The 72,089-nt window shown below is 39.0% G+C and overlaps 1 protein-coding gene and 1 long non-coding RNA gene across 3 annotated transcripts; one reads left to right on the top strand and one right to left on the bottom strand.

Moving 5' to 3' along the window:
* Positions 1–19,208: 19,208 nt before the first annotated feature.
* On the bottom strand, positions 19,209–70,948 carry GXYLT1 (glucoside xylosyltransferase 1). Of its 2 annotated transcripts, NM_001193167.1 has the most exons (8): positions 70,671–70,891; positions 62,153–62,245; positions 52,826–52,997; positions 47,287–47,412; positions 43,186–43,437; positions 34,274–34,397; positions 33,893–34,065; positions 24,870–25,031 (listed from the first exon to the last, which is right to left on the bottom strand). In NM_001193167.1, exons 1-8 carry the CDS (start codon positions 70,889–70,891, stop codon positions 24,870–24,872), a joined length of 1,323 nt encoding a protein of 440 aa, NP_001180096.1. The 2 variants fall into 2 exon arrangements, with proteins under 2 accessions (XP_005206487.1, NP_001180096.1); XM_005206430.5 differs by lacking the exon at positions 62,153–62,245 and having other exon boundaries at positions 19,209–25,031; positions 70,671–70,948.
* Positions 56,889–64,340, top strand: LOC132345275 (uncharacterized). The gene is made up of 3 exons (XR_009494502.1): positions 56,889–56,944; positions 62,786–62,899; positions 63,818–64,340. It is a non-coding gene; the product is annotated as an uncharacterized lncRNA (long non-coding RNA).
* Positions 70,949–72,089: the final 1,141 nt, after the last annotated feature.

Here is a 72,089-nt window from a genome sequence, read left to right as displayed (position 1 = left end):
ACACTCAAACATTCAAAGGCAGGTCTGGCTCAGTCTCTGTGGGGTCTCCTGGTGCACAAGGTTTGTTTGGTCCCCCCAAACATCTCTGGTGGGTAAGGGGTTTGATTCTAAATGCAATTTTGCCCCTCCTATCATCTTGCTGGGGCTTCTCCTTTGCCCTTGGATGTGGGGGTACCTCTTTTTGGTGGGCTCCAACATTCTCCTATCGATGATTGTTCAGCAGCAAGTTGTAATTTTGGAGTTCCCACAGGAGAAGATAAGTGCACGTCCTTCTACTCTGCCATCTTGGCACAAATAACAAAAATTGATCAGAAAGGTGTAGGAATTGCTCAAGGTGTTGTTAGGAGGCTGAAAGTCATACTTGGCATAGAATTATTAAAAGTGGCTTGTATTCTGATGTTTCACATGTCTCAATATTGCAATGAAAACTCTGCAAAAAGCAGAAAACAATACAGTACTCAGTTTCCAGTTCCTCCATTAAATAGTACACCTGCATTCGTTTTTCTTGTGGATTGAAGTTTACAATCTATTTAGAGGGATGAAGTTCTCAGACATAAAATGTTAATGCAAAGTACTTCACATAGGTACAAGAGGTTAAGTGCTGAATGTGTGGCACATACTACAAGTTGAGAGAAGGAAAATGCTGTGAGGTACCCAGTGAGGTTCACGGACAATATAGGACCTAAGCTGTGCCTGGAGAGATGAATATAATTTGCATTGATAAAGTGATGTCAGAAGGATTTTTCAAAAGGAAGAGGCATCATGAGCCAATGTGCAAGTATGGCAATCCAGGCAACCATGGTCTACCTAGCTGCCAGGGGATTCACATGAGGGAACCATGGGACATAAATGTGCAGAAAGAGTTCAAGGTCAGATTTCAGCAGCCATGACAAAACATCCAAAGGAATTTGCATCTGATCAAACAAATAATAAGAAACCATTAGGGGTTTTGCACAATGGTTTTTGAGATGGTTGTCAAAGCATGAGAGAGAAAGAAGCATTTAGAAAAGGAAAGAAAGCATCTATTTTCCAAGAGAGCAAAAGAATCGGACTTCAGAAGTGGCTGGCCAAAGTATTTAAATTTAAAAGCTGCAGAATTACCCAGGTTACCAAGTTTACATAATTCTGTCCATCAAGGAAAAACAGCAGTTTTCTCATAAGATTATCACATTCAAATGGTCATGATGTATCTTCAGACACCAACATGGCAAATAACAGGTATAAAATGATTTTCAGGAAATATTCAAGATTTTGCTCTGCATGGGCCAAACCCAGTCAAGGTGGCCTCGTTATTTTTGGTATACATCAGAGGGCTACATGTTTTCTCTGACTGTCACATATGAATTGCTTAAGCATATTAGAAAGAGGGCAAAATGTCACTCTTAGCTTCTACAGGATCAACTCAGAATTTGAAGCCAATAAACTTGACACGTGTTCAGTCAGGTTGTTGAGATGAGCAGATGTCTCTGTAGATCTGAGCTGCTTGTGTTTTCCAGCTTCACCACAAAGAAACTGAGGCAGAAGTGTCACTGACAGGCTCCATAACATATCCCACTGGGCCGCGGTATGCAGTTGACAGCATGGCTGTCTGTTCCACTTCCCCAGCCCTTCTGATTAGGCTGTTGATTCATTTCACTTCTCATTCAGTAATAACTACCAGTGAATTAATTCAAGTGTGGGTGTTTTGGAGTTGCTATCAACAAGACAAATGATACAAGCTTTACCAGCAGGGCCCATAATTCAATTATTCTTAATTAGGCAGTGCTAATCTGAGGAGGAGCCATCCTACAAGATCCCAGATGCCTCCCTGGATATATCAGCATTATTGTCAGAGCATCTGCCTCCTTTATTGCTCATTCCAAAACATATGATTTACTTCTTATTATATTGTGGGGTTTTCCCCCTTGAACCTGGAATGTGCAATTGGTGTCTTCTTATTACATTTTTCATCCAGCCACAGAAGGAGCAATGTGAGGTTACAAATATGCCTCAGTGGTGTCATACCAATTCAGCCATTAAGAGAGTCCCATTATTTCTGCCTGGCTCCATCTGCTCCTGTGCTGATGGGAGGAATCTCTTTTTAAAATCTTGACTGTATTCATTTGGTCTTTACTACACAATGGACTATTGTTCAATAACTAAGTATTAAAAATACAATAATTCTATATAGTATATTGTATAAAGCAGAGAATTTTTTCCATACCTGTTATTCAAAGTTGCAGATTCAGACCTTCTCGGGTCTTCATTTGTGTCACACAATGACTTTTTTCTAACAGAGTGTTGACTTGGATTTTTCTGTTATCTTGACATTGCTGTTAATTTAGTCGCTCTTTGTACTGATCTGACATACACAGCATTCAGTGCCAAAATAGACACACAGCTCCACAACTCTGAAGTTGCAGTTGTGTCTGTAGACATATTTATAAAACTGCATTAGGGCAGTGGGAGTTGGTAGTGGGGGTCAGAAGCGAAGAAAGAATAAATTACAGATGTTTGGGACTTGGAAGTAGAAAGGGGTTCTCAAAATGCACCAAATAAAATGACCTTTTTTGATGCTTTTCCTTATACAAAATGCTTTTACTATTTTGTGAAATTATGATAAACATGATTCAGTTTGGTTCAGTAGCTCAGTCGTGTCTGACTCTTTGTGACCCCATGGCTGTAGAGGACTGAGAATACTTCAAAGATGTTTTGCTCAACAATTGACATCTTAATAATTTCATTTTTAAAAACTAAATTATAAATTAATATGATGTAAATTGAAATACAAATAAAACTTTCCCTTTAAAAGTAATTTCTGAGTGGAAAGCTTGTCCTTCGAGTTTTTGTCTTCTCCCCACTGATGGCAGTTTTCCCCTCAGCTGGTTTGATGTCATTTTATTGAGAAGCACTGTGTTCTCTAACAGGGTGGTAACCCTGAGGCAGAAGGAACCCTCTACCCAGACTGGATTCTGCAATGAGAAGTGTGTCAACCACTAGCACCTTTATGGTGTGTGTGTGGTGTAACACATACACCATTAAATTTAACATCTCATCCATGTTTAAGTGGACAGTTCAGTAGTGCCAAATACATTCACACTGCTCTGCAACCCATGACCAGAATTCTCCTCACCTTTTAAATCTGAAACTCTCTATCCATTTAAACTGTAACTCCCATTCTGTCCTACCCCATCCTCTGGCATTTATGCCCTTTTAAGAAACTCCTGTTTCGTTTCCTTTCAGTGCTGCCTGTTTGATGGTCCCGACCAGTTTTCTGCTTCCAGGAATTAAAGGCGTTGGCTCTGCCAGCTTCCGCTCTCTGCCCAAGCAGCCCTCTTAGCTTTGTTGCACTCATCTCCATGCTTCTCCTCATCACTCCTCTCCTACTCAGTGCTCCCCGTTTCCTCCTTAGCATCCATAGTGGCTGGAACAGCTCTTTCTTCTCCCCAGATTTATTTTCTTTTAGACTGACTCTGAGTTGACATTTTAAACACAAGTTTAAAACTTTTCTGAAGGCTGTGTTTGCTGAGTAGCAGTAGTAGCAGGGGTGTAGGCGGCTATAGCAAAGCAAAACAGAGACTGAGGAGACAATGAAAAGATGGCTGCCTAGAGCACCTGGACCAGAATTCATTCCTAAAAACCACTTTCTTGGCCATTCTCCCATTAAGAGTCTTTAACCTTCCCTTTTCAACCATAGCTCTGTACTTCCACCCCCACCCCCACCCCCCCCACCCCCCCCCCCCCCCCGCCACACACACATCTTAGCCACTGATACTCCATCTTGTAGCCCACTGTTTACAAACAGCACTGCATAGACGTGTCCGGAGAGATAGGAGGTGGGGGAAAGACCTCTGTGAACACAAATTTAGACAACACTGTGTACTCTTTTCCCCTCTTGGAAATTCCCAATGTTCATTTGAATAATAAAAGCTCTGACAAGTGCTGTAATGAAGAAATCAATGTAATTTCATCTAAAATGTTGTTCAGTTGCTCAGTAGTGTCTGACTCTTTGCAGCCCCCATGGACTGCAGCACGCCAGGCTTCCCGGTCCTTCACTGTCTACCAGAGTTGGCTCAAACCCATGTTCATTGAATCGGTGACGCCATCCAACCATCTCATCTTCTGTTGCCCCCTTCTCCTCTTGTCCTCAATCTTTCCCAGCATCAGGGTGTTTTCCAGTGAGTCAGCTCTTTGCATAGGTGGCCAAAGTATTGGAGCTTCAGCTTAAACATCAGCCCTTCCAATGGGTATTCAGGATTGATTTCCTTTAGGATTGACTATTTTGATTTCCTTGCTGTCCAAGTGACTCCCAAGAGTTGTCTCCAGCGCCACAATTCAAAAGCATCAATTCTTCAGTGCTTTATGGTCCAACTCTCACATCCATTCATGACTACTGGAAAAAACGTAGCTTTAACTGTACAGAACTTGGTCAGCAAAGTGATGTCTCTGCTTTTTAATATGTTGTCTATGTTTGTCATAGCTTTTCTTCCAAGGAGCAAGCACTTTTTAATTTCATGGTTGCAGTCACTGTCCACAGTGATTTTAGAACCCAGGAAAATAAAATCTGCCACTGTTTCCATTTTTTTCCCATCTATTTGTCATAAAGTGATGGGACCAAATGTCTAAAATAGCCTTTTCCAAATTACTTGACTATGTACTTGACTATGTACTCATAACATGATGGTGAAAAACACAGGTTTTTGGAGTCATGAAGCTCTAGATTCCAGGACTAACTTTTCTATTTACAAGTTTCACCAAGTTACTTACCCTCTCTGGGCTTTGGTTTCAACATCTGTGCAACAGGTTAAATAACATCTACATTTGTAAGGAAGAAAGGGGAATCTTATAAACTCAATTTCCATGATGACATGGATTCAAACTATTTTGAGTCCATAGATTTAACCTAAATATAATAGTAATAGCAAAAAAAAAAAAAGTCAGGATCAAAAACTAAAAGAAGCGAATTAAATGTTCCAGATTAAAAGAGGCTAAAGAACCATGACAGTGTCACACAATGTATGTGCATGGATTAAATCTTGAACCAGGAAAAAAAAAAAAAGCTATAAAAGACATTATTGGGATGATTGATAAAATTTGAATACAGGCTGTATTTTAAACAAACAGAATTGTATACTTGTTAAATTTCTGTTTATTTATTTATTTTCTTTGGGCTGTGTTGAGTCTTCACTGCTGCATGGGCTTTTCTCTAGCTGTGGTGCTCGGGCTTCTCACTGTGGCGGTTTCTCTTGTTGTGGAGAACAGGTGCTAGGTCTCTCAGGTTTCGGTGGTTGCAGTGCATGGCTCTAGAGCACAGGCTCAGAAGTTGTGGTGCACAGGCTTAGCTGCTCCACGGCATGCAGGATCTTCCTGGATCAGGGATTGAACCCATGTCTCCTGCATTGGCAGGTGGATTCTTTACCACTGAACCCCCAGGAAAGCCCGAAATTTCTCGATTTAAATTATTGTACCATGGTTATAAAAGAGAATGTCCTTATGCCTAGGAAACACACACTGAAGTAGTTAGGGGAAAGGAGGCATAATATGTCCAACTTACTCTCTAATGGTTGAGGGAAGCCTCAGAATGCAACAGGGGAGGTGGAAATGATAAAACAAACGAGGCAAAAGAATTAAGAATATACAGGAGTTCCTGGTGCTATTCTTGTAATTTTCTAGTTTGAAGTGAATGAAAATGAAAACGTACCTAAAATTCATGATAACATATATAATGGTTAGCTCAGGGCTCATCTTCTCAAAAACACCTTTGTGTATCTCCCACTGGCCCCTCCAGTTTGGCCTCCACCACCCTTCTTGCCCCAGTTTGATCTCTGGGGATCTATCTTTGAGGCCTCCATCAGTGGACTCTGTGCTTTCTGGTTTTCACCTGGATTTGCCCAGCAGGAGATGTTCTCTGGGTTCTGGCAACTCTACCTCCCTGCTCTGCCCCTTTGGACTTAGAAGTGATAATAGTTCCCCAGTGTTATGAGCCCTGGATATACCAACAGTTTGTGTTGTTTTCCCTAAACCTTGACCCCACATTGGTAACTTGTTTCTCCATGTATTTCTGCTCAGTTACCCAATTTGAACATGCTTCATTATACTCCCTAGACACTAGAGATAACAAGATGGTTGAACATGAACCATGAGTTCCAAGTGCTTACAATCCAAAGTAAAAAATTGAATGCAGCTAAATAAAATGCACTGTGATACCCTCAATCATAACCTGAATTACTCAGGCACCTTTCCTCAACCCTCTCTTGCCCGGTCCTGTGGTTTGCAGATTAATCTTGCCTAAATGTTCTCCAGCTGTATTTGAGCCATCCCCAAAGTGGGCCACCTTACAGACACCAGGAGCAGGGTCTTCAATCTCTTCTGCTCTGGCCTCCTCGTGTCCACGTGCCACTGTGTTTGATGACAGTGACACATGTATGATCACCTGCCGAGACCAGTTAATGTGGTTTTCATTCATTTCTCAGAGGAATGATCTTCCCTGTAAATGGTGGCACTAGTGGTAAAGAACCCACCTTTCAATGCAAGAGATATAAGAGATGGGAGTTCCGTTCCTGGGAAGATCCCCTGGAGGAGGGCACGGCAACCTACTCCAGTGTTCTTACCTGGAGAATCCCATGGATAGAGGAGCCTCTGAGGGCTACAGTCCATTGAGTTGAAAAAGAGTCGGACACAACTGAAACAACTTAGCACACACACACAAATTAGAGAAAATGTAGTCAGTGTTAATAGAAATTACTAAAAGTCTTGGAATATTATAACTTAACACCTACCACTCTGCTCTGGAATGTCCTGGTGTTCTTCATCTAATTCACTCACTGCTTCAGTCAGTTACCAGAAGCAACCCCGCCTAAACTTCCAGTGTAAACAACTGAGAAGACTAACAGATCAAATAAATCTTTAAAATGATGGGAAACTAAACAGCCATTAAAGATTAAAGATATGCTGAAGAGCTATATAGACAATAGTGTTTACAATGGTTGAAGTAAGAAAAATAGGTTACAGAACCCCTTGTAGAGTATGAATTCATACACATACACGTATATACATATATGTGTGTGTGTGTGTATGAATTCATACTTCCTGGTGGCTCAGACAGTAAAGCGTCTGTATACAATGTGGGAGACCTGGGTTCTATCCCTGGGTCGGGAAGTTCCCTGGAGAAGGAAATGGCAACCCACTCCAGTACTCTTGCCTAGAAAATCCCATGGACGGAGGAGCCTGGTGTCCATGGGGTCGCAAAGAGTCGGGCACGACTGAGCGACTTCACTTTCACTATATGAACATGTATGTACTTACACACACACTATAGTCAAATTTGTTAACCTAGGAACCGTTTCCCAGAAGCCCCTTCCCTGTCTGGGTCTGAGCTGGAGTCAGCAGCCACATTCTGAAGGAATTTCCAATGAGATATAGTCAGACAGACCCAGACTTACCTGGCAGCTTCCAACTTGTTCTAACTCTTCTCATTCCATGTCCATCTCTTCTGCTGCTGCCACAGCAACCCCCATCCCAGCCCACCTCACAGAGGCAAAAGCTTCCCACAGACCTCACCACAAGTCCTGGCTTTTTTGTGAGATGTAGTAGGGCTTCTCAGATTTCCTGCAAGCTTCAACTTATCCACCCACAGCACTGCTTCCGGAGAAGGGCTACTAGCTCTTTCTCAATCCTCCAACTCCCTCTTCTGGACTTTCATTTCTCCAGCTCCCCCCACAATTGGCTAGAGTCTAATTACTATAATTAACCCCTCTTCTGTAACATCCATGGGGACTCTGTTTCCCTGACTGTACCCCGACAGAAACAACACTTGAACGTGTGAAGGAAAATATCTGAAAAGATACATACCAAATGGAAACCCTCATTATATCTGTATGTTAGGCTTTTTAAACTTATTATATACTATCGGTTCCCATAAACTATGTTTCCCATGCTGTACAATATATCCTTGTAGCTTATTTTATACATGGTAATAATCCCCTTCTCATGTATTACTCCTCTCACTTTCTTCTCCCTGCTGCTAACCATTATTTGTTCTTTATGAGTTTGTTTCTGTTTTGTTATATTCATCCATTTGCTTCACTTTTTAGATTCCATATATAAGTGAAAACATATAGTAAATACTATATGTTTCTCTGTTTGACTTACTTCACTAAGCATAATACTCTCCAGGTTCATTTACATATATTATACATATAAAACATCTTTATCCATTCATCTGTTGATGGACATTGTTTTGCTTCCATACTTTGGCTAATGCTGCTATGAACACAGGGGTGCATGTATCTTTTCAAATTAGTGTTTTTGTTTTTTCCAGATATATACGCAGGAGTAGAACTGCTCTATCATATGGTAGTTCTATTTTTAATTTTTTTGAGGAACCTCCATAGTGTTTTCCACAGCTGCTGCACCAAGTTACATTCCCACCAACTGTGCACAAGGGTTCCCTTTTCTCCATATCTTTGCCAGGAATTGTTATATGTGGTCTTTTTGATGATAGTCATTCTGACAGGCATGAGATGATAACTCATTGTAGTTTTGATTGACATTTCTCTGATGATTAGCAGTGTTAAGCATCTTTTTATGTGCCTGCTGGCCATCTGGATGTCTTCTTTGAAAAAATGTCTATTCAGGTCTTCTGCCCATTTTTTAACTGATTTGTTTTTTGATATTCAGTTGTATAAGTTGATTATATATTTTGGATATTAACCACTTATTGGTCGCAACACTTACAAATATTTGCTCCCATTTATTAGGTTGTCTTTTAGTTTTGTCAATGGTTTTCTTTCTTTCTTTCTTGGTTGAGTTGTGTGGCTTGTGGGATCTTAGTTCCCTGGCCAGGAATTGAATCTAGGGCCACAGCAGTGAAGGGCCAAGCTCTAATCATTGGACCACCAGCGAATTCCCTATCAATGACTTTCTTTGCTGTGAAAAATCTTTTAAGTTTAATTAGATCCCATTTGTTTTTGCCTTAGAAGACAAATCCATGAAAGTATTGCTATGGTTTATGTCAGAGTGTTCTGCTGATGTTTTCCTCTAGGAGTTTTATGGTTTCTGCTCTTACATTTAGCTCTTTAATCCGTTTTGAGCTTATTTTTGTATGTGGTATGAGAAAATGGTCTAATTTCATTCTTTTACAAGTAGCTGTCTCATTTTCCCATCATTACGTTAAGAATGTCTTTTCTCCATTGTACAGTTTTATCTCCTTTGTCATAGATTAATTGGCCATAGGTGCATGGGTTTATTTCTTAGCTCTCTACTCTGTTTCATTGATCCATGATCTATGTTTTGTGCCAGTACCATACTGTTTTGATGACTATATCTTTGTAGTATAGTCTAAAGTCACAGGGTGTGATTAGCTTCAGCTTTGTTCTTTTTCTCAAGATTGCTTTGGTAATTAGGGGTCTTTTGTGGTTCTATATAAAATTTAAGATTATTTGTCCTATTTCTATGAAAATGTCATGGCTATTTTGATAGGAATTGCATCAAATCTGCATTGCTTTGAGCAGTATGGACATATTAACAATATTCTTATAGTTCATGAATATATGTTTTTGTTTGTGTCATCTTCACTTCCTGTCATCAGTGTCTATAGTTCTCCATATAAAGGCCTTTTACCTCCTTAGTTCCATTTTTTCTAAATGTTCTAGTCTTTTTGATGTGATGATAAATGGGATTTACTCAATTTCTCTCTGACCATTTGTTGTTATTGTATAGAAATGCAACAGATTTCTGTATATTAATTTGATATTGTGCAACTTCATGAAATTTGTTGATGAGTTCTGGTAGTTTTTTGTTGAGTTCTTTAGAATTTTCATGTCCAGTATCATGTCATCTGCGTACAGTATCGTGTCATCTGCAAACAGTGACAGTTTTACTTATTCCTTTCCAATTTGGATTCCTCATTTCTTTTTATTGTCTGACTACTGTGGCTAGGACATCCAATACTGTGTTTTGTTATTGTTGTTCCCTGAGGTAAGCTTGTATTACTATAAACTTCCCTCTTAGAACTGATTTTGCTGCATCCCAGAGATTTTGGATCATTGTGCTTCCATTTCCATTTGTCTCCACATATTTTTTACTCCCTCTTTGATTTTCAGTGATTCATAGTTGTTTCGTAGCATATTGTTTGGCCTCCACATGTTTGTGTCTTTTGTAGTTTTTTCCTTGTACTTGATTTCTAGTCACATAACATTTTGGTTAGAAAAGATGCTTGAGATGGTTTGGATTTTCTTAAATTTACTGTTTTGGCACTTAGTAACAAGCCATTTTTAATCACTTGTTATACAAGAACTCTAACAGGAATGAATAGGACTCAGACTAGCTGGCATCAATATCAGAATCTTCTCTTCAATATTTAGCCAGAAGTACTCAGTTTATTCCCTGAGGCAGTTAAAGCATCTCTGATATATTATGGGTTTTTTTTAAAGGAGAGAGAATAATTATAAAATTTCAGACTTTTGATCACCTTCACATTTCTTCACTGATTCTTTTCTCACTCTGGAAAGATTCATATAGAAGCTTTAATTTTACAGAGGGAGAGACTGACAGAGAGGGCAAATTAGAGTAAATTTAAAAATTTAAAGTTTAAATATAATGTTTTTCTAAAACTATCACAAATAAGGATCAGTGATATCTGGAATATATACAAATTCTGTATCGATTTGTATGTCTTGGGTGAGAAGGTTTTCTGCTGTTGTTTGCTTTTGCAGGGTAGGTTTTCTTTTTACAGAATGAGTGGTCACATGTTTGGAATACTTTATATAAATATTATAAATTAATTTCACAGATGATATTTTGGTATTAAAAAGTTGGCAAATTTTCAACAAATTTGACAATTGTTTAAAAATGAACATTTTATCCAATGAGTCTCTATGGTACAGTATATAATTACAGAGCTGTGGATATGATGCTAAGCTATCAAAAGGATAAGTATGGGGTGAATTTGATTCTTGGAGCATGAGGGTAATGAAAAGCACTTTACTCTAATAAACTACCCTCCCTCACATGACCTAAAGTGGTATTAACATAAAAACCAACAGAAAGTCCTTTTAAAGAGAAATTTAAATGATTCATTCAGTAGCTAACTACATATTCCCCAAGGATAATATAGTAGTAGAAAAAGGAAGAACCACAATAATAACAAAGCAAAAGGATGCATATTAGTTGTTCTGAGGCTAAGAATAAGAGCACTGAGGAACTTCCAGTTCAAGATGGCATAGCAGAAGGACATGCACTTATCTCCTCCTGCGAGAGCACCAAAATCACAACTAGCTATTGAACAGGCATCAGCAGAACGCTGGAACCTACCAAAAAAAGATACCCGTGTCCAAAGATAAAGAAGAAGCCATAGCAAGACGGTAGAAGGGACACAATCACAATAAAATCAAATCTCATACCCACCGGTGGGTGACCCACAAACTGGAGAACAATAATATCAAAGAAGTTCCCCCAATGCTGTGAAGACTTGGAACACCACATCAGGCTTCCCACCTGGGGACTGACAAAGGGACTGGGAATCCGCAGAGAATCCGACCTTTAAGGCCAGTGGGATTTGATTATAAGACTTCCACAGGACTGGGGGAAACAGAGACTCCAGTCTTGGAGGGCACAAACAAAACCTTGCCAACACCAAGACTCAAAGGAAAAGAGCAGTGCCTCCACAGGAAACTGAACCAAAACCACCTGCTAGTATTGGAGGGTCTCCTGTGGAGGCCACAGGAATGGGGGCACTGGCAGCAGCAGTCCTGGAAAGGCCCCTTGGCATAAGCCCTCTTGGAGGTTGTCATTAATTCTACCATAGACTTGAAGGCTGGGTCACCTCAGGCCAAAAACTACCAGAGAGGGAGCACAAACCCATCAATCAGCAGATAACTGCACTAAAGCTTTACTGAGCAAGGGCCTGCCCACCAGGGCAAGACCCAGTTTTTCCCACCACCAGTTCCTCCCATCAGGAAGCTTACACAAGCCTCTGAGCCTCCTCCATCAGAGGGCAGACTGAAGAAGCAAGAAAAACCAAAATCCCACAGCAACTAAAACAAAAACATTACAGAAAGTCAATCAATGAAAAAGCATAAAGCTATGTCCCAGATGAAGGGACAAGATAAAATCACATATAACAACTAAATGAAGTGGAGATAGGCAACCTTCCAGAAAAAGAATTCAGAATGATGATAGTGAAGATGATTCAGGATCTCAGAAAAAGAATAGAGGCAAAGATTGAGAAGATGCAAGAAATGTTTACCAAAGACCTAGAAGAACTAAAGAACAAAGAAACAGAGAGGAATAATACACTAGAAGGAATCCGTAGCAGAATAACTGAGGCAGAAGAATGGATAAATGACTGGGAGAACAGAATATAGAAAAAAGAATGAGAATAAATGAATACAGCCTAAGAGATCAGGGAGAACATTAAATGCAGCAAAATCTGCATTATAGGGGTCCCAGAAGAAGAAGAGACAAAGGACCTGAGAAAATATTTGAAGAGATAACTTCAAAGAGATAACTGAAGCTGAAAACTTCCCTAACATGGGAAAGGAAATAATCAAGTTCAGGAAGCACAGAGAGCCCCAGGCAGGATAAACCCAAGGAGGAACACACCAAGACACATAAAAAAAACTGATGAAAATTAAAGACAGATAAAATATTAAAAGAAACAGGGAAAAAAGACAAATAACATACAAATAACATACTCCCATCAGGCTATCAGCTGATTTCTCAACAGAAACTCTACAAGCCAGAAGGGAATGGCATAATATTATTTAAAGTGATGAAAGGGAAGAAACTACAACCAAGAACATTCTACCAAGCAAGACTCCTCTTCAGAGTTGATGGAGAAATCAAAAGCTTTCCAGGCAAGCAAAAGTTCAGAGAATTCAGCACCACCAAACCAGCTTTACAACAAATGCTAAAGGAACTCCTCTGGGCAGGAAAGTAAAGAAGAAAAAGACCTACTACAGAAAATAAATCAAAACAATTAAGAAAACAGTAATAGGATTATACATATTGATAATTACCTTAAACGTAAATGGATTAAATGCTTCAACCAAAAGACATAGACTGGGTGGATGAAAACGTGCATGTATGCACTTCCATTTACCACATCACTCTGCTTGATCCAAATTGTATGTAATTATTTTATATTGTTAGGTTAATCATGTTTCCATTATGACTTGCAATTGTAATTATCTTTTATTTTGGTCTGGCTATTGATTGTAAAAACTGATAAACATCTTTTACTATTGTGATTATTTAACTATTACTCACTTAATACCATTGCATCATGATTGGTCAACAGAAAAATAAAAGAATTCTATATCACCAAAATTACCATTTAATAGAAAATCCTGTAATCACTTTTTAAAATCCAGGTGTATATCAGAATTATCTTGGAATTTTTTGAAAAATACAAATGCCCAGGTATTGCTTTTATTAACCAGAGATCCAGATATGTTTCTAATGAGCAGCATGTTTAAAAACAACTGGAGTATATTAGGATCTTTTACTTTTGTCTAGTTTGATTCACTTTTTCTACTTCATATTCCGTGCTCCCATTTCATTTATGTTTTTCAATTTCTCCATCTCCTTTTTTTCTGATGTTCTTTCTCAAGCCTTTATCAAGCATAGTAGAAAAGCTTTGGTATACATACATATAAATATGTATAATATATTGGAGAAGGCAATGGCATCCCACTCCAGTATAATATATATGTTTTAGAAAACTTATGAATTTTTGCCTAAAAAACTTATGACATTTTGATTTCACTTGTTTGACTTAATATGAATAGAATGTTAGATTTCTAATTAAAAAAAACAGATATGCAAGAAGCAACAAAGGTTCACTGTATAGCATAAGGAATTATACTCAATATCTTGTAATAACCTATAATGGAAAATAATTTAAAAAATAATACATGTGTATATGTGTAAATGAATCACACAAAAAAATAATTCTTTTTGAAATTTAGTAATGTTTATCTTTTTGTCAGTTTTTCTAAATGTCTAATCACAACGTGATACAAAGTTTTAAATATATTTGTGTAGGACACAAGATTAATACAAATGAATTAAATATAAATCTATTATATTTAAATTATTAATGATATAATTCAAGATGCTCCTATTCTTATTTTTTCTCCACTTGATAAAATATTCTCAGAGAAATGTTGGTATGTCTCACTATGATTATATATTTTTTTCTTTTCTCTTATATTTCTTCTGCTTTTTGCTTTATGTATCTTTCCTTTGTTGTTCGGTGTCTAACGGTTTATGGTTTCTATTTTCTTTGTGAATTGTACCTTTTATCATTAAAAATACTCATCTTTGTTTCGTTTATAACAAATAAATTAAAGAAAATAAAAACAATGCTAAAAAAAAAAGAATAAGAGCATTGAAGTCTGCTTTTGCCACTTAAAAGTTGTTTTGCCTTAGGCCAGTAACACACCATGCCTCTCATTTGCTCCACTTAAAAAATGCAGATAGTACTATCTCACTCCTACAACTGTCATAAAGATTTCATGAGATAATAAATATAAAGCAAAGAGCATCATACTTAGTCCTCTATCTCAGAAAAAGCTTAGCTCCTTTAATAAACTCTTGTGCGGGTGGAATAAGGAGCTTTCTGAAAGAAGACAGAGCTTAAAACACCCAGAGTTTAGCTAAATGAGTCTTTCACATGTAATTAGGGCCATTAGAAATGTATAAAGTTAGAAGCATAGATAGAAAAGAAAATCAAAACTCTTCATGCTGGAGTTTCAAGAACAAAACTCTTCATTCAGGCTTTCCTGGTGGCTCAATGGTAAATAATCCACCTGCCAGTATAGGAGACAGAGGTTCAATCCCTGATCTGGAAGGATCCTATGATGCACGGCAACTAAGCCCATGCACTGCAAGGACTGAGCCTGCGCTCTAGGGCCCAAGTCCCACAACTACTGAGTTCACATGCCACAAGTACTGAAGCCCGCTCGCCCTAGCGCCTGTGGTCTGCAACAAGAGAAGCCACTGCAATTAGAAGCCCACACACCACAACTAGAGTAGCCCCAGCTCACCACAACTGGAAAAAAGGCCATGCAGCAACAAAGACCCAGCACAGACACAAATAAACAAATTTTTTTTTAAAAGCTCTTCATGTTGGGACGTCCCTAGTGATCCAATGATTAGGACTCCATGCTTCCACTGCAGCATAAGACACAGGTTCAATCCCTGGTTGAGGAACTAAGATCCTGCAACAGCTCATGGCTAAAATACAACAAATTGCCTAATTAAACATAGTGAATTGAACTCACATATTTACCTTTGTGTCTTCACTAAATTCCACCAAAATGATAGCAAAACAGAAGCATACATCCACACGGGCAAAGAAAACAAAAGACAGGAGATGAGAGCAGCAACGAAAAATTGAAAGCTGAAAAGTAAAGGGATGAGGAGTTGCTGACCATTTTCTTTGCTGAAATGTAAGCAGCAAATGGGCTTCCCTAGTGGTTTCAGCAGCAAAGAATTCACCAGCAATGCACGATACACAGGTTTGATCCCTGGGTTGGGAAGATTCCCTAGAGAAGGGCATGGCAACCCACTCCAGTATTCTTGCCTGGAGAATCCCATGGACAGATGAGCCTGGCGGGTCACAAAGTCAGACACGACTGAAGCAACTTAGCACACAGCACAAGCAGGAAATGGGGAAAGCAGAGTCCTGGAGAAATATCAGCAACTGGAGTACAAGTTTCTACTGAACGTAGGGGCACTGGTGACCTCAACAAATGAGAGCTAGCTGCAGCTGCTAGACAGCCCCGCCAACCTCACCCAACCCTGTACCTCTGTACAGTGAGTACCATTCCTCCACAGAGACTGGAGTTTAACTGGCTAGAGTTTGAATTTTTTAAAAAAAATAAAAATCTCTGACTTTGAATACATTAGCCTCAACTGACGTTACCAAAAAAAAAAGAGGGGGAGGTAAATTAAATGATAGCTAACAGCCCCCTTCCCCTCCTTAGTTCTCATAATTGAATGCAGGCTCAAACCACATAAACTTGGTCTCCTTTCTGAGGCATCTGAGCAGCCCAAGAAAAAGACCTATAGTTACTGAGAGAATCAAGAGTTCCCAATAAAACACCACAGATTATCCTATAGTAAAGCCCATCAGATAATAAATCCCACCCACACAGAGCTTCCACTCAGCTCTTAGGCACTTTAATATTAACTACAATCACCAGACATCCAACATTAGAGGCAGACCAAAACAAAGAATAGAAAGAAACTCTGTGATTGGAATAATGCAAAATCATTAACATCCTTGGGGAGAAAAAAGAAAAGAGTGCATTTTTAAAATGAGTACAAGATGCTATGAAAGAAAACACCAGAAATTTAAAATATAAAAACAAATCCAGAGATGAGTAGGAGAGAGGTGGGCACACGTGCTAAGTCGCTTCAGTTGTGTCTGACTGCAACCCTATGAACTATGGGCCGCCAGGAGGGCCCCAGGGAGAAGGCAGCGATCCACCTCTCTCCGCACTCTGCAACAAGCACCACTGCAAGGGTGACAGTTGGCAGAGCGGGTACCTTTCACCACCACACACATGCTAACAGCAGCCTCATGACAAATCCAGTGCAAAGTCAAAGAACTGGCTTTAGATGGGAGGTATAAGGCAATGGCATCCCACTCCAGTACTCTTGCCTGGAAAATCCCATGGACGGAGGAGCCTGGGGTCGCTGAGGTTCGGACACGACTGAGCTATTTCACTTTCACTTTTCACTTTCATGCATTGGAGAAGGAAATGGCAACCCACTCCAGTGTTCTTGCCTGGAGAATCCCAGGGACTGGGGAGCCTGGTGGGCTGCTGTCTATGGGGTCGCACAGAGTCGGACATGACTGAAGTGACTTAGCAGCAGCAGCATAGTAACATACGAAAGCCAGAATCTACCGGAGCAGATTCAGGTTTATACAGATTTGAGATTAATATGTGTGCATGAATAATCAATGATCCAAAAAGTGGACCAGAAGAGTATGTGAATCATATGACCTCACACTGTCACCTGAAGTTCTGTGCAGTAGACACCACAACCTTGCTAGCACTGAGCTTCCTCTCATTATCTCAGACATACACACTTTAATTAGACTAAAATTTTTTCACCTCTTCTGGTTTAACTTCCCTCACTATCCATGAAGGTATACATTTTGGGGAAATAGAATTTTATTTATTGTCTTTAAAAATAAAATGGCCAGAGTTCAAACTCATACCAATTTACAAAACACCTCCAAAGTTTTATAAAACATCTCTCAATTAAAATATATTGAGCAAATCTGTGTCTACCATATATAGTCATGGTGACAGACACTACTTGAAAAAAGAAATGACTTTTGCCTCCAGAGTTTACACTCTGGTAGAGCTGTATTGTCCAATACGTTAATCATGAGCCACAAGTGGCCACTTGAAACGTGACAAAGCTGAAGTGAGATGTGCTGTATGTGATAAGCACATGCTTATTAGTACACTATGGAAAAAATACGATCTCACTGAATATTTTTATATTGACTACATGCCCAGATGATAAAATTTTGGATACACTTAAGCAAAATGTATTATTAAAATTAGTAGCAAGTGCTTTTTACTGCTTTTCATGTGGCTACTAGAAAACTTAATTATATACATGCTTGTATTATATTTTTCAGACAACACTGTTCCAACAGATTAAAAACCTCTTTTAACCTGTTAAGTGACCCTATTAAAATATTTTAAATGCTAAAGAACAGTAGACAAAGCATAAGTAAAATTGATGGTCAAATTTTGTTAATTTTCACAAATTTTTTAAAACTTTACTATTCAAAATGTCTTTTTAAGAAAGAATGGAAAGGTGTAAGAATAACCCCGAAGTAACAGCACTTAGACATGTCAGTCTCACAAAGATGTAACTATTACTTACTTTGATTATATTATCTATTGTATATTACAAATTATTTATTTTACAAAAACTTTCCACTTAATGCACTTAAATCACAACTAGAAAAATGGTAAAAGTAGTTAATGACTACTTCCCCTAACAAGTTAAAACTCATTACTTTTGGTTTCGTACTTCAGAAGTCCATAGGCTAATCTCTACTTAAGTACACTATTATTACATAGTATGTAGCTAAAGAATAGGGTGGGTCTAATGTATCAAGGCAAGATATTATAATGTATAATCTGAAACGAGGCAAGCTGTCAGACACTGGAGCAGCAAGCCCAGTGTGGGTGCCTCATGTGTAAACGTGTAGAGCAAGACAGGGAGGATACACTAAATCTTCTCAGGGGTGGCTTGTTAGGAGTCTTTTTTTTACTTCGTATACTTTTAATTCTTCTGTACTGTTTGAATTTTTTTCAAAAAGGACATTGTGTAACATAAATGATTTAAAACAAAAGATAGTTGATTTTAACTCTCTTGTAAGTACTCATCACCTCAGTATCTTTTAAAACCCTTATGCTTAAGCTATCATTTGTGACCAGAAAATCACAGTATAAATAATAAAATATGTAAAAACCTGAGAACTATTGGATCATAACATTACAGAGACCGATTAAAGCACAATTACACTCCGGCACAGGAAAAGTGCTCTTCTCTAGATCTGAAATTTGATCCTTTGGGAAGTTTTAAGAAATACTTGGGCCAGTAAAATCATGTAGGTCTGTTATCTACCCCTCTACCCCACAGACTTCTAACAGAACCCTGATGTTACTTCCTTTTCCCTTCCTGTGAGTAGCCATTTTTCAAGGGGAGGCTATGTTTAAGTTTGGGGCAAATCAAGATCTGAGCGAACCGTTCAAGTTTCATTCTCTTTGAAAAGTAATGGTTTTGGACACAGCCAGCCACTGCTATGGCTATGAGGGCAAATGAACGGGGACAGGTGGCACCTTCCTCTTATAAAAAGATGTATTTTTGCCTCTGGTTGTCATTTGGGACCCAGAATGCTGGCTGTCATTTGGGGACCATGGGGGGAAAACTAGCTCACATGGTGAGAACAGTAATGTAAAGACAGAAGGTACCTAGGTTTCCAATGACATTGTCCAGTTGCTGAATTAGTCAATCCAGGAACTGCCATCTGCCTGAACTTTTAGTTATCAAGTTTCCCAAGCCTAATGATTTCAAAATTACTTAAAAAAATTATTTAAATGGAAGATAATTACTTTAAAATACTGTGATGGTTTTTTGCCATACATCAACAGGTATTAGCCTTCTAGAATAATTCAGACACATCATTTGAAGAAATCAGACATTTATTGAGTATATGTTCATTTAATAACACCACAGAGTGAAAAAGATGATATGAACTCCCCCCAAGAGAACAAAGCAACTTGACATTATTCTCACATTATATCTGAATCTATAATCTTGCACTCACCTTCTCTTTAATAAATGTCAAGACACACAAACTACTTGGAGGAGGATATTCAATTTATCCTAAAATCATAATATTTTAAGGTAAAAAGTGGTTTAAGAGTAGTAATCGCTATGTATCACAGTATAGCAAAATGCCATCTTGCAGCTTTAGAATCATTACTACCCAAAATATTAACACATTTATGCAAATACTTGTGAAAAATGGAAACACCTTCCAGTTTCTGATTTCAGGAACAGGTGCAAACCACCATCTCCTTCACAGATCTTCTGTTACAACATCCATCAAAAGCCACTGGCCCAGCCCTCAGAAACTGACAGTGAATGTGGTGCACGTGTGTTCTGTTGACTTTGAAATGGATGACACAGTCCACAGCAAAGCTGCAAGACCTGAATTATTTTTGCATAACACCCCAATATTCCCTGAAGAAATTTTATACACAGATTGAAAACAGCTATTTTCCATCATAGTCAAAGTCCACTTATATCTTAAATGGAAGGTACACTGTTGGCTTCTCTTTAGTTTTTACAAGGACTTACTATGCTGTTATATATTTGAATATGCTTACAAATTCAGAAGGTATATGTAAACTACACATCATCAGAGGCTTCACATCAGTTCAGTTTGTATTAAAAAGTCTGACTAGACCTTCCAAATAGCATTCACAGCATTAGAAGTGAGAGATTTTCCTTCTTTTCTCCATATCTTTCCAAAGGCTTTCTTTTGTTTGATAACTGGAGTTATAGAAAAATCTTAAAAAGTAATCCCATTAGATATTTGGAATTATTGGTAGAAATGAGGTGACAATAGATATTTTCCATTTAGAAGTAAGTCTGACATTGATTTGTAATCAGTTTTAAATTGCCTAGTTCAACATGTTATTCCATGTTCTTCTCATAATTCTGTAATTGCTAGATATCTAAATTAACATCATATTCATTTTTAGTTAAAAAAAATTCTTGCACCACATTTTACACCTGCTTTAAGTTCATATAACTTAGTTTTAAAAATCTAGTTTCATGTTCAGTGAATCAAGAAACAACAAACATCAGGACAGTTAAGCCAGGCTTTAATAGGCAAAAAAGGGTTGCTTTGGCAATGTATAAAAGGATAACTGTTACAGTACTAATCATTATTTAATCTACTTTTATTAAAGATTAAAATGCAATAAGGCAATTGTTTTAAGACACTTGAAGTTACATTTAATAAACTGACAACTGTTCCTACACTGGCACACTGTGCGCCTACCTTTCCTGACACAGTGTGCCCCTACTTTCCTTCTCTGTTTACAAAATCAAAAAGTAAAAGAAAAAAATTAGTGGTCTTGCTAAATCGCTACAGATTAACACTAAGATGTTTACTCCTTACAATATAAACTTCTAAAAAAGAAGACACTGACTACCCTCTTTTAAGGTTTTCCCATTTAATGTACTCCCGTTGTCTCCTGTTCTCTTGAATCCCTTCCTAACACTCCACCTGGAAGTATACCTATTGAGGAATCAATGGATGTGATGTGTGGTTTAAACTGCCACTCAAGGCAGGGCAGTGGTTCCCAAACCTGGCCTCCTATCAGTATCATCTGAGAAAACCAGATAGATTCCTGGGCCCCCTTCAGATCTAATAAGGTTATGCCCTCCACTCTAACCTCCTGTATGATCTATGTGGTCAGTCCTGCATAATCCATTATCTGGGAGGACTAAAGGATGTCAAAAAAGAAGATATTTGTCATCCTGTTTCCACAGGTCTTAGGTCACAAACTGGGATCCAATATATAAAAAGAAGAAAAAAAACTACAATGTAGAATCATAGCACTAAATGATCAGTGAGCAGAGTAACTGGGGAAAGACTCTACTATCAACAAACCAAACAAACAAATTCAACAGAGGTAGCCTGGCTGCCCCTTCCATGAACGCCTGACCCCACAGGGCCATGAACTGAAACAGAGGAAGGCAAGCTGACGGCAGTACAGGCTAGGGGGCTGCCGCTTCAGAAGTGACTGTCCCCACACCACTTCCCTCCCTCTTGCCTTCCCTATTCCCCACTCTTAGCCACTCTTCTCTTTCTCTGCCTTTGGCCATTCTCACTCTTATTCCCTTCTACTTCCTCACTTTTCTCACTTCCTCTCTTTCCCTTCTTCCTCTAATCATTCATTTACATCATTCTTTTCTTTGCTTTCTCTTCCTTAAAAATTCTTCCTTACACAAGCTAAGCAAATTCACACTGGAGATACAATGCACGTCAGCAAACATTCAGTCTAAAACAGAATGATCTGTACAGGAGGCAACAGGGCAGCCCAGAACTTCAGCAGCAAGGCTGGAGGGGCATGAGGCAAGCCACGCAGCTAACCCATTCTCTGTTCTGGGTCTCACAGCTCCATGACTGCCGAGTCTTGTGAGGCGGGAAAGGCACGCTGATTGTTCGCAAACTTAGGGTACAGAGAAGGTGAATGATATGCCCTGGCCCCTAACCAAGAGGAGAATGTAGATCCAGTTCAGTTTGGTTTTCTTTCCTTTATACCAATAACATTTGACTTGAGGCAAAATCAGAGAGCAGTGAAGCAGTAAAACTGTTTCAGGCTCTGAAGTATCCAGAGATAACCAGGTTACTGTATATACATTATGAACTACTCTTCCCAGGGGGAAAAAACAAAATATGTATTTTCTTAAAATGTAAATCACAATATATATTTTCTAAAGGTTTTTTCCTCTAATATGGCAACTTCATATAAATGAAGGTTGACTACATTATAAAGTCATTTCACTTTGGTAACACTGTAGCCCAGAGATAATTCTGAGGTCAAATTTTTTCTAAGACATAGACTCAAAGAATATATAATTCAAATACACTGCATAGATATACTGTCTTAAGGAAAGAAATATAAAACATTCTCTAAGCTGCTCTTGAATTTAACCTCACTAATGCTGAGAAACTGTATTTCTTGAAACTTCTCAAGGAAAAAGTTTATCTAAAGATAAATTCAGAAAATTCATTTTAATATTGTTAAGGACTTTCTGTGATATCCTAAATTTTAGGTAAAAACAGTCCCTCAGTGGAGAGTTTTCACCATAACCCAATTTATGGTAAAATGCTAAAATTAGGTCAGGACTGAATAAACCAAGTGAAGAACCTTCCAACTGACCCCACAATGGAGAGTGTGTGATGGTATAAATAAGGCACAACATGTGTGAGACCACAGCACACAGTCCAGTTAAACTATGACACACTCTACCCAGTCTCAATCATACTAGAGCCCATGGGGCTAAGAGTCTGTTCACTGAGAAAATTAAACCTAAGAAACCTAATAATATAAATTCATATTTTGTAAATAACCCCAAGTACTTCCACTAACATTTCAGAATCACATTTATAATCCACCAACTGTGCTGAGAACTGTGGTCCTAACTTCAACCTTCAAGTTGGCAGAATGATTTCCAGTGGTTCCCAAACTAAATGACACCGAAATCATCTGAGGTGCTTGTTAAAAATAGAATTATAAGGTGACTTATTTTTGCACTCTTATCATAAGGGAAATGTGCCTTTGATATTAACTGAAGCCAAAGGGGGTACAATGTCATTGCAGTTAGCAAAGTGTTTATACAGGTGAAATAACATGATGACTGGCATTTTCTTTAAGATACATCAGCAAAGGAAAAAGGGACAGATAACACAAATGTGGTAAAACACTGACGTGTTCAATCTGGACAAGGAGTCCCACACTGTACTGTTCTCTCCACTTCTGTGTAATGTGCAGATCCATCTGGATATGGCATACCAGGGTCATCTAAGGTGAAGCCCAGGCCATTCTCATCAAGGTCCCCACAAGAGCCTAATATGCCAGGCAGCCAAGGGGCTCCTCCGGGGCTATTAAAAATGATCCTATCTGCTCCAAACTTTGAAATTCTAGGGATCCTATTTTTTATTTAGCCAATTCAGTCTGAACAATCAACAAGTTCATGAGTGCTCATGTTCACTGTGGCATTCCCTAAATGCTTCTGTCCCATGAGAGCCAGGCTGGTTGTCAAATTCGGATTCGTCTTTCTTACACCTTCCTTTCTCAATCTGTCCCTGACTGAACTGCGCCAGAGGCCAGATCTTCTCTCACATCCCCACAGAGGGCACTGTGTCTTCATAAAGCCAGTCACCACTATTTTAGGTACTTCATAAACGACCAGAGAGTGGCAGTTTTCCTTCATGATTTTCTCTTCTCTATTTAAGTATTAAAATATCAAAAGGAGAAAAAGAAGTTAACCTCATAGTACTTGGTAAAGAGACATGTGCCCCAGCACAGTACATGCCAAGTACTCAGAATCTATAGTTATATCAGTTAAAGGTCAAAAACACTAAGAAAAGTAATATTTTTCTTACTGTTAAGATAAAAAACATAGCTGTCTCAAGTGACATTCAAAAAAAAGGAGGACATGCACATTAACCAAATCAAAACTGTTTTTTCTACAGTTAGATGTGACAATCTTAAGCCAAATCATCCATGAAAGTTTTCTAATGTACTTAAGGTTGTATACGTATATTTGCTTCTTCAAAGATATTTTGCAAAGCCACTTTGAGGTAGAAGGGAAGAGGTTTCAATGGACCGCTTTTTCCTGCTCCACTGTAACCGTAATTGATCACTGCTCACAGAAGACATAGCTTCCGTATTTTGGTCCACCACATTTTCCACCATCACGTAAGTATGCTTGTTAGGTTCTCACTTTATTATCTGCCTATTTATTGCTTCCAGAATGCCCAGTAAAGCTGAAATTTTTCATTTAAAGTGATAGAAAAATTTTCCTAAAATACTTGCTTAATCATCTTAGATTTGACTTTTGGCAAGACAGTTAAGCACATAGAAATGAAAACACTACATTTCACAAATACACACAAAAAAAAATCCAAACTTTCACTGTTTTTCTTATAGAGCTCAGTCGTAAATGTGCAGCTTACATATAAACTAAAAACACTTTTAAACATGATTGTCACAAAAATATTTTAAACAGAGATGAAATGTATGAAGGCACACACAGATTGTCGATAGTGACATCAGTTACATCACATTTCTTTAGAAACAGAACCTTTCCTGTTTCTGTAAACAACTTTTTTTTTCTCACACATTTAAAGTGAGGTTAGTGCTGACATAAGATTATTGCTATACTCACAGTTTGAGTGTTTCCACTGTGTATGAGGTACATTTTCTCCATCCATACATCCCTACTACTCTTACCTACTTGAGAGTTAAGAGTCAACCCAAGTCTGTAGGCTATATCCATTCAATAAGATTTTTGTCAATACTGGAATGATACCAGATAACATTATAAAACATCAGAGATCAAAAATATCTTCTTGTTGAGGTCCAAGACTTCAACTTGTTCTTCATTACATGAAAATACAGCTCATTTAACTTCTTCAGGAAAAAAATTATACTGAAGATGAGTAATTTCTTCCTGAAAACTTCATCTAAGACTATTCCTTCACAATAGTCTCTGATATTTTGTTGTTTTAATTCATTTGATTTAGCAGTCACCACGAATCACCTTTCTTTTGGCGGTCTGTCGTAACGGTCTTGTATGCTTTTTGTCAGCTGTTTGATAAATATTTTGTAAATTTTTCCACAGTATGTATGCACTGTCTTTTGTAGTTCCAGTTCTAATGGCTTTAATAAGGAATGGATACTGTCATCTTCAAAAGAACACTAGAGATAAAAAGACAAAGATATACATAAAAATTTAACTCTATTCCCAATAACTTCTTCAATCAACTTTGTATCAACAGTCTCCACTTTAAAGTCTCATAGAAAGCACGTGCCCAACAAATAATTTCAATGAATTAAATAGAAGACATCTCACAGGAGGAGGGAGGAGGCGGGGAACCCTGTGTCAAGGCAAGGACATGGTCAAGAGCAGAAAAGACCCAGAGATTCTCACAACTGTGAGAAGACAAGCAACCGGTCTGAAAGGGGCTGAGAAAGACTAATAAAAGCCAAAAAATCACTCCGGTAACACTGGTGAAGCTGGACTGGAAAGGAGTGAGATAAAGAGAGCACAGTTCAGGGCTTCCCAAAGACCCCTAGCTGCACAAGGATAAATGTGTGAGAACTGCTAACCACCACGCACTCTTGAGCGAAATTCACAGGGGCACGTGAGAAACTATTAAAACAGAAGATGCACCTGCTGAATGTTGTTTGGCCACTAACTCCAAAATGTACTTTCAGAATCCTTTTTCACTACAAAATGTATTCATATCTCAAGAAATATATTTTGGAAAACAATGCAGTAGTAGTAGTAAGTGGGAAAAAAGCTGAGATCTTAGTATTTTCGGCCATGTACCTTTTTGTTATTTGCAACCACAATTAGAAAGACTTATGAGGCTTGAAAATATCTTACAGGAAATTTTGAAGTCAGTAAAAAATGGAAGACTCTAAAGGAAATTCAGAACCTGAAATCTAGGAGGACTGCAAATGACCTGAGGTTTACTACTCTGCCACAGAGGGAGAGGAAATGGAAGCACCACTTGAATCACAATTAGTGAGTCTGTAGGAAGCTGCAGCCTCTCTACGGAGAACAGGCTGAACTTCAATGCTCATTCAGAACACTGTTGTGATAGGGCTGCACAGAGATCCTACACCCTGGTGCCTCTATGCAAGAAAACTAGGATCATTATGCATGAAACCTTCCCTCTTGGGTAATTTTTTCAAACCTAATCCCATATACCGAAGATAAATATCTTCAGGTATTTTTAAAAATAATAATAAAAAAAAAGGCAGAGGGGAGAAGAGGCTTAACTAGGAAGAAATTTAATGAAAATAATAACAGCCAGCACTCTGGAATCTGGGAGAAACTGCTGAAAGCTGGACTGGTTAAAAAGAAAGCACTTCCTACACACCAGGCATCAGGCTAACAGCTTTATATGTAGTAATGCATTTAAGCCTCACACTGACTTTATGAAACATGACAATTTACAATGAAGCAACTAAGGTAGGGAGAGAGAATTTTTCCACTTACAAAGCTCTAAGTGGCTAAGCCAGGATTCCACCTGCAAAGAGCTTTACAACCACACAGCACTGTTTACGCAAAAAAGCAAATGAAATTGTGCCAAGTGAGTTTCAAAAACTCTGCTGAAAAGATGAAGCTCAGTTAACAGTGGGCAACTGTTGTGTGTTGTATATAGATATGTCTACATTCCTCTGGGGTTAAAAGGAGCAGCCATGCTGAAGAAGGTAACCTTCCTCAAGGTGTAACACCTGTATGAAGTGACACTGTATGGTAACATTTCACTGTGTACAAAAACATCCTAGACAACTGTGGCTGAGAAGCGAGTAATAGGGAAGTAATAGGGAATTTGGGAAGACCAAACTGGTCTTTTTCCTACTCTACAATGACTAAAAATGAAAATGTTACAAAGGTGTTTTAAAAGTTAATTCCTGGGAATACTTGAGATTCAGTTCATTTCCTTGTGATTTTAAATCCCAGTGTTTGTGGTTAAAATTTTTTTTCTTCACTGGGGAGGTCTTTTGATGAATATTTTCCTGAAATAAAAACAGTGCCCCATGGATTACAGCTCTTTTAGTCCACCATATACCACAAGAAGTTTGACCTTTAAAGAAGGTGCTGCTACTGCTGCTGCTGCTGAGTCACTTCAGTCGTGTCCGACTCTCTGCAACCCCACAGACGGCAGCCCACCAGGCTCCCCCATCCCTGAGATTCTCCAGGCAAGAACACTGGAGTGGGTTGCCATTTCCTTCTCCAATGCATGAAAGTGAAAAGTGAAAGTGAAGGCGCTCAGTCTTGTCCAACTCTTAGTGACCCCAAGCACCACAGCCTACCAGGCTCCTCCGTCCATGGGATTTTCCAGGCAAGAGTGCTGGAGTTGGCTGCCATCGCCTTCTCCAAAAGAAGAAGGTGAGAAACCCCCAAATGCCCACCTGTACATACACAGCCAGCAGTCATGCCCTCCGCCAGGCAGACTCCACAAACACCCAGGGCTGTGCACCCACATTGCATCCAGAGGCTCACCTGCCCAGAGGCTACAGTGCCCTCACCTGACTGCAAGCCTCCTCCTCCCCTACTGTGTGCTACCCAGACTTGTCCACACCTTTCCTGGCTGCCTGGTACTCGTCCTTCCAGCTCAGTCCAATGTCAGCTCCTCCGAGAAACTCTCCTCACACAGATAATCACTCCCTCTTCACTGGCACTGTGCCCAGCACACAAACTTTTAGGAAGGTCATGTTTTATATATAAGAATGTCAGCTGAAAGCAGAGAGTAAACAGTGATGCTATGATGCCCACAATGAGATACTTCAAAGCATTTTCAAAAAACAGAACATGTTTTAAAAATACAGGTACAATGGCAGGCAGTTCAAGCCTTCAGATGCCAAGTGCCAGCTACATATAAGAAAATTGTGCAGGAGAGGATGTCAAGTCCCCTGCATCTCTGCAAATCTACTGCATCTCATGCAGATACAAGAAGGGTGTGAGGTAAATCAAAGTTAACAGAGAAACACCACAAAATCCAATAATTCAAATGAAATACAGGAAGCAAAAAATACTTAACAGAGCAATAAAATGTTTTATTCCCACTGTGAATCTGCACTTTTTAATCTTAGTATTTGTATTCACTCAACAACTAATATTTAACAATTATGTATGGACTGTAAAACCTGATTTGCTGGCAGACATAGCCATGCATTCACATTTTACAGATGGTTCACATCCTTATGGTTCATAGCATTCAATGGCTATGACTAAGCTTCTCTCTGAAACTTGCATAAATACCTCTGTCTGAACAGTAATTCTTTTAAAAATTATACTTTCCATTGAATAATAGATAAGAGAAGATAAAAACACTAACCAAGCACCAAAAAGACTGATTAACTTCATTAAGTTGAAAACTGGGTAGATACGGCTAATTAATACAAACCGAAAACAACCACTAGTCATTAATTACTTCAGTGTTTGAAACAGTTTTTAAAATAAGATTTATTTCTTAAAAATCAAGTGTAATTAATCAGCTTAAAACAAATACTCAGCTTTTTTTTTAAGTATATACTTATAAGAGATCAAAGAAAAGATCAAATAAAACTAGTAAGATTTAATTCCTTAATAATGGATTTTTTTAAAATGCTCGGGGGCAACAAAGAAATCACATTTTTATAGGAGTGCATTTCTTTTCTACCCTGCAAAGTCTCAGAACTCCAAAAGTACCTCTTGTTATTTTTATCACCTCTTGACAAGCCATAATAAAGCATTATTAAAACATAATATTGATTCTGAAGGCATACAAGGTCAGCTACATGAAAATGAACATCAACACTAAATTTTATAATTCTTCAGTGAGTGTAGCTGTATCATGATAAACTGATTATTCAGAAACCCTATCTCTCAGGCTTATAGGATTAAGAAACTTAGAAAAACACTAAAACTGTAGCTTACAATGCTATCAGCACTTTCCCTACCACCAAGTGTGAGCAACACTCATTTCCAGGAGAAAACTTCAGCTCCCTGTACTGCAGATCATCACCTTACACAGCACACATCGTCACCACGTCTGGCCCAGTCCAGCCACTGCCTACTTCCACCCATCACCCCAGTTAAACAGCTCAACTCCTGACCTCCTCATGGGTTTTTCACCACCCACATGACTGAGTGACTTCACTTTCACTTTTCACTTTGACTCATTGGAGAAGGAAATGGCAACCCACTCCAGTGTTCTTGCCTGGAGAATCCCAGGGACGGGGGAGCCTGGTGGGCTGCCGTCTATGGGGTCGCACAGAGTCGGACACAACTGAAGCGATGCAGCAGCAGCAAGACCTTTTCTCAGGCAGTATTGGTTCTGCCTGCTCACCTGGCAAACTCTTAACTCATTCTTCAGGGTTCACTTCAAATGCCTCCTCATCAATGAAGCCTTCCCTGGCCCTTTGGGGCACAGCTGTTGCACTCTTCCACATCCTAAAACAGTCTGTGTCTCAGGAGATTAGAGTTCAGTATCTTTATTCTCATTCCTATTAATGAGACTGTACTAGCAAATACTGAGATCAGTCATTAGAAAATGCTTAGAGTCTCGCCAATAGGGGCATCAGCTCTTTTGATCCCCACACTTAGACCACACCAGCACTCCTGTTACTGGTATTTGTCTTCACAGCCATATATGATTAGACACAGTCCAGCAGCACAGTGAACATACCCGCTGAGAGATGAATGGTCACATATAACCTCTCCCCAGGTATCGGTGAATTAGCTGCATTGATAGTGCCTGATATACAGCTCATTAAGCAAAATCATAAATCCAACCCTTATTTGGTTTTGCCCCAAGTCTTGGTCCCCAACATACTCAGAGACCTGATTCATGCATCAGTCTACAGGCACGTGAAGTACAATCATCTCTCCCTGTCAATCCACCTCAGCTACATAAAAGTGGACTGTTAAGACCAAGGGGAAAAAGAGACAGAAACAGGTGTCTGGGGTGACAGGGCCAGAATAATTTTTTCCAAACTCAATATAAAGTTTAGTATTTAAAAAAGAAAACCTCATTTACAAAGGCAACAAAGAAAACAGAATAGACTTAAGATATGTTCAAAATCCACAGTATGAAGAGATCTATTCAACATTCCTGAAAGATACAAATCAAAGACAACCCTTGTTCCTAAAATGTCTCAACACCATCAAAACGTCAGCAGTCACTAAGTCAACATGTGAAGATGACACACTCCCAACAAAAAAACAACTTTTTGTTAAATGTGTTGGTATCTGTGTAAAAATAAAAATACACTGAGTAGGAAGACACTAAAAGGACAGGATGTGAACAGGGAATAGCCCTATCAGGTATTAAAATACAGCACAAGGACTTCATAGTGAAAACAGTGTGTTAGTGCACAAATGGACAGACCAGTGGAGAAGAGAAAATCCAGAAATCACAAATGGAACTTTCAGTTCAGTTCAGTCGCTCAGTCGTGTCCGACTCTTTGCCACCCCATGAGCAGCATGCCAGGCGTCCCTGTCCATCACCAACTCCCAGAGTTTACCCAAACTCACGTCCATCGAGTCAGTGATGCCAACCAGCCATCTCATCCTCTGTCGTCCCCTTCTCCTCCTGCCCTCAATCCCTCCCAGCATCAGGGTCTTTTCCAGAGAGTCAACACTTCGCATGAGGTGGCCAAACTACTGGAGTTTTAGCTTCAGCATCAGTCCTTCCAATGAACACCCAGGACTGATCTCCTTTAGGATAGACTGGTTTGATATCCTTGCAGTCCAAGGGACTCTCAAGAGTCTTCTCCAATACCACAGTTCAAAAGAATCAATTCTTTGGCGCTCAGCTTTCTTCACAGTCCAACTCTCACATCCATACATGACCACTGGAAAAATCATAGCCTTGACTAGATGGACCTTTGCTGGCAAAGTAATATCTGTGCTTTTTAATATGCTGTCTAGGTTGGTCATAACTTTCCTTCCAAGGAGTAAGCATCTTTTAATTTCATGACTGCACTCACCATCTGCAGTGATTTTGGAGACCAAAAAAATAAAGTCTGACACTGTTTCCACTGTTACCCCATCTATTTGACATGAAATCATGGGACCAGATGCCATGATCTTAGTTTTCTGAATGTTGAGCTTTAAAGCCAACTTTCTCACTCTCCTCTTTCACTTTGACCAAGAGGCTTTTTAGTTCCTCTTCACTTTCTGCCCGTAAGGGTGGTGTCATCCGCATATCTGAGGTTATTGATATTTCTCCCGGCAATCTTGATTCCAGCTTGTGCTTCTTCCAGCCCAGCGTTCCTCATGATGTACTCTGCATATAAGTTAAATAGGCAGGGTGACAATATACAGCCTTGACGGACTCCTTTTCCTATTTGGAACCAGTCTGTTGTTACATGTCCAGTTCTGAACTTTAGTACATGATAAAGTCAGTATCTCAAATCTTCAGGTTATAGATAACCTTTCAAATAAACATAATTGGGACAAGACGGCCACTTGGAAAAAGATCAAATCAGATCTATCCCTTACTCAAGAGTAAATTCCAAACCGAGCAGAAGACTAAACGTAGTAAGTGAAACAGTATACAGGTAAACCTTTCTGTAAACTGAGTATAGGTAGGGAAAGACTTTCTAACTATGACTTTTTTTTAAAGTTTTAAATTCGATTACACAAAAATTTTTAAAGAAACAACTCTGAACGACAAAAAATGCCATAAACAAAGTCAAACTGGGAGGAAATATTTACATCAGATATAACAGAAAAAGAACTAATATCTTTAATACACAAAGAACTTGCAGCAACTGCTGGGGAGGTGGGAAGTAAAGTATGAAAGTCTCACATGGTGATGATTGTACAACTCTGTAAATATGCTAAAAACCACCGAATAATTTACACTATGAGTGAAAAGGATGGCATATAAAATGTTAAAAATAAAGTCATTTTAAAAAATCAATAGAAGACTAAGAGATCTGAAAGAAAATTCACTCCAAAAAGATGTAAAAACAGCTGTTAGATATATAAAAAGATGTTCATCTCACTCACAAGAGAAAGTGAAATTTAAACTAAGATTCCATTTCTCACTTATGGAGCATGGCAAAAAATTTTCAAGGCTGACAATACACTCCTGTGCATAACAGGCTTCCTCATGAACTGTTGGCAGGAATGCAAATAATCCCTATGTAGGGGAAACAGGCAGTAACTTCAAATAAAATTATCTCATGTCCAGGAATTTATCCTAATTAATACATTGCTTTTTACTTCCTTCCTCCCTCCCTCCGTTATTTCTTTCCTTCTTTTCTATCTCTCTCTTATTCTCTCTTTGCCTCTCTCTCTTTATTGGCCCACCTTGCAGTTTGCAGAATCTTACTGCTGCCAAACAAGAGATCTGACCAGAGCCCTGGCAGGAAAAGCATGGAGTACTAACCACTGGTCCACCAGGGAATTCTGCTGCATTCTTATTCAAAATGTTGGAGAATACCAAAATGTTCAAACATAAGAGATTAGTTGAATAAACTCTAGTACATGCACCAAGTGGAGTATCATACAATTGTGTTAAAAAAGGTATGAGGAAGATATTTATAAATGTCCAAACTTACAGAATATTGTAAAACAAAAGGAAAGAACAAATAAAGATGAAGAATACCTTTCATGTAAGAAAAGGGGACTTACAAAACATACGTGTACCTACTCATCTGTATAGGAAGGACAAACCAGAAAATGAAATTGGTGACTGGGGCTGGGACTTGGGGTAGAAGGATGCGGAAGGAACAATTTCTGAGTAAGCCCTAATACAGCTTTGACTTTTTGAAGTACATTAATATTCCTCACATCAACCTGAACTTAGGACTTCCCTGGTGGTCCAGTGGTTAAGACTCTGCCTGCCAACGCAGGACACGGGTTCAATTCCTGGTCCTGGAAGATTTCACATGCCATGGGGCAACGAAGCCCAAGAGCCACAACTACGGAGGCCCCTGCTCTAGAGTCTGTGATCTGCAACAAGAGAAGCCACTCTAAGGGGAAGCCTACGCACTGAAACTAGAGAGCAGCCCCCACTCACTGCAGCCAGAGTAAGCCCTCGTGCAGCAACAAAGACCCAGCACAGCCAAAAAAGTAATTAAGCTCTTAAAAATTAAAGTTAAATCAACAAACATGAGGAAAAAAACTTGTAACTGAAAGCATATGGAAATATATGAATCCAACAGTATGTCAAATGAATAAATAAAGACATTGACACGAGGAGAAAAAAACTAACGCAAATCACGTCTGAACACAGTACAGAACGTACACCCTCATCTGGGGGTGGGGAGGCGGGAGGACTGTAAACAAACTGAACGCTTACATCCGGCTAGTTTTTCAAGGAGAGGAGTGGGGAAGAGTAGTACAAATGGAGCGTTGCTGAAATTATTTTAAATGTATTATAGCATTAAGCAACAGAGGAAAAGTTTTAGTTTGGAGCCGGGATTCTAACTGAAGAAAACAGAAACCAAGTAGAAGAGGAATGGAAGGAGCCTGGGAGAATGAAACTGGGCGCACTGGTGTGAGCACAGGACTGTGTGTGTGTGTGTGTGTGTGTTTGCATTTTTGTATTTCCCAGCTCTGCTGCTGAAAGGGCCTGGAAGGGAAGACACCTTTGCAGCAATAAGCATCAGAGTTCCTTAGAGAGACAGCTAATTTCAGGGCGAGGGCAGGGAAGGCATAATAAGATAAGCCTGGGATATTTTGCTTGTACCTCCTCTTTGAGAAGGCACTCAAAATAATGATGGGAATGTGTCACATAAGCACAAGAGATGGCCAAAAGGGGCACCCAATCGCCAAATCTGGCACAACTTCAGCATCAATATAAATAAAATTGAACACTGATTATAATTTGCTGAAAAGAATAGTATCAGTGAGCTCATACTGATAACGCACAGGTCAGTAAGTGGGCAAAAGGCGGTGCCCTTCCTTCCAGCAGGACACCAAGTGCCAGAGCTGTGAGGGGAGGGCGTGGTGGGCTTTATACTGAAGAACTGGAGCAAAGGATATGCAAACTCTCTGTAAACCAGGGAGTCTGTCCACAAAACACTTCAAAAAAAAAAGAGCTTACATTTCTCAGTGCTTCATAAATAGCTCTAAATGCTGGTTGCTTATCATCATGGTAAACACCTCTGTTCCCATGGAGAATAAAGATTCCTTCTTCTTCAGCTTCTTGGCAATTGCTTCCATATATGCAATGATCTGGTCGATAATTCCATTGGCAAGGAAAAACAAAAAGGCTTTCTATGCAAAGATAAAACAAAGAAGTAAACACACACTAATTCCACAGAATTAACGTTCTGCAAAGATTTTAAACTTAGTTTACTCTGTCTTAAACATAAAGAGTGATAACTTAATATAAGCCAAAATCAAATAAATGCATTTTTTTCAATTTTGACTAAATACTATGTTTTTCTTTTTTACAAAGAATAAAAGAAATTTTTTAAATTACCTGGATTGTGAAAAAATATGATATTCAACAGATCTTGATCACCCCATGTAATGTTCAGTTTGTATTTTTTAAGCAACGGCATCAGTATATCTCCCCATCGTAGTCGCACGGTGGTCATATCATTCTGTTGGTAAATACATTAACAAATTTCTCAGACTTCCAGGTTAAAAATGGCAGCATAATGACAGCTCCTCATTCTTCCCTTAGCCACTGTTACAGAGCAACAGATGTGCAAACTTCTTTTGTTACAAAACAGTGTGACCCTAACATAAACCTAAATGTGAGGAAGAACGAACAGCTCAACTGGACAGATAACAAAAGATATCTGAAGCTGTACAGAGCCATGATGAAACTAACAGAAGTCGGGAAGAAAAGGGAAAGAGAAAGGAGGTGGTGGTTCCAGTGATATGACTGTACCCTCATCTTAAAAAGCACAGTTTTAGTACCTATGTCTTTGTAATACAGCTGTTGAAGACTAAAGGTGTTAATATATAAATGAAAAGTACTAGAAGCAGTGGGGCTTCCCTGGTAGCTCAGACGACAAAGAATCTGCCTGCAATGCAGGAGACCAGGGTTCAATCCCTGAGTCAGGAAGATCCCTGAAGATGGGAATGTCTCCTCACTCCATTATTCTTGCCTGGAGAATTCCATGGACAGAGAAGCTTTGCAACCTATAGGCTATGGGGTCGCAAAGAGTCGGATACGCTACTGCTGCTGCTAAGTCACTTCAGTCGTGTCCGACTCTGTGTGACCCCATAGATGGCAGCCCACCAGGCTCCCCTTCCCTGGGATTCTCCAGGCAAGAACACTGGAGTGGGTTGCCATTTCCTTCCCCAAAGCATGAAAGTGAAAAGTGAAAGTGAAGTCGCTCAGTCGTGTCCGACCCTTAGCAACCCTATGGACTGCAGCCTACCAGGCTCCTCCATCCACGGGAGTTTCCAGGCAAGAGTACTGGAGTGGGTTGCCGTTTCTTCTCCGGGAGTCAGACATGACTGAGCGACTAACACACACACAGGAGCAGTACTTGGCACAGTGTTGGTTAGCTCTTATCACCATGATCACTATGATTCTTAGACTGATCTGCTAATCCTTTATAATTGGCATTTCAAAGAGACCACTTGAAACTGATAAATAAAAAATAGATACTGAATTTAATCAGATGCCTTTTCAGCCTCTATGGAATTACTCATAGCTCATTATTTTAAAACTCAAAGTCAGATACCTAAGGAAACAACAGAGTTGAAAGAGGGCTGGGGATCATTTGAATCTGGGGTGAAAAGGGGTGGAGTTAAACACTAAGTCTTTTATACAAATTTGACTCTTGGAAACTCTCCAGGTTTAAACTAAGTACTTTTCAAATTATAGTTTGCAACATGCTGATGAGTGAATTTTTCATATCCTCTGAGAGATTTAAGTACAGAAATTGAGAGTAAGATTTAGAAACTTTTATAGCAATTTAACAGAGTAATTTTATATCTATTTATTTTAACATTTTCCAAGTAATTTATATTATTTTTTACAAAACCATTGGCTCATGACAGATTGCAAACAATGTTTAAAAAAGCACTTTCCTTCTTCACTGATCCTATCTCCAGATAGTCTGAAAACAATTGTTACAAGCTATTCTGCTGTTGCTGTTACTGCTGCTACTAAGTCACTTCAGTCATGTCCCACTCTATGCAACCCCATAGACGGCAGCCCACCAGACTCCTCTGTCCCCCGGATTCTCTAGGCAAGAATACTGGAGTGGGTTGCCATTTCCTTCTCCAATGCGTGCAAGCATGCTGAGTCGCTTCAGTCGTGTCCGACTCTGTGCGACCCCATGGACAACAGTCCACCAGGCTCCTCTGTCTAAGGGATTCTCTAGGCAAAAATACTGATATATATAATAAACTCAATGGAGGTATAAGCAATCTATCCTTTGAGAAGGAAAAGTAAGAATTCCTAGGGGAAAAAACTAAATATTTAAATTAAATTTAATCTACTATAGTAACTGTATTACCTTATTTCTCAGGATGCAATAAATATAGTGACTATACACACATACACAAAATCTGGAAAATGACTGAAACAAATTTTACTTAAGGAAATAGTAAGAAAACAATTTATTTGAAAGGATAATTCTGCAATGAGTCATTGATCGTGTTAACTAAATGTTCTTAGGATCTGAAAAGGAAAATATGAGTTGATCAACAAGGACCAAGACCAGCAACACATTCAATAGATAGTACTGTTGGAATACCCCTTGTATCATGTCATGCTCAAGTCTTCACTACACTTTACTTATTTAAAAAAGAAGAAGAAAAATATACCTATTCAAAGAAACACATCTACTCAAAGAAAATAAAATCTTTATTATGCAAAGGAAAAGTCCTACCGGAAAAATATTGGACAAGAAGAAATAACACTAGTAGTACTTGTTGAGGATATAACCTAGAATATCCAAGACTAAAAAAGCCATGAAAAATGAGTTTAATAAAGAGGCATTATATACAAAAAGAGTTTAAGCCAACAGAAATAGAAAAACAGCAAACTAGAAAAAGTCAAAGGAAATGGACATACAGCCATTCACAAAGGAGGAAACAAAAACAGCTAAAAATTGTATGAAAAGATTTTCACCCACATAGGTGGTGTCGGAGAAGGCAATGGCACCCCATTCCAGTACTCTTGCCTGGAAAATCTCATGGATGGAGGAGCCTGGTAGGCTGCAGTCCATGGGGTTGATAAGAGTCAGACACAACTGAGCGACTTCACTTTCACTTTTCCTTTCATGCATTGGAGAAGGAAATGGCAACTCACTCCAGTGTTCTTGCCTGGAGAATCCCAGGGACGGAGGAGCCTGGTGGGCTGCCGTCTATGGAGTCACACAGAGTCGGACACGACTGAAGTGACTTAGCAGTAGCAGTAGCAGGTGGTGTAGTCAGGTAAGTAAAAATTAAAATACATGAGGTGTTTTTCAGCCATCAGTTCAGTTCAGTTGCTCAGTCGTGTCCAACTCTTTGCCACCCCATGGACTACAGCACGCCAGGCTTCCCTGTCCATCACCAAATCCCAGAGTTTACCCAAACTCATGTCCATTGAGTTGGTGATGCCATCCAACCATCTTATCCTCTGTCATCCCCTTCTCCTCCTGCCCTCAATTTTTCCCAGCATCAGGGTCTTTTCAAATAAGTCAGCTCTTTGCAATAGGTGGCCAAAGTACTGGAGTTTCAGCTTCAGCATCAGTCCTTTCAATGAATATTCAGGACTGATTTCCTTTAGGATGGACTGCTTGAATCTCTTTGCAGTCCAAGGGACTCTCAAGAGTCTTCTCCAACACCACAGTTCAAAAGCATCAATTCTTCGGCACTCAGCTTTCTTTATAGTCCAGCTCTCACACCCATACATGACTACTGGAAAAACCATAGCCTTGACTAGACAGACCTTTGTTGGCAAAGTAATGTCTCTACTTTTTAATATGCTGTGTAGGTCAGTTATAACTTTCCTTCCAAGGAGTAAGCGTCTTTTAATTTCATGGCTACAGTCACCAGCTCCAGTGATTTTGGAGCTCCCCAAAATAAAGTCAGCCACAGTTCCCACTGTTTCCCCATCTATTTGACATGAAGTCATGGGACCAGATGCCATGATCTTAGTTTTCTGAATGTTGAGCTTTAAGCCAACTCTCCTCTTTCACTTTCATCAAGAGGTTCTTTAGTTCCTCTTCACTTTCTGCCATAAGGGTGGTGTCATCTGCATATCTGAGGTTATTGATATTTCTCCCGGCAATCTTGATTCCAGCTTGTGCTTCTTCCAGGCCAGCGTTTCTCATGATGTATGCTGAATATAAGTTAAATAAGCAGGGTGACAATACACAGCCTTGACGTACTCCTTTTCCTATTTGGAACCAGTCTGTTGTTCTACGTCCAGTTCTAACTGTTGCTTCCTGACCTGCATACAGATTTCTCAAGAGGCAGTCAGGTGGTCTGGTGTTCCCATGTCTTTCTGAATTTTCCACCATTTATTGTGATCCACACAGTCAAAGGCTTTGGCATAGTCAATAAAGCAGAAGTAACCATATAACTACATATTAATACTAGTACACAGAATCAAATCATTCTTTCTCCATAATATGACACACATTAAATGTGATGGGCTATATGTACTGACATAAAAATCAACTATATATTTGCTAAGTGAAAAAAGCAAACTGAAGCTGTATAAAAGGACTGCACATTTAAATGCTAATGTCCATGTATATCTGCTTCAAAATGCCTTTTTAAAAGGGTCTGAAGAATACAGAGCAAAGTACATAATGTCATTTGGGCAAAGAATGAAACTGGGGATCAGATCAGATCAGATCAGATCAGTCACTCAGTCGTGTCCGACTCTTTGTGACCCCATGAATCACAGCACGCCAGGCCTCCCTGTCCAACACCAACTCCCAGAGTTCACTCAGACTCACGTCCATCGAGTCAGTGATGCCATCCAGCCATCTCATCCTCTGTCGTCCCCTTCTCCTCCTGCCCCCAATCCCTCCCAGCATCAGAGTCTTTTCCAATGAGTCAACTCTTCGCACGAGGTGGCCAAAGTACTTGAGTTTCAGCCTTAGCATCATTCCTTCCAAAGAACACCCAGGGCTGATCTCCTTCAGAATGGACTGGTTGGATCTCCTTGCAGTCCAAGGGACTCTCAAGAGTCTTCTCCAACACCACAGTTCAAAAGCATCAATTCTTCAGCGCTCAGCCTTCTTCACAGTCCAACTCTCACATCCATACATGACCACTGGAAAAACCATAGCCTTGACTAGATGGACCTTTGTTGGCAAAGTAATGTCTCTGCTTTTGAATATGCTATCTAGGTTGGTCATAACTTTCCTTCTAAGGAGTTAAGCGTCTTTTAATTTCATGGCTGCAGTCACCATCTGTAGTGATTTTGGAGCCCAGAAAAATAAAGTCTGACACTGTTTCCCCATCTATTTCCCAGGAAGTGATGGGACCGGATGCCATGATCTTCGTTTTCTGAATGTTGAGCTTTAAGCCAACTCTTTCACTCTCCTCTTTCACTTTCATCAAGAGGCTTTTTAGTTCCTCTTCACTTTCTGCCATAAGGGTGGTGTCATCTGCATATCTGAGGTTATTGATATTTCTCCCGGCAATCTTGATTCCAGCTTGTGTTTCTTCCAGTCCAGCGTTTCTCATGATGTACTCTGCATAGAGGTTAAATAGGCAGGGTGACAATATACAGCCTTGACGTACTCCTTTTCCTATTTGGAACCAGTCTGTTGTTCCATGTCCAGTTCTAATTGTTGCTTCCTGACCTGCATACAAATTTCTCAAGAGGCAGGTCAGGTGGTCTGGTATTCCCATCTCTTTCAGAATTTTCCACAGTTTATTGTGATGCACACAGTCAAAGGCTTTGGCATAGTCAATAAAGCAGAAATAGATGTTTTTCTGGAACTCTCTTGCTTTTTCCATGATCCAGCGGATGTTGGCAATTTGATCTCTGGTTCCTCTGCCTTTTCTAAAACCAGCTTGAACATCAGGAAGTTCACGGTTCACGTATTACTGAAGCCTGGCTTGAAGAACTTTGAGCATTACTTTACTAGCCTGTGAGATGAGTGCAATTGTGCGGTAGTTTGAGCATTCTTTGTCATTGCCTTTCTGGGGATAGTGTATGTAAAGCAGAAAAGTTTCTTTTTAACTCAATGAATTGCCTGAATTTTTACAAGCATGATTTTGTAACTTTTTAAAAAAGATGCAGCTCTAATATTCATTTCAGCAACTCTACCAAAAATGCACATGTATCATATTAAGATAAATTAGTTTCATTTTTAGAATTATGTAAGCTTTTGAAAACAAACTCATTATTACCATCAGTCTATGTTATATGTAAAAATAAAACTGACAGATGACTATTCATATCATGCTCTGACAATGCTAGAAACTGAGAACTCATGAATTCTCAAAGATTGGTTACTCTACTGTTTTCTGAAAAGTTAGACTATATATGTAACACAATAAAAGCCTTCCATCATACACATATTTCAAATATGTAAAAACAATCATCACAACTACCTCACAGTAAGTATTCTATTTTTTAATTCTTTTCAATAATTCATCAATGGCAAAAAAAAAAAAAAAAATAGTTCAATAACAGCCTGGTTTCTAAAATTTCTGTCTGTCTTCTGCCAGTAATTATCCATTGAGTTGCTACTTTATGCCAGACTCCATGCTAAATATTCTGAAAGCAAAGCTGTATAAAAGACATACCCTTCCTTCAGTACATGGAGAAAACAGGCAAAAATTAAACTTTACAAAATAATAAACGGCAGGACACAAACAAGGTACAGCAAACATACAAGAAAAGAATTCTCAAGATGCCTTATGTATAGTCTTTGGTTTTTATCTAATAAATAGGAAAAGGTCAAGAAATGTCCTACTAGGGATTCAACGCTGCAGAAACAATCATAACACAAAATACAAAGCAGTATCTTAGCCAGGGTTATATCAGTGTCTGTCAGCATTATGAGAAACAAAACAAAAAGCTAAATTTTTACTATTTTCAATTTTAAAATATATAATTATAATACATAAGGCTGGGACTGAATAATTATGAATGGTAGGGGCTGGGTGACAACAAAGCAAATAAGAATTTAAAACATGGTCATTGTCCTATGGGTTGTCTTACAGCTTTTCATGTGATAATAACTATGGGATAACATTTGTGGACGTGTATGAAACAGTTTGAAAAGTTATTACAAGTAATTCAGTTATATCACTAGAGCTCTAAAATTTAACATCTGTGCCAGAAATTATGAGTCAGTAGGAAAAAAAACAAAGCCATATCTGCTAAAGATATTTTTGGAAATCAAGAAAAATAAAGAGATATAAAATGGAACCAAAAAAAATCAATAAATTTTGTCGAAACATATCAGCAATCATAAATAAAACATTTTAAAAACAGAGCAAATCTTTGTTCCCACTGGGCAAGAACAGAGTTGTCTGAAACACAGGGATAGTACGTATGAAGTAAATTGCACCTACTAAATTCATATACAATCATACACCTCATATGTTCTTCATTAAGTCAGTAGTACACAGACAGAAACAAATGTTTGAAAGCTTAGAAATTATTTCAACTCCCATATCTACATCTCTAGCTGGATTATAACATACCACAGACAAAAAGAAAAGGGGAGAAACCATTATACATACTTAAGAATGACATTCAAGTAAGTAAAAGGCAAATAAAAAATAATTATAGATTTGAACTACATAGCTGTAATTTGAAATGTTCTTAAAAATCAAATAATGGTGTTACACTAAATTATCTCTAAGGTTCTTTGCAACACAACACTTCTCATAATTCTAAGAATTTCAAATGAAGAGTTCCTAAGGAATTACATTATTCCTTAGCACACAATCTTACAGCACCATCTTCTGGTATAGTATTACCGAGCATAGTCTAACCATCAGAAAAGGAAGAAAACTCATGGTATGACACCTGCTTTATTTAGTAAAATGTTATGGTAGATACATTTTTAAAACTCAAAATATATTATCAAATTGGGTAACTGAAGTTGACTGATAAGCAAGAACACAGGTTACACTGGCTTCATTAAAGCATCATTTGTGGAAGACAAACTGAAAAGACAGCAAGATTTCAGAAAGGTACAGAAGATGGGAAAGCTAAACAAACAAACCCTATGTAGGCTAGATATACAGAAGACAAGAGTGATGGATGTTAAACTGCCTTAGGATTGAAATGTCCAGATGTGGGTGGTGACGGCCACAAGCAGTACAGCGAAGTACAGGAAGGATACGAAGGGACGATAGATTTAAATCAGACACAAAGACAGGAATAAAAATAACGGTGTAAACTCTGGTCCACCACAGCCAACGGAAAAATCCTAAATATATACATGTGCAAATATATATGTATAGATATTCATATTATAAAAGATAATATCCCTTAATGCTTAATTCAGTATTAACCAGATGTAAAGGGTTAAACAGTGAGTATGAGTGTTTCAGAAATCACTGCTTTTAGCTAACACTGAAGTGCTTACTATGTGTCATGCCCTATACTAAGCACTTTGAGTGGGTCTCTTTTAAAAAGACAACCTACTTAAGTCATTTATTATCTCTATTTTTCAGCTGAGGGAACTGACATTTGAAAATTAACTAGCTGGCCAGTAGTTGTGGTGAACAGGCGACAAAGTTAAACATAAGGCCAAACCACTTGACTCCAATGGCCCCAGACTACAATGACTTAAGGACTCATCAGCATGAGACTGATAAACAGTACAATGCGTTCAGAACGCACAGAGAATTGAAATAGCCGGACTTTCCCAAAATTTGAGACAAGAAACATGGTAGGAATTTTTTTAAAAGTCACTATAACTTCCAATAGCACCAAAATAGCCAACATTTCCTATGTGTTAAGCCTCGTTCTAACTAATTTATTCCTCACAAAAACCCCATGACATACATACCGTTATCTATCATACCATTTCACAGATGAGGAAATCAAAGCCTGGAGATGTTCAAAACTTACCCAAGATCTCAGTGTTTGAACCAAGCTAACATGACAGTCTTAAGCTCTTAACTACAATCTGTGCTCCTCCAGGACATATCACACTTTAGAGTCAAGTATTATGAGGCTGCACAACTACAAAATGACAACTCTTGTCTGGAATACCAATCTAGGAATGTTCACACTTGCTGCTTGATACTTGACTGTAATGCCATCTGCTTTGACCTACTGTAATGCTCTAATAAACAGAATACTAAGAACACACTTGCTTCAATTATTCTAGGTAAGTAGAAAAATTCTGAATAGGTCAATCTAGCTTTTAATAAAACAAAACTAAATTGGAAACCAAACAATCTGGAGGGAAAAGAGCAGAATGCTAACCTGAATCAGTCACTTACCTTGAAATACTTCCTTCTCATTCTGGTCATGTTCATCAGCATAACTCCCGAGTTCACTCCAGTTTTCCCATAGTATGGATGTCTGGCAAAGCGATTATACCAGCCTATTCGAGGCTCTTCATGTTCTGGTGCCATTGCAGCAATTTGTGTGGAATTAAACTTCTTTAGCAAAGCCCAAATATCGTCAACGGGCCGTAAAAAAAGGATATCAGTGTCAACATACAATAGTGAGTCAACTTCTTTCAGGATTAACTATGGGGAGAGATATTTGAATCAGTAACTCTATTTCATTATAAAACACCAAGAGGCTTTCATTATTTTTTTAAAAACTACTTAAGAGATAAACTACTTGACATTAATTTTTTAAATTAATTTTTCCCAAGTCTGCCATTTTTACAATAGCATATATAGATATTCTGCTAATCTTTTTATTAACTTTTAAAGAAGAAAAGCTATGAAAACACATCAGAATAAAAACTCAATACTAAAAACTAGACTAAAAAAGTAAAAGCAATATCCTCAACGACTAGGGAGGAAATGTTTTCCATAATGGAAAACAACATTACCTTTGGTGAACTGACATAGCAAATCTTAATTTCCTGAGATAAATACAGAAATTAGCCAATACAAATGAAGATCTGAACTTGTCCCCTCTACCGTAACACTAATAACTGGTACCTTTACTTCATAATGCCCTCAGCCAGCAATCAGTAGAGCCAAAATTGAAATCCAGACCACCAAGCTCGAGTCCATGCTCTTAAAGATGAGCTGACCATCTCCTAACAAATCAAAGATCCTGCATTTAAATAGCAAGGGCTAAAACAAGACTTGTCTTGGAAGACTGGCTATGTCACTTCTCCAAGACATGTCAAACCTCCTTCCTGCTCTGGCTGTACTCAGCTATGTCTAACTCTTTGCAGCCCCGTGGCCTGCAGCCTGCCAAGTTCCTCTGTCCATGGAATGTTTCAGGCAAGAATGTAGGAGTAGGTTGCCCTTTCCTACTCCATAGGATCTTCCCCACTCCGGGGGTTAAACCTCCAACATGTATCTTTTACAGGAATTTTCAAGGGTAAGTTTTTATTTCTGCCTCACCCAAAGACTTTAGAATCTGACCCCTGCAAATTTAAATTTGTCTATCCCAGTGTACTAGTAAGACTCAATGATTAGGTTAACCTAAATTAAAGCTTTTTGGTTAAGAATATAATGAGGATAAGAGCTTGATCCTCATTCTGTTCCCTTTCAAAGCTGCTGCCTCCTTCTGAAGCTAGGGTTAAGCCATCACCTTAATGACCAGTTGCGAAGCTGAAATCACTCCATGCCCCCAGATTTAATAGCAGGCTGAGGGAAAAAAACCTGACAGTTAACCACAGAGCCTGAATAGAGAAGGTTCACTTGTTCAAGGACTATAATTAAAAGGATATGTACGTATGTGTCTGTCTGTCTGTCCCTCTCTTCTTTTTTGGAGGACAGAAAAGTGAACGCAATTGTTTTGCTTCTGTACCATGAGACAAATGTGTTTACAGACTACTGTATTGTTAGCAATCTAGGAAGACGCTACAGGAAGCTCCAAGGTCACTGTCGGGAGCCACTGCCATCGGCGGTCACGTTGTATGTGTGTGTGTGTGTGTTCTGTCACTTAGTCATGTCCCACTCTTTGTGACTCTGTGGACTGTAGCCCACCAGGCTCCTCTGTCCATAGGATTTCCCAGCCAAGAATACTGGAGTGGGTAATCACTTCCTCCTCAGGGGATCTTCTCAACCCAGGGATGGAACCCACGTTTCCTGCATTGCAGGTGGACGCTTTACCACTGAGCCACCAGGGAAGTCCACCTGGAAGCCACCAAGGAAGTCCACCTTCACACATAAGGTGAAATGACAATCACATCAGTATTTTTCTATGGTTCCTTCTGGAGGAAGGAGGATTTGCCAGAGCTTACATTGGATCTTTTAATCCCTCCATTTTTTAAAAAAGTTTTTTAATGTTTATTAATTGACTTGGCTGTGTCAGGTCTTAGTCGTGGAACATGGGGTCTTTCCTGCAGTGTGCAGGCTTAGCTGCCCTGTGGCACGTGGGATGTTGGTTGCCTGTCCAGGGATCGAAACCACATCCCTGCACTGTAAGGTAGATTCTTAACCACTGGACCAGGGAAGTCCCTTAATCCCTCCATTTTAAAAGAGGAGAAAGTTAAGGTTTTTACTTAACTACTTCAGTAAATACTTTAGGAAAATTCTTCATTTAAGAAAAATGAAGAATCAACTTAACTTAGAATCTGGTTAAAAAGATGCAGAACTAAGAGTGAATGAAGTACAAGAACAATTTGACAGGTTTCAAGTATTTAATTTCAGCATTTCAAATTTTTAACTACATCACATCATTAAATGATCTGGCAAACTTCCTATCAAAACATCAACAAGTAAACTTTACAATGCTGAATAAAACAGAAGAGCAGTGGTTGTAACCTCATGCTTCTTTCACCACTCATTGCTTTCCAGTGGTGTATTCTTGTTTATTTAATGTCATAAAGTGCTTGTTTAAATGTTCATCTCCCATATCAGACAATAAACTCTATGAAAACAAGAAATCTGGGTACATATTCATTCCTATATGCACAGCAGTTCAGTACGGATACGTGGCAAAACAAAGGCACTCAAACTACTAATTAAATGATGTAACACTGCAATGATTCAACCTAAATATTTTTTTTAATTTTTAAAATTTAAAGCCTGCATGAAGTTATCTAAAACTTCTTAGGCTTTTCCCCTCTTAATCCCTTATTTGTGTGCTTCTTACAAGGGAGGCAGACAACAAGGAAGATATCCTAGGATCAAGACTTTTTATGCCCAGCAATAAACCTACTGGTTAGGCAGATTCAGCTATCAAAATGTAACATGATTTTAAATCTTAACTGACATTCTAGATTTGACAAACTCTATTCTCAATATGCTAAGAACTGCCTTATTCCACTTAATAACAAACAAGCTTCTTCCCGATAATTCCTATACAGAACTCATGCACTTTCAATATTTCTACTACCGTAATTATTTTAAACATTATAGTGGTTTTAACAACTACTGAGAATTTTTTAAATGTGGGTGAATTAAAATGGAAGAGGTAATCTTGCTTCTGAATATTTTTTAAAATATTTATTACTTATTTGAGTGTACTGGGTCTTAATAGCGACACATGGGATCCTCTATCGTTAGCTGTGGCAGTGGGATCTAGTTCCCTGACTAGGGCTCAAACCTGGGCCCTCTACACTGGGGGCAGAGTCTTAATCACTGGACCACCAGGGAAGTCCCTGAATATTTTTAGATTAAAAAAATAATAATCAGGGTTTATCACCAGAGACTACCACCAAAGAGCCCCACTGAATAAATGGTTCCCATTTCCCTTTTAATTCACGTGCCTCAAATTCTGTTTCTGTGTTAAAAGTATCAGCTAGAAAAGGTGAACTGACTTGCTGTTAAAACAGAAATAGTTATTTAATAAACTGCTTCATTTCCCAAATTACAAATGCAGCCTGCAACTGGCAGGTGATCCTGCCACTGCATTCCTACTGGCAAAGACTTGGCTCCATTAAGATCTGATAATCTCTAACTCCTTCTCAGGGCTTCCCACATGGCGCTAGCAGTAAAGAACCTGCCTGCCAATGCAGGAGGCATAAGAGATGTGGGTACAGTCCCTGGGTCGGGAAGATTCCCTGGAGAAGGGCATGGCAACCCACTCCAGTATTCCTGCGTAGAGAATCCCCTGGCCAGAGGAGCCTGGTGGGCTATAGTCCATGGGGTCGCAAGAATCAGACACAACTGAAGTGACTTAGCAGGCAGACAGGCAACTCCTCCTCAGAGAAGAAACAGTTTATAGCAACTGAATAATTAAAATGTAAGAAATAGTACTGCAACAGAAATTACTTACACTTTTCATTTTTAACAGCATATTTTACCATAGCTTTTATTTGTTCTATGGGAAGTTTTTTCTTTCTTCTAATATTCAAAGGGAAAATAATTTGTGTGTGTTCATTTAACTGATTTACATGAAACTCTTCATTAACTCGTGTGTAAAAGCAAGATGCAAACAAAAATCACTGGAGAAAAACTTACTGGCAAGAACAATCTCTGGGAAGCACACGGTTTAAACAGTTTTTTCCACTCTGCTGCATTCTCACTTGGAAAAGTTATCGGGTATAATGAATAATTAAATGTTTGCAGAAATGACCAGCTGTCAAGCTACAATAAAAAAAAATAAAAGAACTCAATTCAAACTTCTGCAAAATTATAAACCAAGATTAGTTTTCAAAAGCTAAAAATTAAGATGTTATACATCGTATGTCATACACAGTTAAGAGAAAGAAGATTTTTCTTTCCCACCGTTTTCATTCAAAATCTTAAAATCATTCTAATAGCTAGAAAGAATTCACCATAAAGATCTAAGGGACAATTAAAAGGATAAGAGTATCAGTCAAAAAACCAGGAAGTTGAAAGAACTATACAAACTGTTCACCTCCATCAAACTTGACCTAATGTACAAATCTTCTCAATCCTTAAACAAGTTAAAGTCAGAAAAATTAAGCACTAATTTTATTACCATTGTATGTATGACATAATAGAAAATGTTTACAATCCAAGTCAGATCAACGTAAAGAACTGATGAGAAAATATTATCTGGGACTTCTCTGGTGGTCCAGTGGTTAAGACTCCATGTTTCCACTGCAGGGGGCTCAGGTTCATCCCTGGCTGGGAAACTAAGATCCCACATGCTGTGATGCATGGCCAAAATATATTTTTTAAAAAAGAAAGAAAATATTTATCTATGCATTTTTTATATTCATAAGATATTCCTCATGATTAAATATTTCAGTAAATATATATCTAACACAGAGTTTTTGTTTCTGGCCGCACTGTGCGGCCCACAGGATCTCACATCTCTCCAATCAGGGACTGAACCCAGGCCCTTGGCCAGAAAAGCTCCAAGTCCTTACCACTGGTCTGCCAGGGAAATTCTTCCAGTGCCAATTTTTAAAAAATCATTACAAAAAAAAGCAAAATCTGATTTTCTCATCTGAAAATCTATAATGAATACATTTTAGTTTCCTGAATGCATCTGGAGACTCTGAATTGTTTCAAATTCAGAAAGCGTTACCTATCATTGCTGCTTCAACAGTATTGTTGATGTAAATTTTCTACAGAGCATTCACAATCTCTGGGAGAAGAAAAAAATACAGACTGAAGGTCTCTTTTTGAATTATGTCTGTGTTCAAGTAATTTTTAGAAACATCCTCCTTCTTCTTTTCTTCCAACATATGTTTGGAAGGAACATATGCCTTCCAACATAGTTTAAGGGAATAGCTTTATATCCAACACAGCTTTGATGTCTCCATCAACTAGTTTCAAACACTAGCATTTTATTACCCTTGCGTGACTTATTAATCACTTATTAAAGACCCTTTAAATACCAACATCAAAATGAAATCTTAATCATTTTTAAAATTCCAGTATCTAGTCATCTTTTTTGCAGTAAAAGCACATTCCAGAAAATATTTGATTCTCTTTCATCAAAAGAAAACCCAAACATTCTCAGAGTTAACTATGATAGTTAATGAAAAACTAAGTTTAAAAATATAACACATACTACACAAGCAATAACTCATCTAGATTTGAAGACAACAGAGAGCTGCATATAAGATGAAGCAATAAATTTATTTTACTTTTATATTATATTTTCAAAGGCTTCCATAGTTGGTAGCAATCTGTTGCTAGTCTTTGAACTGTTAGGACAAGATTAATTCTTCTGTTAATATTTCAGAAAACAACCCAGATAATTACCTTAGGATCAGAAAAGCACATATCACAGATACAGAAACTATAAATATTTTAAAACGGTTAAGTAAGGCTTTAATTTTGGTTATTTTATTGAACTACAGCTGATGTACAATATTCTGTAAGTTACAGGTATACAATACAGTGATACACACTTTTTAAAGGTTATACACCATTTATAGTTATTATAAAATACCAGCTACAGTTCCTATGTTGTACAATATATCCTGTAGCTTATTTAATACATAATAGTCTGCATTTCCTAATCTCCTACCCCTGTATTATCCCTCCTCCTTTCCCTCTCCCAACTGGTAACCACTAGTTTGTTCTCTGTAACTGTGAGTCTGTTTCTTTTTAGTTATATTCACTTGCTCACTGTAATTTTTAGATTCCACCTATAAGTAATATTAAACAGTACTTTTTTTCTCTTACTTATTTCACTTAGCACAGTATCCTCCAAGTCCATCCATGTTGATGCAAATGGCAACATTTTCATTCTTCTTTATGGCTTGTTAGCATTTCAGAGTGTGTGTGTGTGTGATTACATACAACCTCTTCTTTATCCATTCATCTGTTGATGGACACAGGTTGCTTCCATATCTTAGCAACTGTAAGTAATGCTGCTATGAACATTGGGGTGCATGCATCTTTTCTAATGAGTGTTTTTAGGTTTTTTCCCCAAATATAAACCCAGGAGTGGAACTGCTAAGTCATATGGTAGTTCTATTTTCAATTCTTTGAGAAACCTCCAAACTGTTTTCCACAGTCTGCACCACTTTACATTCTCACCAAGAGCACACAGGATTCCCTTTTTCCACATCCTAACATTTGCTGTTCGGATCTTCGTGATGATAGCCATTATGACAGATGTGAGGCAAGATCCACCGTGGTTTTGATCTGCGTTTCCCTGATGACTAACATGCAATATTGAGCATCTCTTCCTGTGACTGTTGGTCATCTGCATGTCCTCTCTGGAGAAATGTCTACTCAGTTCTTCTGCCCATTTTTTTAATCAGGCTGTTTTTTGATGGTAAGTCGTATGAGTTGTTTATATATTTTAGACATTAACCCCTTACTGGTCGTGTTGTTGTTCAGTCACCAAATCGTGTCCAACTCTTTGTGACCCATAGATTGCAGCACACCAGGCTTCCTTGTCCATCACCATCTTCCGGAGTTTGCCCAAGTTAATGTCCCTTGTATCAGTGATGCCATCCAGGCATCTCATCCTCTGTCACCCTCTTCTCCTTCTGCCTTTAATCTTTCCCAGCATCAGTGTTTTCCAATGAGTCAGCTATTCACAACAAGTGGCCAAAGTGTTGGAACTTCAGCATCAGTCCAATGAGTGCTCAGGGTTGATTTCCTTTAAGATTGACTGGTTTGATCTCGTTCCTATCCAAGGGACTCTCAGGAGTCTTCTCCAACACCACAGTTCAAAAGCATCAATTCTTCAGTGCTCTACCTTCTTCATGGTTCAGCTCCCACAACTGTACATAATTACTGGAAAGACCATAGCCTTGACTATACAGACCTTTGTCGGCAAAGTGATGTCTTTGCTTTATAACACACTGTCTAGATTTGTTATAGGTTTCTTGCCAAGAAGCAATCGTCTTCTAATTTTAAGGCTACAGTAACCATCTGCAGTGATTTTAGAGCCCAAGAAGAGGAAATCTGTCACTGCTTCCACCTTTTCCCCCTCTATTTGCCATGAAGTGACAGGACCAGATTCCATGATCTTCATTTCTCAATAGTGAGTTTTAAGTCAGCTTTTTCACTCTCCTCCTTCACCTTCATCAAGAGGTTCTTTAGTTCCTCTTTGCTGCCATTAGAGTGGTATCATCTGCATATCTGAGGCTGATGATGTTTCTCCCAGCTATCCTGATTCCAGCTTGTAACTCACCCAACCCAACATTTCTCATGATGTGCTCTGTAAGATAAATAAACGGGTGACAATATACAGCCTTGTCATACTCCTTTCTCAATCCTGTACCAGTCAGCTGTTCCACACAGGTTTCTAACTGTTGCTTCTTGACTGGCACACAGGTTTCTCAACATAAAGGTAAGGTGGTCTGGTATTCCCATCTCTTAATTTAAGAGCCTTCCACAGTTTTTTATGATCCACACAGTCAAATGCTTTAGCATAGTCAATGAAACAGAGGTAGATGCTTTTCTGGAATTCGCTTGATTTCTCTATGATCCAGCAAATGTTGGCAATTTGATCTCTGGTTCCTCAGCCTTTTCTAAACCCAGCTTGGACATCTGGAAGTTCCCAGTTCATGTAATGCTGAAGCCTAGCATGCAGGATTTTGAGTAAATCCTGCATGCTAGGCATACTGGTCATATCATCTGCAAGTATTTCTCCCACTAAGTAAGCTGTGTCTTTTTGGCTGGTCAATGGTTTCCTTCGCTGTGTAAAAGCTTTTAAGCTTAATGAGGTCCTATGTGTTTATTTTTGCTTTAGGAGACAGATCCAAAAAACACTGCTATGATTTATGTCAAACAGTGTTCTTCCTATATCTTCTTCCATGAGTTTTATGGTCTCAGGTGTTACATTTAGGTTTTCAATCCATTTTGAGTTTTTGTGTATGGTCTTAAGAGAATGTTCCAATTCCATTCCTTGTAAAACAGTAAGTAAAGCTTTATATCTCTTAGAATCAAAGATTTTAGCAGGAAACTAAAAGACTTGAGGTCACAAGTAGTATTTTTCAACTAATATGAAAAATGAACTAAATTACCTGAGAAAATATCAAACAAGCTTTACCTACATAGGTCAAGCATAAAAATCCAAATCAGTTTGAAAGCTTAACTGAATGGACACAGAGAGACAGACAGAGATGGTTAAGGCATAATCACCGTCACTTTTACCACCATTTCAGAACACAAGGTTATGAGATTTCTGGGGAATTTTCTTATTTGTGTATGTTCTCCCTTCTATGTTTATCTGTTCTCTTCTTCCTGCATAGTAATTTTTTTTTGTTAAGACAATGCAGTGGTCCTGATTAAAAGAGTATATTTTCAGTCTTCACAAGTAGCTAGATATGGTCACATGACTAAGATCAGACCAATGATATACTGGCAGGAACATCCTGTGCGACTTCTAGAAAGTCTCCTTAGAAAGGAGGAGAACACTGTTCTTCACTCCTTTTTCCCTCATGTTGGCTAGGATATGAGTGTGATGACTGGAGCTTGAGCAGCCATCCTGGATCATGAGGTAGAAGTCTTATGTTAAAGATGGCTCAGCCACATGAGAGAAAAAAGAGCAGAATCCCTGAAAACATGGGGCTGCCACGTAACACAGACTACCTGCTTTTATATAAGAGAGAAATAAACTTCTATCTTTTTAAGACATTTTGGGTTTTCTGCCATTACAGCCAAACTGATTGCAACTAATGCAAAACCAAAATAGAAAACCTTACTATCAGAACAAGAAGTCACTTCCCTCCATATTATCAATTAAAAGTTCCCTCCACTCAAAACAGAATCAAAACCTTGTGCACACTCTGACTGAGCCACTCTCAAGGCACGGATGGGAACACAATTAAGACACAGGACTTCTCAGTCAAAACATCCTGGAACTACAGTTAGTAAAACAAAACCTCCATGCTTGGCAAAGGACTAAGTAGGACTAAGCAGCCTAACGCCTTCACAGAGACAAGCCTCCTTCTTACACTCCAGGTCTGGATGCACAGACGCAAGTGGCAGCAGGGAGCAGTCCCCACTCTAAGAGGGCAGAGCTGCAGGATAAATATTTTTGTTCAATAACATTTTACTATAGTATATGTTAAATACTCAACTCTACAGACCTGACTAAGTCTCAAATACTTACTATGCCTTTAAAACTATCATGCAGTTGATCTTCAGCAAAAATATGGAACTGAAGAGGTTTGATGCTAAAAATGAGCGCTGACTTCAACATGGTTACAGTTTCTTCCAGTCTTTCCCCGCAGGCAACCACGGCTAGGTGCACTCTCTCAACGGGCTGCATTTTCACGCCATATCTGATAGAAAAGATAACCACATATTCCAACAGTTTTAGTACAGGGTAACATGTTAACAACATGGTATTCTGACTGTGTTCAAAGACTTAGGTTTGAACAATAAGGTCCTACTGTATAGCAGAAGGGATTATATTCAATATCCTGCAATAAACCATAATGGAAAGAATATGAAAAAATATATGTATATAATTAAATCACTTTGTTGACTTCAATTTTTGGCTAGAGATCCTTTCTGTAAAATGTAAAAGGGCATTAGAAATTATATTGTTTAATAGTTGTATGTATATATTACTAAGTAGCAGGAACAGGTGGGTGATCAATCATTTTTCTTAATTTTACAGGCTAAAATTATTGCAGTTACATTGCTTATTAGCACAGGACTTTGGAATCTTGAGTATTCACGTTTGCATGTGGCAGAGTGGACCCAGAACTGTTTTCCGAAGAAAATCTTGTTCATGGATATTCCCTGACGAGGATATCAAAAAAGAGAAAATATGCTAAATAAAATTAAATACAAACAACTGACTATATAAAAAAATGCAGGCATGTGTGTGTGCTCAGTCATGTCTGATTCTTTGCAACCCCATGGACTACAGCCCGCCAGGATCCTCTGTCCATGGGATTTCCCAGGCAAGAATACTGGAGTAGGTTACCATTTCCTCCTCCAGGGGATCTTCCCAACCCAGGGACTGAGCTCATGTCTTCTGCATCTCTTGCCTTGGGCAGGTGGATTCTTTACCACTAAGCCAGGTAGGCCCAAATATTAAATTCATACATCTTAATGTTTTAACATTAAACCTTTGGAATTATACTTTTATCCTTTTTAATAATTATACCAATTATTTATATTAACATGATAAAAAATTAAGCCTGGAGATAGATAGATAGATAGATAGATAGATATAAAACGTGCTCCTGCTTTTACTGTGGATCTGCCCATTCCTATTAACAAGCTTGTTTGTTAAGGGCCTAGAGACACTTAAGACAGCAGTTGAAACTGATGCTTTTCTGGTCTTACTGGGTTCCTGAGGCCTGAGAACAGGTTCATTTCTCTTGTATACACAATTACTGGTAACTGTCAGCCTTCAGCACAGAATACTCACCTCCTAGGAAAAAAAGGGGTGATTTCCTTCCCTGATCCCTCAACTGGGAGACTGAAACTCATAACCTTGATAACTTACCCTTAATGGGCTGATTATTCTAAAGGTGAAGCTCTTTACAAAAAAACAACAAAAACTGCTTTTAAGAAAATGAAACTTCCCCCAGATACCTGACAAAGTTAAACATTATTACACCACTTTGTTAAAGGTGGTAAATGGAGAAGTCACATATAAAGTGGTATTTCTTGGAAGAAGAATATTTACTATTCAAGAAACGGTGCTGATATTTCACTCATCAAGTTATTAAGATTATTAATAAGATTAAGATATCAGGTACATATCTTGCCTTTAAAATTTACATCAATCTACCAGGAACTGATTTTTATGAGTGGTCTGAAGAGGGGACAACTGCACAATTTTGCATGTGGCTATCCAGTCGTCCAAGCTCCTTCTGTTACAGGGTCACAGAGAGGCCAGCCTTTCCCTACCCACCTGCTATGCCACCTCTCTCACACATAAGGTGTAGCCCAAGCTCGGGTCTTTTGAAAGCTCTGTGTTTCTGTACTGATAGCAATTAGAAAGCAACAGCACCTCCTTCCTGTCTGCACCCTCTATCCATTCCCCTCTTTTCTGTGGAACCCGTCAGTGTTTAACACTGGATCCCTATCAGGGGAGACCATCCACACATTCTATATCTAAACAAGGGCATGTGAACCCAGTTCATCTCTAAGCAGTGGAAGTCAAGTAACACAAGCAGAAGCCAGGGCAATCAAGACACACAACAATTTCACAGAGCTCTAAACTGTCTCATCTTTCTGATAAATGCCTCCAGATCCTGTTCCTCATGATGACCAAGATCTGAGAATCTTATAATGGGCTCGAATTACCCAGCTGGCCATAACTCGATCCTGTTCCAAAGATAAAAAGCCTGGAGACTTAAGAAAGTAAGCAGTAACAGGCATGTGCCACTTTGCAGAGAACTCTCTACATACAGAGACAAGAAGCAGAATAAACCTGCTCAAGAAAAACAAGTCAAATGTTCTTCATGGAAAAAAAGTCCCTCTGAGTCAGTCCCAGGGACTCTGGCTCTCAGGCACTGCAGCAAGGCTTCTTCTAATCATACTGCTAGCACTCCTCCCACCAGTTTCTATGAAATTTGCTTTTCTGTGTCTCTTTTCACTAAAAGCATTATACACAGTACATCTAAACTGAGAAGACAAAACATGGTTTGAAGATGTCTCTGCCCACCACCCAGTCCCTAGACCCAGGGATGGGAAGTCACTGCAACTGGACGAAATCTAAAGTAAGCTTCTACACTAGAGGAAGGGATGACTGAAACTTTCGAAGAAATTAATAGGAAAGTAGCCATTCAAGGAATTTTGATCCCAACTGAATGGTGTTAATATTGTCAGGATCTACAAAAATGTGCTATATGTTATATATTAATCACAGTGTGAATAAGAAAAAACCCCTGTGGATTTAAAGAAATGTTATCCAAAAGGACATTTTAAAGTCCACTCTCTTCTTCTACAGATATAGGATCAGAAGATATCCTTCAGATAATTCAAAGTTAATACCTGAGGGTCCCCATGACTAAATTTGGCATCACCTGAACACAAACAGCAATTTTGACAGTAATGAAGGGTAACACATTCTATCAAAAAAACTGAATCAATGGGTCCAAAATGATACTAGTAAAGGGTAAGGAGGGCAGGGGGAGGAACTCTCCTTTAAAGAAGAATACCAACCAAAAAATGTAGAAGGAATGGGAAAACCAAACAAAGCACTATTTTGCATTCACTCTTGTAGTAGATGATTTGAACAGGAATAATTAATAGATGCTAAAACCACACAGTATCAAGGTTTTATCCCCACACATTACAAAGGGGATAAAGATACTGAAACAGTGTAGAAATGTGATACCACCACCATAACCACCTGATCAAACAACCAATTATGTTAACCATCTACCACCAGGTGCCTCCCAACAGCACGCCCAAAGGGCACCGGATCTCCTGTGCAGAATTCCTGCCAAAGATCCTGAATCTGATCCCAAGCGGACAGGCAAGTTCAAACAAAGGAACATTCTACAAAACAAAAATATCATGTCCCTGCCCTGCCCCCCCTTCAAAAAAAAGTCTGCAAACTGTCCTAGAGAAAAGGGGGACTAAATAGATTTAAATAACTGAATGTAATGTATTTTCCTTGACTGGGTTCTGAATGGGAAAGAAAAGATATAAAATTCATTAATAGGTAAATAAGGAGATATGAATATATATAAATGTATATGTAGTATACAAATATAATATTATCAGTGTTTGAAGCAGGAAATGGCCACCCACTCCAGTATTCTTGCCTGGAGAATTTCATGGACAGAGGAGCCTGGCAGGCTACAGCCCATGGGGTCGCAAACAGTTGGACACGATTGAGCAACTAACATACACATATTGTCAGTGTTAAATAAACTGAAGTGCCAATTTTGTTATGGTGAAATTGGAGAATATCCATGTTCTTAGGCAATACATGTTCTTAGGCAAATACAAAAATATGTGTCATGGTGGTGGCGATTTAATCTCTCAGTTGTGCCTGATTTTTGTGACTCCAAGGACTGTAGCCTGCCAGGCTCCTCTGTCCATGAGATCTTCTAAGCAAGAAGACTAGAATGGGTTGCCAGTTCCTTCTCCAGGGGATCTTCCTGACCCAGGGATCAAACCCGCTTCTTCCACATTGCTGGTGGATTCTTTACTGCTGAGCAACCTGAGAAGCCCATGTGTCATAATGGCTGTTGCTCAAATGATTCAGCCACAAAGTGGCAAAATGTTAGTAACAGGTGAATATCCAGTACGGGTAAGTGTGTCCACTCTGTTGTTCTTATAGCCTCTGTAGATGTGAAAACTTATCAAGGTAGAAAGTTGAGAGGAGAAATCTAGGGAAAAAAGTTAACACAATGTTTTAGATGAAAATTCTAATATAAATACTGTAAATAAGCCTTAAGAACAGACTTATTTTAAGTAACATTCCTGTTATAAAGGAATAATAACTTTCCCTCTCTTTTTAAAAAATTAGGCCACACTGAAAGCTTCCCGTGTGTTCTTCTAACCTATAATTAAACTAGTGTTTTCTCTATAAAAGAAAACAACGTACAATAAGATTTAGACTAGGAATTAGCATTATAACGAAGTACATAAACTCAAGGTAAGTAATTACATTTCTGGTAACATTCTCCTCAAACTAAAATCATAGCTACTATGAACTAATTTTTAAAATTTGCAGTTGAACAAAATTGGAAAACTCTACTCAGAAACACTAATGATAATTTCCTTAATGTGTAACCTTTAAAAAAAAAAGTTTTTCCTCTTACTATAGAGAAAAAGAATTGTAGTGAATTATCATACTAGGTAAAACTACTTTAAAGGTTGTATATAAATCACTTTTGGAAAAGGGCATGGCAACCCACTCCAGTATTCTTGCCTAGAGAATCCCATGGACAGTAGAGCCTGGCAGGCTACAGTCCACGGGGTCACAAGAGTCAAACACAACTGAAGCAACTTAACATGCAGCACGCATAAATCACTTTTGGGACAAAATGCAATTCTTTGCAAAAAAACTGCAAGATTTTATGTAAAGCATTAAAAATCTAAAAATTCAATATGAAGTATTAACTGTTAAAATACAATTTAACATAGTCTGTAAAAATATACCTCTAAAAACTAGTATGGAACCATTCAAGATAACAGTTCAGGTAATAAATACACAGACACTATGAACTGAAAATCAATTCCCATCCCAAAGAGAAAGATTATTTTAAAAGCTCAAGTCATTTAATAATATTAAAATTAAGAGATTATATAATGAAAAGATAGCTAAAATTTTTAAATTAAACAGATTAGGTAAACATTTGTAATCAATGTCAAATATATTCTTCTTAGAGTTCATAAAGTAATCATTAAAAACCAAACAGGTAAATATCAATACAGACAATGCAAACAAAACTTTTAAAAGATAAACACATACAGAAATATATCAAGAAATAATCAACGAATATAAATCAATAAAAAATATCATTTTACTCTACTAGGTGGCAAAATTATAATTCCCAATAATGAATGCTAAAGTTATGGTGACAACACAATGCTCGTGCAGGCTTATAATTTTTAGAACACAAGGGATTATCCATTCTTTGTAATATTTGAACTCCTTTCACATGCTAGACACGGGATAAGCCAGAAAGCCACGATCCGAACCTCATACAATTTACAGCCTGTTGTGAAGAACAGATTTTTTAAAGATTTAAACAAAAAGCATGGTAACTGCTTAACTAGAAAACAACTGAGGTTGCTAAGAGGGCTTACTACACAAACATCTAACCTTAAGTCTGGAAGTGCTGGGGGAAATTACTACTAGTCATTTACTGGTTGCCAAGCACCTGGCTAAATAATGGGGCTTAAATAATGAGCAACACTTGGTGTCTGTCTACAAAGCCAGCACTTCTTGAAATGGGTAACAATTCACAACCACAGGAGATGCAGCAGGTACGGTACGTGACAGGATACAGAGAAGGAAGAAGAGGTGGGCAGGAAGTGAGATCACAGTGGCTGGATGAGAAATGATGGCATGGGAGTTCAGGCAGAGAAAGGAGGGGGCCGGCAAGAGCCCGGGCAAGAAAGGAGACGAGCAGGAATAGCCACTGTGGACTGACACACGCAGAGTCCACCGCGCGTGAAGATACAAAACCCAGACGAGGGGAGGCGTGATGAGCCAGAACGAATCGGCAGGTAAAAATCACCCCAGCGCAGCTGCAAACACGGCTCGGGAGCTCAGGAAAGAGCTCTGGACTGAAGAGACCAATTAAACAGGTGATCCCGTGACCATCCAGGGAGCAGGGAAAGAGCAGAGTCCTAAGGAGTCCAGAGGCAGAGAGAAACAAACCCTGGGACACTGGTCTCAAGAGCCAGAGATGGAGACAGCACTGAAAGGAAGACAGAGGAAGAGGTAACAAGGAAGCAGATTAGGCCTCGGAACAATTCCGACATCAGAGGTGACCTCGGGTCAGAAGCGGGTGCTGCTCACAGTTGAGGTGTGAAGGTGGCTTTTGTTTTTTAAGGAAGTAAAGCCAGAAGATACTCTTATAAATGCTTGCTGGTGAAGAGAAAAAATAAAGGAAGGAGGCTTGAAGGGAAAGGGCTGGAAGCAGGTGCTGTAGGGACTTCGCACTTGTTTCAAGGACAGAGGAGGGAGACGAGGTGTGAGCACTGGGGCACAGTCAGCCAGCAAACACTCAGATGCAGATACAAATTACCAAAAGCACATGCAGGAAATGGACAAAACACGTGGCGATTTGGGCTTTTTTATGTTACTTCTGGCAGTCCATGGGATCCCAAAAAGTCAGACAGGACGGAGCCACTGAACTGATGTTACTTTATGATCATAGCATAATAAATCAATTGGGAGGAATTAACCCTCCAGAGAAGATCAAAATATACAAATTCAAACTGGGAACTCTGAGACAAGTCTGAGGAGGAGAAAACGGTGCTAGCTGAGGGCCCACTGCTGCCAGACAAGACGGGAGTCCTAATGTTGGCAGAGGGAATTTCCAAGATGCTTTCCTAGGTGAGTGGAGAAGCTCTAGAGTCAGGCCAAAATGCGGTGTTAATTAAATACTGAAATGGAGCATGAGAATGACACAGCAGCTGTACAGCACTTTGGCTTGTCTGCCAGTGTGAACAGGCCAAGTAAATACGGGATTCCCAAGTTTACAGCAAGAAACTGCGTGTGCTGGACTGCAGCATGCAGGCCTGCAAGCCTGTACTTGCTCAGTTCCAAGACAGGAGGGGGAGGCTGGAGTCACGCGACAGGGACACCAGTGGCTTAATGGACAAGGGGAGTTTACATGTAGGAGGCAAGGCCCTGCAGCAACACCCCACCGTGTGCAGAGGACAGGGCAGCAGTGTCTGCTTCTGGGGAAGGAAAGATGACCAGTTATTGAGCTTCTGGGGAAGGAAAGATTACCAGTTATCGAGAACTGACCTCAGGTTGGCTCACTGGTTACCAGGGAAACCAGCAGAGGGGTAGGCCTCTTACCATCCCTTTGATAAGCTATCATAGAGATGTTCTGATTTAAGTGTTAGAACACTCACTAGTCCGTTTAGGGGCAATTACGCAGGAAGGTCAGTCATATGAGTAGGGTGAATGTGAAGTAGGCACCGGTGGAGAGGGAATGTACAGAGAGCAAGAGAACAAGCCATCTTGGGTGGCCTGATCATACACTAAGTTTAAGAGATTTTACATAATGATATGATACATGTTAACAGTATGTTACAGTAATATGTACATATACATATATGTACACATACAGTAATATGCATACATACATCTAAAACGGTTTCAGAATTACACTTTGGATGTGTAACTTTTAAAATCTCCAATTTAGGATGGTAAAAAGCACAAGGTTTGCAATATCATGTATCCATCCACACGGAATTCCTTCCAGGGAATACATGGGAGTGTTGGGAAAATAATGAGTTGGAGAGGCTCAAACAAAAGGAATATTGAGCAGAGCTCCAGGATTCAGATTAGGTCAGCTTCTCTAGGCTGCTCCTGCAGTAAAGGAGTAGAAAGATTATTACTCATTCCAGAACTTACAAAAGGGTCTGGGTTGTATAAATCGGAGAATACAGGGGCTTTCAAGCTTACCCAGCTTCCAGAGTGAATAGATTTATGTCACAAGACCAGAGATAACAAGTGAAGCTTGTCAATACTCTATTCATTAGCCAACTCTTTAAAGAAGGAAAAATATGGAGCTCCTACTCTCCAAAATTATGAACAAGCTGAATGGTAAGATTATCTTAAAAACTTAGTTTTATTTAAAAGTTTACATAATCTGGCTTGACTGACTCGTATTAGAATTTCATTCATCCAATCTTTTCCATAGCAACCAGATTAAAATATCTGATTTCAACGATTTCTTCCCAGTTGTTTGTGGGCTGCATAATATATCTGGACTATAAGAATTTAAAAATATACACTACTAGTATTGATTAAGAATGCAGTTCTTCCCACCTGGAATATGTCACCTCCTGTCCTTAAGCCTGGCTAATTTCCTGTTCATGTAGTCAACCCCTCCAAAAAGCCTTCCTTGATGCCTTAAGATAATTCCATCTGATGATCACCTGCTTCTCCCATCATCTTGGCTATAACTTGTCACCCTCTACTATAATCTCAGATCTGAAGCTTCCATCAGAATGTAAGCTCCAGAAGGACAGGGCCGTGTTAACCAGACTCAGTCTGATTCTTACCATCTAGCACTGTGCCCGGCAAATGGAATGAGTAGAATTAAAATTCAAATGAATCACAAAAAAAGGTTACTCTTGGGGAGGGCATTCCCCTGCCGCTATCTCAGAGTCTGATATTCCATTTCTACCAACACTTGTTTCCCTCACTGAGGGTTAGAAGCAGGAGGTACCAGAGTCAGCCAACCCTGTGCCTTCATTATCCTGATAAGTTAACAAAGCCACACTCTTCAAAAACTTTTTTAAAAAGGGTCAATAAACATTGTCACATCATTTGCTTCTTCATTATACATTTGTCTTTTCCCTCCCATTCCCAAATATTCAATCCCTCTGCTAATGACCAACTTAACCCTGCCCCAGTTGTCTCCATCTACCTACAAATGTTTTTTTAGTACACCAGCTTTAAATTAGATAAATGCCATATGCCTGCAAATGTCAGTGGAAGTCTATAGTCAATATCTGTTTATCATTTTATCACCTATTACCTAAAATTAGACCATAAATTGTTCTATGAACAATGGTTTATCTTAATAACATCTAAAAAATTTTAGAGCATTTCACACAAAGTATGGATTTAAAAATTAGTCGTAACTACTTCAAAGTGGGAAAAAAAAGAAAACCTAATCAGAAAATGAATTACTTACTTTTATGATAATGTTAGAAGACAAGAAAAGAAACCTTTTTCTGACCTGTTACAGTTAAAAATGTATTATCTACTATCTGATCTTACCTACACTGATCTACCAATTAAATATTAAGTGCCTACCTAAAGGCCGCTTCCCAAAAGCAGTTCATTCCACAAACATCAGAGGGCAGCATCCAATAGGGATTCCAGTAACACAGAGAGAACTCTTTACACCTAACAGAGTGAGACAGAAACCTATGTGAGTATTCAGGCTTAAAACTAACAAGAAATTTACTCAATAACATAAAAACGTACTGTTCTATTTTACAGCAACAAAACTGCAAATCCAACCTGCTATGGTAATGAGGATTTCTGGAAATTGATTTCTCCCTTAGGGTACCACTATTTTAAACAGAACTGTGAAACTTTTAGGCAGAAAATACTACAGACTGGAAAAGTTTTTTAGTCATGAATTCTCTAATATAGTAAGATCTCCTTCTCAGATGACACAGAAAATACTGGAATACTTCTAAAATTTTCCTTCATGAACTGCACACATCCCCCCTAGAAAAAAAGAAATCTATTTCAGCCAAACAAAACATCTGCTTATCCTGGGGCAAAATTTAAGCCACAAATGCTGGTCAAAAGGAAAAAGATCTTTAAACGCTTTTAAATTAATCTTGAATCCAAGTTACACATATGATGTTTTAAGTGGGAAATAAGAAATCATGCTGATATTCACAGTTCTGTTTCACTTTTCTACATTTATCTCAGCTTCACTGTATTTCACAAGCTAAACGGGAGGATCAAATTTCTTCTTAGACTGCAGGTTGGAGCTAAAAAAAAAAAGAAACCACACACAACAGCAGCTACTTAACAATACAAAATGTATGTATTTTCATTGTTATTTCTTCTCAAAACAATAGTCTAGCTGGTAATTCAGGACAGTGGAAGCCCGAGTTTACTAAAGTAAGCAAGTCTGAAGCCAGAGTCACTAAACCATGTCCCATCATCATGAATTCAATTGACTGTTCTTACAGTGAAAGGTCTATGAAATGTCATATTTGCAAGATCTCTGAGTCCACCTGTCACAAATGCCAACAGGTTAAGACAGGGGAGTTTCAGATCCAGGACACACAGTGAAGTCACCAGAGACCCCTACACCAGACCTGTTAAATCAGAAACTGTGAAAACAGGGCCAGGCACTGCTGCTGCTGCTAAGTCGCGTCAGTCATGTCCGACTCTGTGCGACCCCATAGACCGCAGCCCACTAGGCTCCTCTGTCCCTGGGATTCTCCAGGCAAGAACACCGGAGTGGGTTGCCATTTCCTTCTCCAATGCATGAAAGTGGAAAGTGAAATCGAAGTCGCTCAGTCGTGTCCGACTCTTAGCGACCCCATGGACTGCATGCAGCCCACCAGGCTCCTCCGCCCATGGGATTTTCCAGGCAAGAGCACTGGAGTAGAGTGCCAGTGCCTTCTCTGGGGCCAGGCACTAGTAGTTTTTTTTTTTTAAAAACTAGTAGTTTTTAAAACCCTGCCTAAGTAATTCTGTATACTACTGCACAAGGAACTAGATCAGAATTTTAAATCAATGGGAAAAACTGACATTGTAATGTGGTTTTTCTTGAAAGGGACGGCATTCTCAAGCACAGCATAAAACGTTAACATATCTTAATTTAAATGGTTAATAAATAAGAAAAAGAAAACATGTACAGACCAGTAAAATGTACAACTTGATAAGGAAATTTATGTTTGTCCCCTTCCAGGTGTGGTCACCTACTTTTTAACTTTTGCATTTCCTTAGGCTCAGTGGAAGTGGCAACTACGAAGTTTTTTTTCCAGACTCAAGAGCTTTCACATCCATTTCAGCCTCACAACGAACTGTTCAAATAGGTATCCCTATCTTTCAGATACAGATTATCAAACCTTTCTTTCAAGCCCACAATTTATTTATAATCAACACCTTTATTTAAGGAAGGAAGCTAGTTATTCCGTCTCCTGTCAAATCTTCCAACAGTAGAAAATGAAAATGAAGTCTCAAGAAAATGACTAAGTAAATTTTTCTGTAAAAATGATTATCTGAAATTATGTATTAACACCATTTTCTGCCTTAACTTGCATTATTCAATCCCTTAGCCCTAAGGAATCACACATTTATTTTCTGTCTCCATAGATAAATGGAATCATTAGTATGTGGCCTTTTGAATCTGACTATTTTTTCGCTTAGCTTATTTTCAAGGTTCACCCACTGTAGCACTTATCAGCACATTTCATTCCTTTTAATGGCCAAATAATATTCCCTTTTATAAATAAATGTATATACCACATTTTCTTATCCATTCTTGAATTAGTGAATATTTGGGTCATTGATAGTTTTGGCTATTATAAATAATGCTTTTATGAAGATTCATGTACAATTTTAAAGTGAACATATGTTTGCAGTTCTCTTGAGTGTGAGTACGTATCCCTACAAGAGGAATTGCTGGATCGTGTAACCACTGTAAACTGATTAATGCAGATAAAACTACAGGGGAAAAAAATGTCAAGTTTTACCTAAGTTTCTTGACCATAAATAACTCAATGTCAGAAAACACAGTTTATAGGAAGAATGTTTTGTTTCTTTCTTTAATGAAAATATAAAACATATCCATTAGTGATTATACATTTTCCTTATTTAAAAAAAAAACACACACACACACATAAAACACTGAGGTGCTGCTGGCAAGAGGAGACATAATTTACTTAAGTTTTCTATCTCCCAAGCTTACATTCTCTCACTTATGAAAACTTGGTTTTAAAGACTGAAAAAGTAGAAACTCATACTGAGAACTCATTACATACCAGTAACCCTCACTACAAACAATAAATTAGGAAAAGCAACTAAACTAGCGATGATAGTACTTGCACTTTCAGGCCAGAAAAAAAAAAATCTTAAAAATGTTGGAGAAGTAAAGGTACTTATCCAAGTTCTAGTTATTAGTTCCTTTTGCTTTTATTCCTTAAGACTACTGAAAAATGGAACATTAGATATACAAAATTCAAAAAGATAACTTCAATATATTTAATGGAATAAAACTGTAGCTGAGCCAAATAGGTATGTCTTCAGTAAGTAATGATATCCAGAATCAGTAAAGTTCATAAATGCAAAGTTTTTCCACCGTGGATCAGACAGAAATAAAACTTTACTAAGGCTCATCCTCCTACTTCATAGGCTTAATGTTTCTAACTAGGTGGCTTGTCTAGACGCAAACTGATCAAGGGATAGCACGGGACTCTCATGATAAAACAGTCTGTATCCTGACTGTGGGGGTGGTGACATGAACTTTACCTATTGATAAAACATCATACAACTACACACACACACGTGTATGTAAAACTGGTGATGTCTGGAGATGGTGTATGGGTTGTACAATGTCAATGTCTAGGGTTCCAGTACTCCACTACGTTCATACACATATATTCCAGATATAGAGGTATTATACCAAGCTCACGTAAGATGTCACTACTGGGGAAAAACTGAGTGAAGATTAAATGGGATGTCCACAAAGTTTCCTGTAAATTTACATTTACTTCAAAAGTTTAAAAAAACAAACAGGTCACAAATTTCAGTACTTGAAAAATGTTTTAAAAACTGAGGCATCACCCTCTGGAGATAAACAGAGCATTAAACAGTAATAACTCTCTCCACGATAACAGTTTTCAAACTTCAAATTTACTTAAATCCAATAGTGGAAGGTCACTTATACTTTTAAATTCAACTGGAAAAGGTATTTTTCATTTCAAAACATCCATGATAACCATGAGGCTTTAGTGAAAACCATACATACTGAGGAGAGTCGGGGATATGTCTAGGCATATCCAGCATAACAATGTCTCAATGAGGTGCCTCACCAATGATGCACCTTAAGGCATGAACGGATACCTTCACTGTGACTGCGAGAGAAACGAAGATGCTCACAGCCACGTAAGGAGACCATTCCCATGGTTCTGACCACTACTATTTAAAGATCAGTACCTGCACAGCTCATTTTTACCTAAAAATTGTCTTCAGACAAGTTAGATTAGTTTCTAGCTCTAATCAGTTTTCTTCTTCTTAAATATCTAGTTTCAGGAATAGTCAGGAAGTGAGAAAGAATTGTCTACATATAAATGGCAATGAACAGTTATTTCAAAAAATAGGTTAGCATCACACTGTACAACCTATCCTCTATCCAAAAAAAAAAAAACTGAATTAAAGATTTAAATGTAAAGAAAAAGGGGCGGTGGGGGGGGGGGGGGAAATCCCACTGATAGAAAGTTTTTCTACACAACAACAGTAAAAAGAAAAGGAAAACCTGCCAATCTGAATACAGTAAAATTTTGAACTTCACGTAGTATACACTCCAAAAACAAATTTAAGTCAACATGTTTGGGGGAAGTATTTCCAACAGATATGACACATAGATAATAATCTTAAGGTTTTAAAATAGGATTTCTAAATCAAAAGTACACATTTTTTCACTTGCCTAATCATTTTCGCTTTTCAAAATCACAGAATAACTAATTACTAGTTAAGTTTGTGCTAAGCACTTTACAAATACATGAAATGTAATCTTCAATGAAATGAAATACAAGGTGCAAAGTTACTGGTTTTTATATAAGATGTCGCTGCATTAACAAAGCAGAGATTAAAGTGGCTTTAGTAAATAATTCAGCCTTCTTCACTGTTCACTGTTTAACTCCTCTCCTCTTCAAAAATAAGCACAAGGAAGAGGGAAGAAAATTCTCCCCCAGAAAACAACAGTGCAAAAATAGTGGTCAAATGATTCCCAGTTAAATCAATGGTTTAATCAATCTTTGGTTTTATAACAATAACCTGGAGCACATATCTAAAATATATATTCCCAGGCCCCACTGCCTGGCACTCTGGTTTAGTAGGTCTGGACTGGGGCCTCAATTTTCCTCAAAGGTCAGAAATCAAGAAAAAAAAAAAATCACTTAAAATTTAAATGATCAAAACCATCACTGAATTAGCTCTAATTTTACTGTGCTAGGCACCACCAAGTAATCTACACATGCTATTTTATTTCGGTTCCCACCAAAAAACCCAGTTATCATAGATACTCTTACCTCTTTGTAACTGATGAGGAAATGTGTTCAAGGTTAACAGAGTCAATAAGGGGCAAAGCTGAAGCCTGTTTCCAAAGCCCTGACTCTTGGCACCCTACATTTTCAGTATATCCTACTGGTGTTCCTGGGACCCAGCAGAAACCATAACTTGATGGCCTGACCAGATCTGCAAAGGAAAGTAAGGTGCCTACCTCTCAAGGTAACAGTCATTCACACTAAGGGTAGGACAGTCCAGAAAAGGCATCACTTGAAGTGCTTAGTAGTTTCTTGGTTCGCCACTACCAGGATTCATCAGTGAAAGGTGAGAAATTACTCATCCTGAGAATGTAGTTACAAAATGGTTTAATTCCTTCTGGAGAATTACTGACACCTGGTAATATTAAGTGCTGTAGATCGAATACCTGTAACACAGTCTGTCCATAGTTAGCAGCTTCAGAGTCTCTCACTTCCCTCCACTGAGGCAGCACTCCTCTCCTACACCGGTCATGTGATTCTGTCTGCAGTAGAGATGTGCAAGGGATATAGCCCACGAAATCAGAGGTCCCCATTCCAGTCAACAACAGCTGGCCCACGATGGGCATGTGATGCAAAGCAAGTCCAAAGAGAGTCTTTTTCTAGAATTTTTACTTGAGATTAGAGATGAAACACTGTAAGAAGTGGAAAGATGCATGAACAAAGCCTGTATACAGCAGAAGAGAAAGAGTCCTCAGCCCTTGAGGTTCCTATGGCTGAGCAAGCATTTCTCCTGTTCCTTCTAACAACCCATATAAGTCTATATGTAATACTATATATAGAGAGACAGAGAGACTCATATATATATATATATAGTCTATTATTACATAGTCTATAGTCTATATATAATACTATATTAAGTCAGTTTTAATGGGTTCTGATGACTGACAACTAAGAATTCTGATTGTGTGTGTGCTGTGTGCTTAGTCATTCAGTCAAGTCCGACTCTTGAAACCCCATAGACTGTAGCCTGCCAGGCTCCTCTGTCCACGGGATTCTCCAGGCAAGAATACCGGAGTGGGTTGCCATTTCCTTCTCCAGGGTATCGTCCTGACCCAGGAATCGAACTCAGGTCTCCTGCATTGCAGGCGGATTCTTTACCGACTTGAGCTATTAAAGTAAATATAAACTATATTTTACAGGTGAGAAAAGTAAAGCAGAAAGGTGGTCAACGTTTCATAGCAATCAGAGCCAGAAAGACAGCACAGGTTTGTCTGACACTAAGATCTACCCATTTTCTAAATACCAAAACAATGGATTCAAACAAAATGACTAATTAATAATAAATTTCACTGAAAAACTGTTTCCATCATTTTCGACTTTTTACTTTGAGAATGTGAAAGGACGTTTACAAGTATTTTGTTATCATGGAATACTGTGCAATGAATATTTTCTATTAAGATTTGACCAGTGGAACCTATTAGATACAACTGTAATCCCTTGTGTTAAATGAGAGAGAGAAATAGTAGTTTTAATCTTTGAGCTAAGACTGCTTCAAAAAAAAGTAAGAATGTAATTGATAAGTCCTACCAAGGAAAAAACAGACGTTGCTTGCCTCATAGCCCCATTTTTCACTGATTAAACACTATCTAGACTAGCGTCTTTTCACAGCAGCTTTACAGGAGTACTGGCAGAGCAAGCAGAAGATACACAGTTCCTAATTCTGGTCCACTACTGATGCTCCCTGCATCTTGGCTAAACAATTTATACACTGGAAGCAGGTTAATGCCTACTCCATATCCCATGATAGCCAAAAAAAACTGAACTCTGTGAGAAGTCTAAAAAGATGTTACAAATGATAATATCTAAAATGAAAAGAGCCTGGTATCTTTTAGGAATTCTCTTGACCGTAATCAAATCATGCGATCCAAGCAATCCAGCTTTTCCACGTTGTTCCTCTTCTCAACCTTCTTATGCATGCACACACGGTGAAATGTTATTTCACAACATTTTAGCAAAGAATGATACACCTTCAGTTTTAACTCAAATATATGCCTCATTTAAAATGAGGAGTTATGCTGCTCAGAGGACTTATAATACAAAGCTTTTAGTTGGTTCTGACACATCAAACTTCAGATTTCAGTAACGGCTCTATAAAATATCTTTTAAAACTGAGGCGCTTATTTTCTGAATTTCAAATAACGTAATTCTGTTAAAATTAGCTAGCCAAGCAAATACAGTTTATAAAAATTTGTCACCAAATATTTAAGTATCTCAGACAAGGCACTAAAAATGCATGTTACTCTATCAAATTGAAATGCTAGTATCATAGTTCAATTTCATTTTGACAAAAATGTTTCTTCAACTCTACCCAATACAAAAACAGTTTCCTTCCCTTAACTTTAAATGCTTCACAGGAACAACACAGACTTCGATCAGCTTTTCATGAGCTCGTCCAGATCTATCTGTCCTCTCCCAGGACAGATAAAGGCAGTGACAAACCTGGCTCTGGAAAGTAGTTCTGCTTTTATGAACAGAGCCCTTGTAATCAAGTCAGAGGGTGAAAAAACACGACAGTCCGGCTTTTCCGTGCTGCTCCTCTGCCCAAACGTTCCTTTGCATTTTAGGAATGGCCATCAACTTTGAGAAGAACCTTCAACAGTCTACAGCTGACCTGCGCTCCCTCCTCCTACCAATCCGATATTTTATCCGATCAAAGCAGCCTTTGCCTCTTACTAAAAGAGTACTCGGAGCAAGAGAGTTGCCCACAAATGGAGGAGCCTCTTTTTCAAGGAAGTGGGAGCGCTCAGATTTTAAGCATTCGTAATGCGTTGCATTCTTTCTTCCATTTAAATCTCATACTGATTCCAACTCTGACAGTGATTTGTGTTAATCCACTTAAGTCACTGTGCTTTTTAAATTCCCATTTTTAAAGAAAGACACCTCTATCCCAACTCACAAAAGACGTATGTTAAGTATCCCTTATTTTTCTTAACTTGCTCTAAGTTTCACAATAGACCGATTGTTTCCTAAAGAAAAATTCACAATCAGCAGAAAATGCTCTCTCCAGATTTAACTGATCGGCTAATAATGAAAATTTTAAGCGTTAACAGGAAATTTAGACGCCTCATTTACGAGGGAGGCGGAAAGCTGAACCAGGGCGCCAGGCGGCTGTTTAAATATCTCAACTGGAACGCCATGGAAACAAGAGGGAATTCCCACTAGTCAGCAAGAAGGTTTTGTAAGACCCCCTTATTTTCGACAAATCCTAAGAAAGAAAGAAAAGGAAGACGCCAACTGTCAAGTAAGAGTTGAAAATTAATTTCTAACTGCTCTGAATTGTGCCTAAGGAACAGGTCAGAAGACAAACGCAAAACGCGTGGTGTGCTCTCGGGCTAGAGCAGCACGGAGCTCACCCCTGGGGTGAAGGGAAGGAGGGAAACGAGCAAAGAAGGTCAGAGTCGGCTGCAAAGGAGCGGGAGACGCGGGCCCGGCGGCGAGAGGCGCTAGGCGGACTCGCGGGCAGCCCGGGCCAGGCCGAGTACCGAGCCCCGTGCCGCAGCACCCCCGGCCCCCCAAGAGGGAACCGCCCGTACCTGTCCGACCGGCCGTGATGCGCCGCAGGGCCCGCGCTGCCCACCCCTCTCCCGGCTCCGCGTCCATCGCCCCCAAGCCAGGAAGCCGCTGCGGCCTGCGGCTTCCCGCCAACGCCGCCCGCTCCTTCCTCCAGGGACACGGCGAGCTGGCTGAAGGCATAGAGAAGCGAGCAGAAGCCGCAGGCCAGGCACAGCACCACGACGCGCAGGTAGCGCCGCATCGCGCTGGCCCAGCGCTGCTGCCGCCGCCACCGTCGCCGCGCCCGCCCGGGCGAACTGGAACCGAGGGAGCGGCACCGCGCAGCCGCGAGCGCAACAAGTTCCTCCTCCGCCACGGCCTCGCACCCGCCCCACTCCGCTCCCTGCCCACCACCTTCACCAGCGCGCCGACACCCCGCCCCGGCGCCCTGACCCCGCCTCCGCCGCGGGCCCCTCCCGGAGGGCTGGCGGCCCGACGCGCCGGCGCACTGAGCGCGAGGGCGGGGCGCGCCTGGTGGGCTGGGGTGTCCTGGAGCTCTGGGAACTGGGGACTGCCGGGCGAGCGACTCCCAAGCCCTGCAACTCCCAACTGCGCTGCAGAAGTGTAGCGAAATGAGCGGGGCGTTGGAGGCAACTGACCCAATTTCAAATTATGGTTCTGCCACACAGTAGTTTGGGACGCTGAGCGACCTAAATTCTCTGAGCGGGTTTCTTCGTTTCTAAAATGGAGATGATATCCTCATCATAGGATGGTTGTAAAGATTAAATTGCTTAACGCACAAAAAACGGCTTGTATTGAGAAGGCACTTGATTAAGCCGCTTTTCCGCTCCAACCTCATCCAGCAGCGACTTCCCTAGCCTCCAGTATCCTGTAATAGAGTTGGTTCGAGCCGTTCTCACGCAGAAATCGAGTGCAGATGCCTAATGCTGTTGAGGATGCATATTCCGCCTCCCATCGAGGTTTTAAGTTCCTGTAAGACTAAGGTCCAAGCTTTTACTCCTTTATGAACCAGCTCACCACTCACCATTTGCAATAATATCCCCCTAAAGAGAGCTTTCCAGTCCTTCTCCCTCTTCTTCAGCCCTATTTTCACGCCATTCATCTATTGAACATTTATAGCTGATCACTATGTGCCAAGCACTGTGAGTATCTTGGAGCACAAAAACCCCTAGTTGGGGCATGGGGGTGGGACAGTGAATATTTGTAAGTGCAATACAACCATACAGACGTTAGGATAGAAGCCTGTAAAGGTGTGGGTACACACAGAAAGGAGCACCAGTTCTACCTGCGGGCATGGTCAGGAGATACTTAATAATGTCAAATGAAACAGAGACCAGACTTGCAAATTCCTTGACCAGACAAAACCGGGTCATACAAGCAAAGGTTAATTTAGCATATTTTGCAGGATAAGAGTTTAACTTGATCTGCGTCACTTCTTG

The sequence above is a fragment of the Bos taurus genome, chromosome 5, assembly GCF_002263795.3.
Source record: "Bos taurus isolate L1 Dominette 01449 registration number 42190680 breed Hereford chromosome 5, ARS-UCD2.0, whole genome shotgun sequence".
Lineage (NCBI taxonomy): Eukaryota > Metazoa > Chordata > Mammalia > Artiodactyla > Bovidae > Bos > Bos taurus.
The sequence above is the reverse complement of the archived record's forward strand: the minus strand, read 5'-3'. Positions and strand labels throughout refer to the sequence as shown.

What these genes read in the sequence shown, in the direction of transcription:
- GXYLT1 (NM_001193167.1), bottom strand. Translation starts at nt 70,891, where the DNA reads ATGCGGCGCTACCTGCGCGTCGTGGTGCTGTGCCTGGCCTGCGGCTTC. An exon ending in TGAGAAGGAAGTATTTCAAG is followed by an intron (nt 34,398 to 43,185) that starts GTAAGTGACTGA and finishes ATTTACCAACAG; the next exon opens with AATGATATGACCACCGTGCG. An exon ending in TTTATGAAGCACTGAGAAAT is followed by an intron (nt 25,032 to 33,892) that starts GTAAGCTCTTTT and finishes TTTTATCTCTAG; the next exon opens with TGTTCTTTTGAAGATGACAG.